General features: G+C 49.0%; 1 protein-coding gene across 1 annotated transcript; it reads right to left on the reverse strand.

The window, feature by feature from the left end:
- Positions 1-26,388: 26,388 nt before the first annotated feature.
- Positions 26,389-50,796, reverse strand: LOC146340965 (vomeronasal type-2 receptor 26-like). Its single transcript, XM_084807292.1, has 9 exons — positions 50,630-50,796; positions 48,504-48,608; positions 43,472-43,485; positions 43,316-43,361; positions 42,756-42,844; positions 36,425-37,281; positions 33,925-34,014; positions 32,675-32,726; positions 26,389-26,483 (listed from the first exon to the last, which is right to left on the reverse strand). The coding sequence occupies exons 1-9, from the start codon at positions 50,794-50,796 to the stop codon at positions 26,389-26,391; spliced, it is 1,515 nt and encodes a 504-aa protein (XP_084663418.1).
- Between the last annotated feature and the right edge of the window lie 21,293 nt (positions 50,797-72,089).

Consider the following 72,089-nt stretch of genomic DNA (forward strand, 5'->3'; position numbering starts at 1 on the left):
GCTTTCCAAAGGGAAGAATCCTGTCAGACATCTATATCTATATCTATATCTATATCTATATCTATATCAACCTTAATAGATAATGAATAAATTTATTATAGATGTGGTGAAGCAGATTTCTGGTCCAATAGGGCTCTTCAGATAGTCCAGTCATCTGAAGACAAATGTCAAAGCATCTAGAAAGACTTTGTGACTGTGTGTGTCAACAGAACAATCTGAATGCTTCAATTAGATCTCTTTGGTCTTGAAGGATTGGTCTTCTTCAGAGAAAGTGGAACCAGATGGACATTTTCATCCTCCACTTCTGCTCAGTTTCATTATAATTCTCAGGCTCCTCCCAATGTCGCTCTCATAATTTCAGGACAACATACTGGAACTATGAGCACTTCCTGGCCTTGGTGTTTGCCATCACAGAGATCAACAAGGATCCGGCACTCCTTCCCAACACAACGCTCGGCTTCCGCATGTATGAACACAAGGACCTTGCCAGATGGATGCACGTGAACAACCTCGCTCTGCTTTCCACTCAGGGGAAGATGATTCCCAATTATAAATGTGGCAGGCAAGATAAACTGCTCTGCATTATGGGGGGTCTCAACTCCCAGTCCTCAAGAGAGATTGCAACCTTAATGGGCATCTTCAAGATCCCACAGGTAAGGGGGCTCAAGTGGGGAGATATGTGGGGGACCTGCAGAGATCAGGAATGCTAAGACCAACAGCCAATCTCTGAAAACAGATTTGCCCATGATGTGGGTGTGGTGCCTCGATTCTGGTTGGCAGGAGTCACAGGCCTTCCGAATTTGGATAACCTGCCATGTGATAATCTTGGTGGTAGCTGTAAATTCAGTCCCGTTTAACCTCAGAAACTGCATCAAATGGGTCTGAAGTACCCCAGTGGGTAACCAGGCTAATCCCAACAGTAAACATCACCACAGAACATCACTACAGACAAGATTGTAACTTGAAACCATATTTATGGCTTTAATGCTGAAAATTCAGGAAAAATACAAAACAAAGAAAATATCATGGTGGTTATATGAGTGTTAGAAATTCTTAGGGATGGGCAGATTACTTACCCCATTCCAGGTGGGGGCATCCGCTGGGGGGGGAGGTGATCCATCCCTCCCCCAGAATCCTCCCCGGCCAGCTCCACTCCACGGCGAGTCCATGGAGCCGCTGGCCAGGCTCGCCCGCAGCCGGACTTCTGCCTGCTGCTGGGCTGCAGCTGCAAATGTCATCCGGCGTAGGAAGCACGATTTGCATCCCTGCATTAGCCCTGATAGGCTACATAAGTATTTACGTAGCCTATCATGGCAAAGAACAGGGAAGCAAATGGCACCCACTACGCCATTTGCGTCCCTGCTCTTTTTGTGATAGGCTACGTAAATATATACATAGACTATCACAGCTAACGCAGGGACGGAAATGGCATAGTGGATGTAAATACTTACGTACTACATAAGTACTACATAAGTACTACTAAATACTACATAAATACTTATGTAGCCTATCACAGCTAACGCAGGGAGGCAAATGGTGGCCACAGAACGGGGCAGCCATTCGTGGCGGCAGACCAGGGCAGCGGACGGACCGGACCGACGGACGCCAGGTGGGGTCCATCCTGGGAAACTTTCACAGGGTGGCGGGGGGGACTCATTGGAGTCCGTGGCGGAATTCTCTAACATCCCTAGAAATTCTCTCTCCAATTACAGGGAAAGAGAATGCAACAAAAACAGAAGATAAATCAAAAGAATTGCAATTGCCAAAGCTGGTACTATGAACTTGGCCAATAAGACAATGGCTTGATCTTCTAACATTGTTATGACTCCCCCTTCCAACTTACTCCTGTTTACTACTTGCAGTTCAAAGCTAAACGAAAGCAATTCAACCTATGTGTTAACCCTCCCATTACCTCCTCCTGCTTCTTACTTGAATACAAAAACTTATGCTGAAGCATTACTAAGTTCCTCTATTTATTTATTTATTTATTTATTTATTTATTTATTTATTAATCGCCCATCTGACTGGTCACCCAGCCACTCTGGGCAATGTACAACCCACCATAAACAATTTAAAACAATAAAATTTTACCATAAATTTTTTTTAAAAAAAATACCCTAACCCACCCCAAATGCCTGCCTGAACAACCACGTTTTTAATGCACGATGGAAGCTCATTAAAGAGGGGGCATGACGGAGTTCCCTAGGGAGGGAGTTCCACAGAGTGGGGGCCACCACAGAGAAGGCCCTCTCCCTCGTCCCCACCAGTCTAGCTGTCCTGGCTGATGGGACAGAGAGAAGGCCATCCGAGGCTGATCTTGTTAAGCGGCCTGTCTGGTGTTGCTGGAGGCGCTCCTTAAGATTATTTTCTATGCCTCTAGGCATAGAAAGAGTAGAGGAAGGAGCTGGAGTGAACAGAAAGCTCCAGACCTGGGAATAATTCCGGTTGTCATCTCTGAAGATGGGATTCCAAATCCCCTCCTCAGATATAACCTCCAAGTCCCAAGCTTAGAAAACACTCCAAGTCCCAAACCCAGAAATCACTCTAAGTCCCAAGCTCAGAAATCACTCTAAATGCTGCTCCCAGAAATCACTCTAGGTCCCAAACTCAGAAATCATTTTAAGTGCCAAAGTCTAAGCGTCAAAAGAGGTCCATAGTTACCTAAGTTTGTGGGTCTGGTGGCATGCATGGCAGAAAGAGAAACGTGGAGCAGTAGCAGGAACAAAAAGCATCACCCCGGAGCTCCCATTCCCTGGGCTTTTATACCCCTGTTCTGGTCAAAGGTGGGGCCTAAGGAGCAATGAGACAATCAGCCTCCAATAGGAAATGGGGTGCACGTGGTTAGAGCATTTGCTCACCAATCAGAATCCAGGTGTCCCATCTATTTCCCATAATTTCACGTGTCTGAGGAACGTGTCTGGCACCATTACAAACGGGCTACTTTGAAATGTCCCAACGTATGACCCAAAGTCTACCATCTGGGCATGCTATCTTGATTGATGCATTTCCCTTTGGTATATCTTCTTTGAACTCCCAGTCATCTTTGGCCATTTTTGGTCATATCCGCCCAAACACCTCCTCCTAGTTGTCGCTCATGCTCAGGGCTACACTTTCCCACCCAACTAGCATCGAGTAGGGACATTCTCTTATCAGCAGGTGTACACAACAAGAAGTCAAAAAAGAACTTTTCCTCCTCTCAGTAGGCATCTGAGCATGCTCAGTTCTGCTGTTCATCTCACTTAGACACTCTGCCAGCATATCGTGGCCTTGAGCAAGCTCTGTGAAGTAGGGATGTAAGAATCCCTTACCTTGCTCCACTGAGGGGCATCTGTGGGGGGGAGGCGCTCTGTCCCTCCCCCCGGAATCCTGCATGGCCGGCTCCACTCCACAGCCGAGCCGCGGAGTTGCCAGCCAGCTCCAGCCGCCCGCAGCCAGACATCCGGCCACTGGGCAGCCCTGCAGGGACACAAATGGCGGCTGTCATAGCCGCCGCCATTTGCATCCCTGTATTGAGCCGTGATAGGCTACGTAAATATTTACATAGTCTATCACGGCAGGGGGAAAAACCCCAGCGTACGCAAATGGCGGCAGCTACCCAATACGCGTACACAAAGTCACATTTTATTTACTGTAAACACACAGGCCTACGTAAGTATCTACGTAGCCTATCATGGCAGGAGGAAAAAAAACCCAGGGTAGGCAAATAGCGGTAGCTGCCGCCATTTGCGTATGCTGGGTTCCTCCCCCCCCACCGTGATAGGCTACGTAAATACTTTCGTAGCCTATCACGGCCTCCGCAGGGACGCAAATGGCATCACTGCATTAGCCGTGACAGGCTACGTAAGTATTTACGTAGCCTATCACGGTTTGAAGAAGAGGAAGTGAATGGCAGCCACAGGACGGCCGCCATTCGCAAAGCAGCGCGGACGGGAGCAGGTAAGTGCTCTGTTTTGCATGCCTTTTGTGGAGTGGGGGCAGCGGGGACTTTGTCCCGCGTGCCTTTTGTGGGTTGGGGGGTGGGGGCTTTGTTCTGCCACGGATTTTGGGGGGCCGAATGCACTGGCATTCGGCCTCACCGAGATCTGTCATGGAATTCTCTGACATCCCTACTGTGAAGCCGCTTTTAAAGACAGCTGCATTTCCCCCCCTTCTTCAAAGACAGTCCTGAAAAATCTCATTTAGAGTCTCAGTTAGTGAAATAACATCATTTAGTATGGAATCAAACTTCACGGCCTTCTTGCCCAGGGCTCAAGAGTCTGGAACATAAAGCTGGTTACGGGTCTGGGGTCTTCTAGGGGCTCTTCTTGTAGGCCTCTCCCAGATTAAATTGACCATCTTTACTCTTTGTTAACCCTTTTCAGTACCAGATTAACAGTAGCCAGGAATCTCAAGGGGCTATTGTATGACTAATCCCAGCCAGCAATGGGTCTGTTGTGTAAGAAAATGTTTTTGACTGGGAGAAAAAACAAGGAGTCCCTATGACGCCTTAAAATAGGGATGGCGGAGAATTCCACCATGGATTTCAGTGAGGCTGAATGCACTGGCATTCAGCCCCCAAAACCCATGGCGGAACGGCCTCCCACCCCCTGCCACCCCGCGGAATCCCCCCGGGATGAAGCTTACCTGGGGTGGCAGCAGCTCTGGCAGCTGCTCCGGCGGCAGCGGCTGGTCTCTTGGCCAGCGGCTGCGGCCGCCATTTGCGTCCTTCCAGGCCTCCATGATAGGCTATATAAGTATTTACGTAGCCTATCATGGCAAAGAGGAGGAGTGCAAATGGTGGCCGCTACACCTATCACGGTAAAGGTAGCCACGCAAATGGCCGACTGCAGCTGGCCCCGGCCGGTGGCTCCGTGAACCTGCTGCGGAGCGGAGCCGGCCGGGGAGGATTCTGGGGGGAGGGACGGAGTGCCTCTCCCCCACTGCAGATGCCCCAGCGCGGAACCAGGTAGGTGTTTCGTACATCCCTACCTTAAAGACTCACAAACAAATACGGTGGTATAAGACACCTTGTAGTTCTTCCTGCAATCAATGAAAAAAGCTACCCTCTGTGGTTTGGGGAAGCCACCCACACACACATAAAATGTGTCAGTCTTTTATGTACTGAGCTATCAATGTGTACTTGTCCTTACAATCATATGTTACCTCCAGCAATATCAGACCAGTAAACCTATGTACACCAGTTAGTGGGGAACATGATCGCAAGGGTGCAAACACACTTATAACTTCCTTGGGGGTTTCCCACAGGCAGCTGGTTGACCACTGTGTGAACAGAATGGTTGACAAGAGGGACCTTGGACTGATCTAGCAAGGCTCTTAGGTTATTATTTCCATATAAAATTGCCTATGCTTCAGCCACATGACTTTGGATGTAAAAAGAACATCTTTGGAGTGGGGGCACTTTGGGGGTGTCTTATTAATCCCCAATAATATTGTGTCAGATTTTTTATTTTCTGTGTCCTGATGCATTTCCACACAGAATGCAACTAGTTTGACCAAACTACTGACTTCGGGGAGGGGCCATAAAGCCAGAAAATCCCAATACGTGTACACAAAGTCACATTTTATTTACTGTAAACACACAGGCCTATTCACTGCAATAGTTAGAAATTGTGTCAGGATTGCCTGGATGGTAGCCCTGACTTTTTGTGTGGTATCTTTGACGATGTCACAGAGATTCATTTTATATTTGGAAACCCATTTGAAAAATTGACGTCTCCTTTCTGGATAGCTGTTCATACATCTGAAATCGGCTGTAGTAGTCCAGGGAAGCTTATGCCATTTAAAAAATGCTAGCCTTTAAATTCCCACAAACAGACTAACAGGAACAGACTGACAGGAACTTCCTTCCTTCAGCTCGGCTATGGTTTGTTCAACCATGTTCAGGGAGAAAGAAGGGAATTTCCTTCCTTCTACCGAATCGATCCCAATGATGATGCTCAGTATGTTGGCTTAGTCCGGCTGCTCCTGCATTTCCACTGGAACTGGATTGGGCTGATTGTTCACAATGATGACCAGGGTGAAAATTTCATCCAGACATTGACACCAATGCTCAAGCAGAATGATATCTGTGTGGCCGTCACAGAAATGTTCAACCCAACGAACCAGGTCCATCTGCTTCGAGTACAAGCTGGGTCTATTCCTAGTTCTTGGTTTGAGACCCAAGTGATGGTCATATTTGGGGACTGCATTGTTACAAAACAATTAATGGAGTTGTTGGCTGTTCATGGAGAAAAGTCCAAGACCCCATTTAGGAAGGTTTGGATCCAGACATTCCTTTGTGAATATTATGTGATACCATCACCCTTGGCCAGCAACCTTTTTAAAACCATCCAGGGTGCATTACACTTCCGAGTCCACAGAAGGGATGTGCCAGAATATAAGCATTTTCTCTGGGCTTTAGATCCACTCCAACCACAAGGTGACATCTTTCTCCGTTTATGTTGGGAATTCATGTTTCACTGTAAGTTTTTAAAATCAGGCCAAGCCTCACCAAGAGGAGACAAAACCTGTACTGGGAAGGAGAAGCTAATAGATCTGCCATACTTCAAGATGGAAGTCAGGATGTCCACCTATGGCTACAACATCTACAATGGTGTTTATTTGGTGGCACATGCACTACATTCCGTATCCTCATCTGGATCCAAACATGGAATGATGGGGGAAGGGAAAAGGCTTCCGAACATTCAGCCATGGCAGGTAACATCCTCCTTCAGATTTGGGCATCTTATAAAAGTGCCTTGATCCTTGTTTCAAGGGTCAGTGCTCTGTTCCTGGAAGCAATGGGTGAGCCTAGAAGAAGGGCTATTTATCAAATCTAAAGATCCTAAGGAAGAGATTCCCCATGGGTATCCATCCATGGCTGTCAATTCCCTTGAAGAGCCTTAAAAAGTGGATAAGGAGTGGAGGAGACTAATAGAACTTCTGTCATAATTATGCACTCACAAGTTTGGATATGGATTAGGGAGGAATCAGGCAAGCCCCCACTAAGTTCTAGTATTGCTCCCCCACAACCCTAAGAAGCAACCAGCAAAGAAATGCTGGTCTCTTTGCTGCAATGAGTAAACTCCCTCCAGTTCCCAATCCAAGATATGAGGGTGTATTATTGTACCAAGTAGGTACCCCCCCCCCTAACAATAACAACACTGGGCAAACATATTTGAGCTGATAGTGCCCAAAGAAGAGGAATCTGAAGCATTAAACGGAACAACAGAGTACATAAAAAACTAGCGTTGTGCACAGACCCCCCCCCCCCGCACTTCACTTTGGATGCCGCTTCAGACCTTCCAAATCAGGTTCCAGATGCGAAGCAAGATTCGGATATCCGGATCACTTGGCTTGGGCGTTTTCCCATTGACTTGCATGGGAAAACACAAATGGCCGTAACTTGTTCAGCTTTCATGATATATTCATGAAACGTGGGGCCCTCTCTGCTGACTTGGAGGGGATGCCACCTGCCAATCTTCAGACAGTTTGGCCCAGCCCTTTTTGTGCTAGATGCAGCTGAACTTTGATTGTTTCCACAAAACTCTCAAAACAAAGAGCGACACCTCTCAGAGCCACATTGCTGCTTCTGCCTCCTGCCTGCTTGGTCTCCATGGCAACAGAAGGAGACGCTAATGGAGGAGCACTGGATTTTTTAAAAAAGGGATCAGCTTTGCTGCAATGTGCTCCATGTAAGGCTCCACAAGCGGGTTCTACGGAGCAGTAAAAATTGCTGCACACAACATACTTCCTGGTGGGGGTGGGGGTTGGAGTGAACACCATCTGACTGGCAGGGGCTGCTAAACCAGTCAGAGAGGCTTCCCCCTCTCCCCCTTTCTCGTTTCCCCTGAAAGTCCAGATGCACCTGTGTTTCAGGAGCAAGCCTCATTGAGCACAATGGGAGTTACTTCCGAGTAGACACACATATGCTTGTGCTGGGAAAGAGAGCAGTAAACACAAAAGGGACTGGGTAAAACAAGGATCCATAAAATCAGAAAGGGATCCTCATGATTTCATATGATTTTTAAAGGGGAGACCCACAAAACCAGCATCCAATCACAAAGCGCATCTGCCTCCGTGGACTGAACCAGAAAAATCACAGATCCACCACTCTCCAGATATTCTACCTTCCCCGCTCCTCCACCACTGTCTCTGATTGGAGTTTGCTGGGTTATGTTCAGCCCTGATTTGGCAACTAGAGTTTCCATTTGCCAAAGCTCTCTCCCTTGCCCCCTCGCTCCTCCTCAACCCTGGCTGAACTTTCTCAAGTTGATACTTTTGGCACCAGGCTGTCTGGGTTGCTCAGAACAAATCTCCATTGTGCCTCGTCACTATTCTGCTCCGCTTTGTATGACACAGAGGCATCTCCAAAGCAGCCTGCTTCAACTTGTTATTCGGGCTCCGGACCAAAGCAGTGCACAGCCCTAAAAAAAACAGTCAAATACTTGATGGCAGTCACAGTATGCTAGAAGACAGCAGGACTCACTTGCATTTACCCTGTTTTCTGAATCTCTTCCATTTCAGATTCTCGCCTCTTTGAAGAGTGTCGGGTTTAACAACAGCGCTGGAGATGAAGTCTCTTTGGCTGAAAATGGCAAGAGATATGATATCCTCAACTTGATCTACTTCCCAAATCGATCTTTTTATCCAGTGAAAATTGGACAAGTGGATTCAGGGGCTCTCCCAGGCCAAGACTTTACTATTCACTCTAATGCGATCATGTGGGCTACAGAGGTGGGGTTGTAGTGAGCCTTCTGGGTCATGGAAGAACTAAAGCATATTGCAATTCTGTCCTTTGCAAACAGAAGCTGTCTTCCTAAATGAGGTGAAATGCCTACTGAGTCCAGGAGGGGGTCGGTATTGTCCAGGTTTACTGTACAGTCTTTGCTCGCAAAAAATCCGAGTTTCAATCCTTGGCATCTCCAGGTAGGGTGGGAAAAGCACCCTCTCTGAATCCCTGGAGAGCCACCGCCATTCGTCAGTGCAACCAATACTGGACTTGGTGGACGGAGGATTTGACTCATTAGAAGGCAGATTCCAGTGTTCCTGTTTCTGTCTCAGAATATATTTTATATAAGCCTCTTTAATGATGGTTCTAAGTAACCCACAGGCATCCATTAGATATTTGACCCTCCAAAACTGGTGGTCCATCATGTAATGGAAAACTCTGCAGAGTAGCTCCATGTAGTTCAATTGTTGTCACTGGATATCCTCAACTGTTTTCCCTCTATGTTTTAGAAGATACCCTTTGCAAGGTGTGTGGAGAGGTGTTCTCCAGGGTACTGGAAAAAAGTTCTAGAAGGGAAGCAGGTTTGCTGCTACAGATGTGATCTTTGTCCAGACGGGACGATTTCTAACTGGACAGGTACCTCAAAGACTGAGAGCTATATAAAAGTGCAAAACATACTGGGGTAAGAGTGGAGCAATGCCTGCCAAGGGGAAGATCGTAGACAAGGAGAAGAGTCTGCTATTTCCTCTAAGGATATTTTTTTCCTGTAAACTCCATTTTGGGTTGTGTACATCTGTGGTTTCCTGGTTTGCAAAGTATTCACCATTTCCTAATGAAATCTTCTGTTTTAATAATAGCACAAGAACGCTCATGCATAATTTTCTAAAGTGGTTGTTTCAGCATCAGACCTGAATAGGGATGTACGAAAGTCACTTACCTTTTTGCAGATGTGATTCGCGGTGGGGGGGGAGGTGCTCCATCCCTCCCCCCAGAATCCTCCCTGGCCGGCTCCGCTCTGTGGCAGCTCCGTGGAGCCGCCGGCCAGGGCCGTCTGCAGCCGGAGTTCCAGCCGCAGACGGGCTGCTGCGGACGCAAATGGCGGCCACTGTAGCAGCCGCCATTTGCATCCTGTGAGGCTGCCGTGATAGGCTACGTAAGTATTTACGTAGCCTATCATGGCAACCCCCCCAAAAAACACCAGCATACGCAAATGGCGGCAGCTATGGCGGTCACCGTTTGCATTCCCTATTTTTCGTCATCTTATCCTACGTAAATATTTACATAGGCTATTACAGTGAAAAAAAGGGGAATGCAAATAGTGTCCACTATGCTATTTGCATTCCCCTTTTTTTCCCGCCGTAATAGCCTATGTAAATATTTAGGTAGGATAAAATGGTGAAAAATAGGGAACGCAAATGACGGCCACCATAGCCGCCGCCATTTGCGTATGCTTTTTATTTATTTTTTTTAGCTTGCTGTGATAGGCTACATAAATACTTACGTAGCCTATCATGGCCTCCGCAGGGACACAAAGGGCATCCCTGCGTTAGCCGTGAAAGGCTACATAAGTATTTACATACCTATCATGGGCTATGATGAGGAAGCAAACGGTGGCTGCAGTGTGGCCGCCATTCGCAAGTCAGTGCGGAAGGCAGCAGGTAAGTGCTCCATTTCACGTGCCTTTCATGGGTTGGGGGGGCGGGGGTTTCATTCCATCACGGATTTAGGGGGAATGCCAGTGCATTCGGCCTCACCGAGATCTGCGGCGGAATTCTCTGGCATCCCTAGACCTGAAGCAGTTGGGGCAGAACACTGATCAGGGCAGATGGATGGTGATCCATGGAACAACTGGGGCACATTACCCCAAAGTCAAACAGGTTGCGCTTTTTAGTAATTTCATTAATCTGTTCCCCAGCCTCTGCATCAACACACCTCCTTGAAATACAGACCATAATCTGAAGAAAGTGACAAATAGAAATCTATTTATTTATTTGTTTGTTTGTTTATGCTAATTCAGAAGGATCTGCAGGTTACACATTGTAATTCAGTTCTAACCTGCTTTCCATTTCTATTTTGGCATTTTCCTCATCATGCAGTATTGAACATCAATCTGGTAAAGGAGGGGTTTTTTTTAAATGGTTTGGACCTATTCAGTCTGTGATCTTATTAAATAAGTTGCTGAAGTTTAGACAGAGAGCAATCAAACAGGTGCCTTACCATTAGGTGTAGACTGAACTAAAGATGTGATATTTCCATCTCCATCTTTGTGGGCTGAATTGGTCCCCACATGAAGAACAGCTCTGTCATATTAGAGATACTTCAATAGTTGTTGCTCATTCATTCCAGATGCAATTCACTGTGACTCATGTCCAGAAGATCAACACCCAAACAGGAACCACAACCAGTGTATCCCCAAGAAGATCCACTTCCTTTCCTATCCAGAGCCTCTGGGGTTCGTTTTAACTTCTCTAGCATGTTTTCTCTCTCTGATCACATCTCTGGTGCTGGCCACTTTCATTCAACACCGCAACACGCCAGTTGTGAAAGCCAACAATCGAGACCTCACCTACATCCTCTTCATCTCCCTCCTGTTCTGCTTCCTCTGCTCCTTCCTGTTCATCGGACAGCCCATGAAGGTCACCTGTCTTCTCCGACAAAGTGCTGTCAGCAGCATGTTCTCTCTTGCTGTTTCTTCCATTTTGGCAAAAACTGTTACAGTTGTTCTGGCCTTCATGGCCACCAAACCAGGAAGCATAGAAAGAAAACTCTTGGGAAAACAACTAACACATTCGATTGTCATCGTCTGCCCTCTGGTTCAAGCTGTTATCTGTGCTATCTGGCTGGTGATCTTTCCCCCATTCCCAAACTTGGACTTCCATTCCCTGGCCAGGGAGATCATAGTGGAATGTAATGAAGGATCGGTCACCATGTTTCACACTGCCTTGGGTTACATGGGCTTCTTAGCTCTCATCAGCTTCACAGTGGCTTTCATAGCAAGGAAATTACCGGACAGCTTTAATGAAGCCAAGTTGATCACCTTCAGCATGCTGATGTTTTGCAGTGTTTGGCTCTCTTTTGTGCCCACCTACCTGAGCACCAAGGGGAAGTCCATGGTGGCCGTGGAGATCTTCTCCATCTTGGCTTCTGGGGCTGGTCTCCTTGGTTGCATCTTTCTCCCCAAACGCTACATTATTCTTCTGCAGCCCAATCTCAATTGCAGAGATAATCTCAGAAGGAAAAAATAACCAGTGAATCTTATGCCTTGGAGAATTCACTGATTATTCATTTGCCATCAAAGCAATCATAATTTTCATCATATATTTCAGAACAAGAGTTAATGTGATCCAGTCTGTTTTATCTTAAATTAAAACTAGCTGCTCAAGTCCATTTTCCTGGTAGGCCAAGCCACACAGGTGCAATGGGCCAGGCCAATGGAGTTTGACCATCATTGCTTTTAGCTGATTTTCTGAACTGAAAAGAGTTTCAGGAGTTCCAGCCTGAACTTCGGGGGGAGAAGTGAAGTGCCTCCCCCCCACCGCGAAGCAAGCTGCGGGACAAGGTAAGTCCCTTTCGTTCATCCCTAGTCCTCAGCTAGGGATGTCAGAGAATTTCACCATGAATCTCAGGGAGGCCGAATGCCAGCGCATTCGGCCCCCTGAAATTGGTGGTGAAACAGTCTGCCACCCCCCCCACCCCCGGGATGGGACTTACCTTGGGCAAATCCTCCTGGCGGCGGCGGCTCTGGCAGCGGTTCAGCGGCGGTTCGGCAGCGGCGGTGGCGGCGGCGGCGGTGGCAGTGGCGGCAGTGGCGGCGGCGGCAGCCGGTCTTCTGACCGGCTGCCGCCGCCGCCATTTCCAGCAAAAAAACCACAAGAACAAAATGTGATAGGCTACGTAAAGATTTACGTAGTCTATCACAGCTAGATTTTTAAAAAATACCATGATAGGCTACATAAATGTTTATGTAGCCTATCACAGCTGAGTTAAAACAAAAACGCGCTTACGCAAATGGCGGTGCCCATGGGCGCCGCCATTTGCATTCCTTATTTTGGCACGTCTAGTCTATGTAAACATTTACGTAGTCTATGGCGAAAATAAGGGGAACGCAAATAGCGTAGCGTCTTTTGCGGGCCCGGCAGGCCAGGATTCAGGGGTGGAGGGACGGAGTGCCTCCCCCCCCACCAGAATTTGGGGGGGAGGGACGGAGCGCCTCCCCTCCACCGCGAATAAAATTTTGTTAAAGTTAAGTGACTTTCTTACATCCCTATATCTCAACCGGAATGTCTGGGTGGGGTTGGCAGGGGAAATTCCCTATTGCCTTGACCTCTGAGATGTGAACCTTGGATATCAGTGCTCAGCTTCACACAGCTTCAAGGGCAGACACTGACAACTCAAGTCAAATCGATCTACTTGAGGGTGCAATGGTGGCCAAGAGGTAAGCCTCCTTCACTGCCACCACCCAACGCATAATAGGTGCAATACTGTGCTTTCAATGGTGCTGAATTGCATTTGCCCTGATCCTCACACCTCTTGATCTCTAACTCTTATCCTTCCTGCTTCACAGCCCAAAGTTCTCCTAAAATCAAGGGATCCAGATCTTACGAAAATGGGAAGTGTTCAAAGTCACTTTATGTGTCTGATTTGGGGGGTTTCTAAATCTACGCCAGCATATTTAATTAGAGCGGAATTGGGTATTGAAAAAATCTCTCGACTGAGATATGTAAAAATGGTAAATGATTGGTGCAGAATAAGTAATTTAACAGCAGAAATACTTCCTAAGATCTGACTGGAGGAACAGAAATGATTTGTGGATGGAACGTTTTGGTTGCAAAACCTCTTTAATTTTTTCCCCAAATTTTGGATTCTCTGAACAGGCACTAAATCCAAGGCTGAAAGCTAGCAGAAATATTTTTAAGCAAAGAGTTTAAGTTTTTGGACACGATTGGTGTGAATAGTTATACAGATTCAGAGATATGAATGTAAGATGATTGACATGATATTAAAGGTTCCTCTATGCTATATTATTGCTGCATATCCACCCTGTTTTAACTGCAGTAAAGGCTTATTGCGAGCGGAGATGGGTTAAAGAAGACGCAGACAACAAGCTTGGGTTGAAAATTGGGCCACATTTATTGAAATACCTGCAAAGGGGTAACTAGGACGGGCATCTAACTGTGACAGTGGCTAGCTGGCACTTCTTGGGCGAAAACACACCCAGCCTGAGGTGTGGCGGTGATCTCGCCATCCCTCCGGACTGCCGCTTCTGGGGGAGGTAGACCTTCCGGTGTCACCCCCAACCCGGTGCTGCACAACACCTGGGTGAGTGAGTAGGGTTGGTCTCCCAGGCAACCCTTATCCCCCCACCGAGCCACACAACCCATTCAGGGGGCCTCAGGTGTCACCTATCACCATAAGGTGCCTCTGCATGCACACCATCCCTACCTTCCTGTTTTGCCCGTCCTAACCGCCACAGGAGTCACAAGCCTAGAGCTTGTGAAACTCCCCCCACCTGCGCAGAAGAACTTCCCACAGGCCCCTTTGCAGAACAGACAGAAATATGTTATTCACTACATGAGACAGGCGGACACTATCCTACCTGTAATGCTCCCTCCATGTCCAGAATTTCCTGGCAGATAGTGCATCCATCACCTCATTCGCATAGGCCATAAGCCATTTCTCTGTGCGCTTTCCGACGTGCCCTGCCACTGGCAACGTCATTCCATGCCTTTCCATTGATCCATGGGAGAGGTGAGGACTGCAATAGGCTACTTCTGGCCAGGTATGCCGGACCACCTGCATCTCAACCAAGGCCTGTTCGATCAGGTCCTTGCCTGGCTTACAGCTGAAGTCATTCCTCTCAATATGCAGCACATGGACCTGCGGAGGAAGACTGACAAACTTTGGTGGAACAGAGTGAGGAGGGGACTCCCACCATATGCCTCGTCTGTGAAGCCCCTGGATCTTAATGTGATGGGGTGACAGCAGCTGAAGTATGAAGACAACATACAAGCCCTTCAAGCAGCTCAAGACATCATAACGTGCCCATCTAAGAGCCCCCGTTCTGGCGTACGACGAGTCTGCTGGTCTAAGGAGTAAGCACATTAGGGCAAGCAAAGCGAGAATTTTGTCAGGAAGAAGCAGACATCTCGCAAACACAGGCTGGAACACTGTGAAGCCCCATTTTCAAACTGCCATAAGGTGCCTGTGGGAGAAACCTCCAGTGGCTACCATGGAGACCGCTTCAATGTAACAACAGTGGGTTCAGAGCTGCAAATTACCTAGGCCTAGCAGGGTAGAGCTAATGTAGAAACTGCCCAAATTGCCCTTATGTCAACAGTAAGCCATTGAAGTGATAAAACTGAGGCCCCTCCTGAGACAAACAGCATTCCATAAAACCCATAAGGTCCCGACGGGGCATAACCTATTGACTTGCATTTGGCCGTGGGCCCCTGCCCACTTACCAAATATGTAAGTGGGTTACATTGGGCCAGACCTGTACCTTGAAGTATATCAAGGCCCTCCAGAACAAGTCGGACTTGGGAGCCCAGACCACCCCTGAATTCCTAAGAGGGGGCTTGCAGAAGGCCGTTAAGTTTGCTGCATGGAACAGGGAAACATCTTACTAAAAAGCGCAAATGAAGGGCCATTACCCTCGGAACCCAAAGAGGGTATCCGGGGAGAGAGGGTGGCTAAATTTACTAAAAACAGGTGACATCTGTGCCCAACCCTATATTGCACGCCAAACCCTAAGATCTGACATGGAGTCAGTGAATCCCAGCATTGTGGGCCGGAAGGCTAAATGGCCAGCTTGTGACTTATGGTCCCAGATGGTCTGTTGTTCCTTAAGGAGGTGTGAAATTGTGGCCAATGATCTATAGGCAAGGGCTGTGATTCCTATCGCAGAAGCTTTGCTTATTGCGCAGCACACCCTACCTGCTCTGTCGCAGGCGGCTCCTGTACTGAGAGCTATGGAATGCAGGATGGTATGCCTGGCTTCAGTCTCCCATAGTACTATAAGGATGGGATCTGGGAATGGACCACCAGCGGGGCTAAGGCCCGGAAGTCATTGACCTAATTTCGTGACAAGGCATCGACAATTGGGTTTGCCTAACCCAGCACATGACGGACCCAGAACCAGATGTTGTAACACCGACTCTGGAGCGCGAACACACTGACACATGACATGACCCTCCAATTTCAGGAGGACGGAGAAGGAATAATGTGGTCACGTTGTCATACCGAAGGGGGGGGGGTTACTGACTTGGCTAAGAGATCATCCAAAATGTGCTTGGCGGCGGCAGCCTCCACTCTATAGGCCAATACCCACAGCACGATCGGACCTGCCCTATGAGTCTGAACCCCCCCCCCGGGGTAGCGGCGGAACCCCGTGAATTCGCAGTCCAGCTTTGAGGAGCGGCTCACGCCTCCGGAAGGAGGTGCAATTAAAGCCCTACTAAGTTGAAGCCATGCCCATGGATACGTGCGCACAGCAGGAGGGACCCTGGGTCGATGGTGTGGCAGCCTCAGTGAAAAGAAGATGCCCAACAATATCTTTCATGGCCCCCCAAGGGAATCCTAGGAAGATGTATAACTGCTTGGAGCTGTGCCCAAAGGACCTGAAAGTTGTCCTGAGGGAGGCGAGAATAATGCCTAAGGGTATCAGATTGGCATCACCGAATGTTGATGTGGGAAACGGGCCCTCAGCCTTTTGTGAGCTAAGGGACACCAAGGTAAAAGGAAAGAGAAGCAATACTTGCGTTAGGTCAGAACATTGACCACCATCCTTGGACTCCATGTAGCATATGCCCAACAGGGACCCGTGGCCGGGATCCCAAACCAAGACAACTGCCACATCGACGAGGTGTATCTGTCAAGGGCTCCTTGGAGGCCTCTCTCAGTCTAATCCAGTAGCCAAGTCCAGACACAGACAAAGGGATTCCTTTCAAAGCTTTATTCTTCTTTTACAGTATCACACTGAGCACAGATGATCAGGGATCTCGTGATTAACAGACTGGCCCTCAGGGAAGAGAGGTTAGGAATCAGATAAACCCTTAGAGGATTTCCTGGGCACCGTTTCGAGATGGGAAATCCCTAGCGTAGATATCGGGGTGTGGAAAAAAAAGGGGGGGCTATAACCCTTCTGCCAGTACTGCCTTGTTAAACCTCTCATGAACATGTCGACGCCTGGGGAGGAGAAATGATGCTTACGAGGTAAGGATGGCCTATGTTGACCTAGAAAAAGGGGGAGTGGCCCTAGAACCTAGCATGAAATCGTGTTCCAAGTTAAAATGTGTTCCCCCTGTTGGGGTAGCATCTTAAAGCCAGAGTAGTGGTGCCAACCTTACCGGGCCTGGGCCCACCGGAGGGAGCTGTAGCCTGCCCCCGGGCTTCCTACTGCCTCGGCCTTTCCAAGGGTGACCCTACCATCCCCAGGCATTGGACAAGAGGTGCACGATTGCTGACTGCTACAAGGCAGCACTCACGACCAAAAGGCACAGGTTCTGGGAGTATGTGCACATGGGGCTGTATTCCTAGTACAGACAGTGGTGCTGAAGCAGTGGACCCGCCATAGGCCGAGGGCCAGTGCGGGAGACAGCCTGGGGAATGTGGCCACTGCCAGATCTGTCACCGAAACACGGCCAGGAAGGAGTCAAAATTGGAGCGAAAGGTCCTGGTCCACCAGGTCCCTGCACAGAGAAGGGTCAATGGCGGCCCTCCTGCAGAAGGCCTCGACATAAGCCAGCCACACTCCTCCTCAGGTGAAAGCCATTAGGAGAAGGAGTAGCCCCGGTGGCCTTGCAACTCGCCAGATTAGCGTAGGGATCTGATATGCCCCTTACGTGGATGCCCGAGCAGGCGGGGGCAGGGCGAGGGATCCTGAATTAATCCAGCAGAAGCCTGTAAGATGCTGAGTTCGGCGGCTGGGGCTACTGTGGGGAGTGTCTGACGGAGTTGCAGGCGGCCAGGGCATTGTATAGGGACATGACATTGGGAGGGACAGCTGCTCCAGGGAGGTAAGCTAAGGCGGCAACCCCAAGGCCCTGAAGGTCGCCCGTCTGGACAAATGAGGTGAGGTGCAGTCATCTCACCCAAATCTGGGGCGGCCAGGTCCGGGTCCCCAGGAGCAAGGGAGACGATGCTGCTTGCAGTGCTCCTGACGGAGATGCCCCAGGAGGGCGGACCGCTTCCAGCTGTGGTGTGCCGCCTGGGCAAAACCACAAGGAGGAGGATGTTGCTTGGATAACTGCTGACGGAGATGCCACAAGAGGGTGGACTGCCTGCAGTGGTGGTGTGCTGCCATGGTGAGCCTGCGAAGGCGAGGTGGAGGCCTCAATGGCGTCCAGGTGCACTGAACACAGTGTGGCCGTGCTCTGATCCCCGACTGGAAAACTGATGTTGCTTGTGCACTCGGGGAAGAGGAGGCCGAAGAAGGGAGGAGCTCCACCGTAGGCGGTGAGCTATCCGGAAGAGCCAAGGGAGAGGAGATGGAGGCTTCAACAGAGTCTAGACAAGCTGAAATAGAAAGAAGTAGCAAGCGTTGGGTTGGCTGTCACGTTCGCTTAAGCTGGACCTCTGAGGGTTTCTTAGGCCTGGCTGAGGGAGGGGGAAGGAATCCCTGAAGTACACTCAGCAGCTTCCTCAGATGAGAAGAATTGATGCCAGTACCAGGTCTGCTTCATCATCAGACTCGGACTCAGGCCTAGGCAGTGATCTGTTGGGGAGGGGAGGCGGGGCCCTACCCTTCCTGTTCTTTCAACCTTGGCCATTCTTGGGGGGCATGTTGTAGAAAGTGAGATAAGCTTGGCACGATATTGGCAAGAAGAAGGAAGGGCCCGGGTCCCTGGACTCAGTCCAACACTCCAACCACCACCCCTAGAAGTAAAAGTGGCAGGGGTCGGAGCACACCGCAGGAGGTTCCAGTGGGCTAATCGCTGGACACCCAGGGCAACAGGCAGCAGTGCCGCCATTACTGCTAGACAGGAGGGGCACCCTCCGCATCCGGCAGCGGTTAGAGAGGTGAGCGCAAAACATTGATCCTCTTTCTGTATGGCTCTGTGTGTTCACATTTAAGACACCATGTGTCTAGCTATTAACTAGGGATGTACGAAAGTCCCTTACCTGGTCCCGCAGCTTGCTTCGCGGTGGGGGGGAGGCACTTCGGTTCTCCCCCCGAAGTTCAGGCTGTGGGGGGAGGTGCCCCACCTCGCCCGGCTGAAATTCAGGCCGGGGAGAAGCGCCCCGTCTCCCCGGCGGCGAAACAAAAAAGTGAATGTTAAAACACACACACACACACACACGTACGTGATAGGCTACGTAACAATTTATGTAGCCTATCATGGCTAGATTTCCAAAGTCAGCCGTGATAGGCTACGTAAATCGTTACGTAGCCTATCACGTGTGTGTGTGTGTTTTTTACATTCACTTTGTAATGGCGGCGGCGGCAGCCGGTCGGAAAACCGGCTGCCGCCTCCGCCGAACCGCCGCTGAACTGCCGCCGGGACCCGCCGCCAAGAGGGACATTGGAGGGAGGTAAGTCTCATCCCGGGGGGGGCAGGGGTGGCAGAGAATTTCACCGCCAATTTCGGGGGGCCGAATGCTAACGCATTCCCTGAGATTCGTGGAGAAATTCTCCGCCATCCCTACTATTAACCTTATTCGTTTATAGAGCAGGGGTGGAGAATCTGTGGCCCCCCAATGGCTCTGCCAGGGGTTCAGGTAGGGGTTTTTTCTAGCCCTACCTGGAGATGCCAGGGACTAGATCCTGGCACCTTCCGCATGCCCAGCAGGGGCACTAGGACTAAACTATGCCCCCGGAAAGGAGACTAGAACCTGGATCTCTCAAGTCCCAGTTCAACACTGCAGCCACTAGACCAGTGGCCCTGAAGGGTTACTGCCCGCTCCAAGCCCAGCATCCAAGAGGCGCAGCCAGGGACCACAGCCACGGAAGCCGCGCCTGAGTGCGGGCGCCCCCCGCCAAAAGCGCCCACGACCCAGGAGCTGCGGTGGGCGCACAACAGGTAGCAGCGGCTGGTTTTTGTGTTTTTTTGGTGGGGGGGTGCAGGTTTTTTTTTTCCTCTCCCCTTTTGGGGAGGGCACATGAGTGCCGGCGAGAAAAGAAATGGGGCAGGCACGCCACCACCAAAGCCGCCGGCACACCCTGAGGCTGGTAAGCCCCGGCAGCCACCAGTGCCGCGCCTGAGTGCACGCCACCACACAGACGCCAGCACTCGCACCGGCCCCGCCAGCTAAGGCCAGGAGGGGCGGCGTACGAAGATGCACGCCCCGCCGCGAGTGCCGGGGACCCCGGGGCCGCGGCAAGGGGGGGGCGGGTGCCCGGCCGCCACGAGTGCTGGCGCCCCCTCAGGGCAGCGGGGCAACAAGTGCCACACCCGGGCGTACGCCGGCACAGTTGCCAGTGCTCCCACCAGGACGGCAAGTGCCGGCTGAGGGGAGAAGGAGGGAGGGGCGGGCACTCGGTCTCCGCGAGCGCCAGCACCCCCAGCAGGGAGTGAACAACAGACGCCCCAGACAGGCGCGCGCCGGCACAGCCGCCAGCGCTCCCGCCGGGGCGGTCAGATCCGGCTGAGGGGGAGCGCCCGCGCACACACGCTCCCGCCGGCAACCCCGGGGTCGCGGCGGTGTAGGTGCGCTGCAACCGCCAGAGGAGGAGAGAAGGAGGGAGGGGTGGGCGCTCGGCCTCCATGAGTGTCAGCGCCCCCCGGCAGGGCGGGAACAACGGGCGCCGCACCCAAGTGCGCGCTGGCACAGCCGCCAGCGCTCCCACCGGGGCAGCAAGTGCCGGCCAAGGAGGCAGCGCCCACGCCCTTGCGCCCCCACCATGAGCGCCGGCAAACCCGGAGCCACAGCAAGCGCAAGAAGTGAGGAGAAGGGGGGGCAGGCGCGCCGCTTCCTCAAGCACTGAGGCCCGCAGGCGCAGTGCCCTAGCGCGCCCTGCCACCAACGCCGGCGCCTCCTCCGGCAGGGCAGGCACCGGCCACGATGGAGCCGCGCCAGAGTGCGCGTGCCCCGCCACGAGCATCAGTGAAGCTTTGGGCATGCAGATTGCATGCAGAGTCCAGGTGGCTGGGAAGATGACGAAGCTGGTCTCCCACAGGCAGGTGTTTTTTGTGGTTTCCAGGTGGAGCTGAAGCCCTCTCTAGCTGCGTCGAGCTAGAGAGCTGAGATTGGGAGGGGGCCTGAGTTTTAGGCAACTCAGCCTGCCCCGCCTTGCATGGTGGTGCCACTGGGGTGCACCAATCAGAGGCCGCTACGTCTTGTCACCCCACCCGCCCGCAATGTTCCCCCCTTTCAGCCAGACAAGCTGGCGTCATGGTTTGGGCATATACGTATCTTATAGTTTTGCTGTTTTAACTTTATGTGCAATTTCAGATATTGTACAATAGCATTTTAAAATTTAAGTTAATATCTCTTGCAATGATCTTGGGACTGAGCAATAAATATATTACTTGTTTACTTATGTGCCTTATATTTTATCTTCATTTTAATTGCCATAAGCATCTTTCATGACTTGGCTTTTTAAAATTCCCTTCCTCCTGCCAGGGTTTTTCAACGTTGACCTTGCTATACCATTTGGCCACTAGATGGCAGTGAAGAAATAGACGCTAAAGCATGACAGTACAGTAGTCCTACCTCCTGTCTTGTCAGAGAGACTTTAAACAAAACCTGGTCAATAAGAGGGAATTGGTTCCATTGTCGTATTGCTCTAACAGGCAGAACATTTTTCCTGATGTTCAGCCAGAATCTGGCTTCCCATAGCTTGAGCACATTACTCCGTGTCCTGCACTCTGGGATGATCGAGACAAGATCCTGGCCTTCCCCTCTGTAACAACCTTTCAAGTACTCGAAGAGCGCTGTCCTAGCTCCCCTCAGTCTTCTCTTCTCAAGGCTAAACATGCCCAGTTCTTTCAGTCTCTCTTCATAGGGCTTTGTTTCCAGTCCCCTGATCATCTTTGCTACCCTCCTCTGAACCCTCTCCAGTTTGTCTGCATCCTTCTTAAAGTGCGGTGCCCAGAACTGGACACAGTACTCCAGATGAGGCCTAACCAGTGCTGAGTAGAGGGGAACTAGTACTTCCCGGGATTTGGAAGCTATGCTTCTATTAATGCAGCCCAAAATGGCATTTGCCTTTTTTGCAGCCACATCACATTGTTAGCTCATATTCAGCTTGTAATCTACAACAGTTCCAACATCCTTCTCGCTTGTAGTGTTGTTGAGCCACGTATCCTCCGTCTTGTAACTGTGCATTTGGTTTCTTTTTCCTAGGAGCAAAACTTGGCATTTATCCCTATTAAATGTCATTCTGTTGTTTTCTGCCCAACTCTCCAGTCTATCAAGATCACTTTGAATTTTGTTTCTGTCTTCCAAAGTATTAGCTATCCAGCCCAATTTTGTGTCATCTGCAGATTTGATCAGCATTCCCTGCACCTCCTCCTCCAAGTCATTCATAAAATTGTGGAAGAGCACTGGGCCCAGGACAGAGCCCTGCGGTACCCCGCTTGTTACCTCTCGCCACTTTGAGAAGGTCCCATTGAGAAGCACTCTTTGAGTCCGATTCTGTAGCCAACTGTGGATCCTCCTGATGGTTGTTTCATCAAGCCCACTTTGAGCTAGTTTGCTCATCAGGAGATCATGGGGCACTCTATCGAAAGCTTTGCTGAGGTCGAGGTATATGATGTCTACAGCATTCCTACAGTACACAAGGAAGGCTACTTGGTCAAAAACTGAGATCAGATTCATCGGGCAGGATTTGTTCTTGACAAATCCATTTTGGCTTTGAGTAATCACTGCACTGTTTTCAAGGTGCTTACAGATGGATTGCTTTATCATTTGCTCCAGAATTTTCCCAGGGATGGATGTCAGACTGACTGGTCTGTAGTTCCCAGGTTCCTCCTTTTTGCCCTTTTTGAAGATAGGGACAACATTAGCCCTCCTCCAGTCATCTGACACTTCCCCCGTCCTCCATGCTTTCTCAAAGAGAATAGACAGTGGCTCTGAGAGTTCTTCTGCCAGTTCCTTTATTACTCTAGGATGCAGTTCATCTGGCCCTGGAGATTTGAACTCATTCAAAGTAATTAGGTGTTCCTTAACCATATGCCTATCAAACTCAGGCTGCAATCCTGCCCCTTCAGCCTGTACTTCACCTTTGCCAGGGGGGTCATAGACCCTCTTTTGGGAGAAGACTGAGCCAAAGTAGGAACTGAGCACTTCTGCCATTTCTTTGTCATCTGCTATCATTTTGCCATCCTTATTTAATAGCTGAACCACCATTTCTTTTCTCTGTCTTTTACTATGCACATAGCTGAAGAAAGCCTTTTTGTTGCTTTTAGCTTCCCTCGCTAACCTCAGCTTTAGACTTCCTGACGCCATCCCTGCAATTCTGTGCTACCTGGCTGTATTCTTCCTTTGTTGCTTGGTCTTCTTTCCACTTCCTATATGTGTCCTGTTTTGTTTTCAGGTCATCTCTAAGCTTTTTGTGAAGCCACATTGGCTTCTTCTATTGTCTTCCACCTTTTCTTCTTGTTGGAATTGTTTGTAATTGTGCCTTGAGAATTTCCTTTTTTAAAAACTCCCAGCCATCTTGGACTCCTTTTCTCGCTGGAGTCGCTTGCCATGGGACCTTACTGATCATTGTTCTGAGTTTATTAAAATCAGCTTTCCTAAAATCCAGGGTACGCCTTTGGCTACACTCAGCTTTTGCTTCCTTTAGAGCCAAGAACTCAAGTATAGCATGGTCGCCTTCCCCCAGAGTTCCTGTAACTGCTACCTTACCCACTAAGTCATCTCTGTTGGTTAGGATCAAGCCAAGGATAGCCAGTCCTCTAGTTCCTTCCTCTACTTTCTGTAGGAGGAAGTTATCTGCCACACAAGTCAGGAATTTCCTGGAGGGGCCATGTTTTGCAGAATTTGTCTCCCAACAAATATCGAGGAAATTGAAGTCCCTCGTTACTACTACATCATGCTTCCTTGAAACACTGGCTATTTGTTTTTTAAAAGTTTCATCCTCATCTTCTCCTAGATTGGGTGGCCAGTAGTAGACTCCGACCACCAGGTTCCTTTTATTCTTTGCTCCATTTATTTTGATCCAGATGCTCTCGATGGCGCTACCAAGCTCATCCTCCTGTATTTCTGTGCAGAGAGAGATATTTTTCACATACAGTGCACCTCCCTTTCTGTTCCTCCTGTTATTTTGAACAAGTTATATCCTTCAATTGCTGTATTCCAGTCATGAGAGTCATCCCACCAAGTCTCAGTTACACCTATCAAGTCATAATTTCCCCTCTTGCATTAAAAGTTCAAGTTCGTTCTGTTTGTTTCCCATACTCTGGGCATTAGTATATAGACATCCAAGACCATGTGCTTCATAGTCTGGATTTCTTCCTACATGTGTCTGAAGACTATTGTTGGGTGCTATTAGAGCTGTTCTCTCTGTTTTGGTGCATGAGCCTTCGTCCACTGTTACCCCCAACATTACATCTCCCTTCCCCGTAGGATTCAGTTTAAGGCCCTCCTGATGAAGTTCTTCATGCTGTGGCCAAACACATTCTTCCCAGCCTTTGTGAGGTGCAACCCGTCCCTTGCCAACAGTCCATCTTCCAGGTGGCATAGCCCGTGGTCCCAGAATCCAAATCTCTCCCACCGGCACCACCTTCGTAGCCAGTCATTCACCCAGATTATTTTTCTTTCCCTTTCTATCCCTCTTCTAACTCCTGGAAGGATGGGTGTGAAAACTATCTGGGCCCCAAAGTTCTTGAATTTCCTTCCCAAAGCTTCAACGTCTGACGTGATTTCTTCGTGGCTTCGCTTGTTGTGATAAATATTTACGTAGCCAATCACGGCAAAGGGCAAGGACGCAAATGGTGTCTGCTATGCTAGATGCCATTTGCAGCTGCAGCCCAGCAGCGGCTGGCTGCAGAATGAAGAGGACGGACCTGGACTGGCCGGCACCAGGTATGGTCCGTCCAGACCGGGTTTTGCGGGACAACTGGGCGTAGCAGTCCATTCTGCCATGGACTCTGGGGGTGAAGAATCCACCCCCTTTAGCAGATCTAAAGAATCCAGCCTCTTTGGAGTCCATGGCGGATTTCTCCGCCATGCCTGCCTGACACGTTACTCTGAGTCTATCATTTTAGGCCTGAGTGACTTCTCAGGCATGCTTGGAGAAAGAGAGAGACCCTTTCCCCTTCTTGGTAAAGTATATGTGTGTGTATATCTTATTTTTGCTTTGTTGCTGAGTGGAAGGTTTGTGCGCTTGTTCAAATTTATTTTTTTTATCTTTCTTTAATAAATACATTCAGCTTATGTTGTTATTCTAAGTCCATATTTGTAGAATTTACGTAAATCTGAGTGAATGTGAACACTCTTATCTCAGTCCCCAAAAGAACCTCGCCTATAACATCAGGGTGAAGCTGAGGCTGTTTAAAGGAGGAGCCTAGGTATCCAATATCAGGGACCCTGGAATTTTAGCCTCCAGTTTTTCCCTTACACAAGGATAAAAACCATGGTGAATTGTGACTGCCTGATGGGAAGATGAATTGGAAAGGATCCCTCCCCCCCCCCGCAAGAAATGTAGTATAATCACAGATCCTTTCTTCTTTTTAGATGATTCTTACAACTGAGCTTGGGTCTCAGGAGAAAAATGAAGCATTTCGGGAGAAAGATGCAAGCCAGAAGACCAGTACCACTGGCCAAGATAGAGAAGATTTCCACAGCCACCATGGACTTTCCCTTGGTGCTCAGGTAGGTGGGCACAAAGGAGACACAAACACTGCAAAACACCAGCATGCTGAAGGTGATAAACTTGGCTTTGTTGAAGCTGTCAGGCAGTTTTCTGGCTAGGAAAGCCACCATGAAGCTGATGACAGGCAGAAAACCCATGTAACCCAGGACAGTGTAAAACATAGTGACTGAGCCTTCATTACATTCTATGATGATTTCTCCAGCTAGGGAATGGAAGTCCAGGACTGAGAATGAGGGAGAGGTCACCAGCCAGAAAGCACAGATAACTGCTTGGATGAGGGGACAGGCCAAAACAATGGAGTTTGGTAGTTGTCTCCCCAAGAGGTTTCTGGCCATGTTTTCTGGCTTGGTGGCCATGAAGGCCAGAACTGCTGTGACAGTTTTTGCAAGCACAGAAGAAATAACAACGGAGAAGATGATTCCAAAAGCAGTTTGATGTAGAAGACATGTGACCTTCATGGGGCGACCGATGAACAGAAAGCAGGAGAAGAAACAGAGCAGGAGAGAAAGGAGGAGGACATAGGTGAGGTCTCGGTTGTTGGCTTTGACAATTGGCATGTCACGGTGTAGAATGAAGATTGCCAAGACTACAGATGTAATGAGAGTGAGGAAAAGAGCCAGAGAAGCTAAAATGAACCCCAGTGTCTCTTGATAGGAAAGGAAGTGGGTCTTCTTGGGGAAACAGTGGTCTTGGTTGCTGTTTGGATGTTGATCTTCTGGGCATGGGTCACAGTGATCTGCATCTGGAATGAGCAAAAGTATCTCAAACATGACATAGATGTTGTTTACATGGGGACAGTGCAGCCCACAAAGAAGGAGACGGAGATATCAGTTCCCTAGCTTACTGTACATATAAGTGTGCAACGTCCCTTTTAGTATTTTCTCTTTCCGTTTCAACAACATATTGCATAAGAGCAGAGTCAGGAAAGGTACAAGATGCTCCTTTTCAACTGTGTAGGATAGCCCACACTAGCAGACCCATGTTCCATATTCTGCAAGAAGAAAAACCTCAGCTCTGTAACCAGAACTTAAACACTGTTAAGTGTAAGAACATAACCACAGCCTGTCACCTGCAGTGCCTTCTGAATGGGCAAATTCAGCAATTGTGGCGTTTCAGCTCATAGGCTAGCAATTTAGAGCTTCTATCCCCAAATACACAGTATTTTTGTTGAAGGCAAATGAGTGATGTCAAAATCTTACCTACTTCAAGGGCTTTACGTTCCATTCTTGTTTGTGAAAGAAGATGGTAAATTTTTACCCCACCTGATTTGTTGTGTTTGATTTCCAGACGTTTTATTTCAGACAAAAGTGTTTCTTTTTTTCATATTGAAATCTTCTGAATTGCTGTCAATTCACTTATACAAATGCCTCTTATAACAGAGTTCATTGCATCCCATATTCTGCATGTGACAATCCTACTTTCTCATTTGGATGGAAATAATGTTCTATTTCAGTTTAAATTTTCACAACTAGGGATGTACGAAAGTCACTTACCTTTTCGAAGGGTGACATTCGCGGTGGGGGGAAGGCGCTCCGTCCCTCCCCCCCAAATTCCGGCTGGGAGGGAGGCACTCCGTCCCTCCCCCCTGAAATTCTGGCCGGGGGGGGAGGCGCTCCGTCTCTCCCCCCCCCAAATCCTGGCCAGCCGGCTCTGCAAATGGCGGCGGCCATAGCCGCCGCCGCCGTTTGCATCCCTGCAGTCAGCCGTGATAGGCTACGTAAATGTTTATGTAGCCTATCACGGTTGATTTAAATGGAAAAGAAACACGCGTACGCAAATGGTGGCGCCCATAGATGCCGCCATTTGCGTTCCTTATTTTGATATGTCTTAGTCTACGTAAATGTTTACGTAGACTAAGACAGTGAAAATAGACGCTACGCTATTTGCATTCCCCTTATTTTCACCGTCATAGTCTATGTAAATGTAGACGTGCCAAAATAAGGAATAAATAAATAACTACATAAATACTTACGTAGCCTATCATGGCCTCCGCAGAGATGCAAATGGTGTCCCTGCGTTAGCTGTGATAGGCTACGTAAGTATTTACCTAGCCTATCATGGCTGAAAAGGAGGAAGCGAATGGGTGCCGCAGGGTGGCCGCCGTTCACAAAGCAGCGTGGACAGGAGCAGGTAAGTGCTCCGTTTTGCGCACCATTCGTGGGGTGGGAGTGGCGGGGGCATCATTCCGCGATGGATTTGGGGGGGCTGAATGCACTGGCATTCGGCCTCACCGAGATCTGTCGCGGAATTCTCTGACATCCCTAACAATAGGGAAGGCTGAGCGCCGAAGAATCGATGCTTTTGAACTGTGGTGCTGGATAAGATTCTTACAATTCCTCTGGAGTGCAAGGAGGTCCAATCAGTCAATCCTAAAGGAAATCAACCCTGACTGCTCATTGGAAGGACAGATATTGAAGCTAAAGCTCAAATATTTTGGCCACCTAATGCAAAGAGAAAACTCTCTGGAAAAGACCCTGATGCTGGGAATGATTGAAGGCAAAAGGAGAAGGGGACGGCAGAGGATGAGATGGCTAGACAGCATCACCGATGCAATGAATATGAACTTGAGCACACTCCAGGAGAGAGCAGAGGACAGGAAGGCCTGGTGTGCTATGGCCCATGGGTCACAAAGAGTCAGACATGACTTAACGACTGAACAGAAAAACACCGGATAGGCTGGGGGGAATGGCAGGAGATGCCCTAGAGGTTCCTTTCATCACGTAAAGAGCTCGCAAACCCGTGAGAGATCCATCTCATTAGCAGGATAAAAGCTCTGTGTGAAGCAGCCTGTCTGCTGTCCCCGCCACCCTGGAACATGTTGCCACCTCCTATGATTTGATATGGGCACAGAAGAACATTCGCTCTCCACACAGACCCACACATAGGGATGTCAGAGAATTCCACGATGGATCTTGGTGAGGCCAAATGCCAGTGCATTCGGCCCCCCGAAAACCATCATGGAACCAAGTCCCCACCACCCCCACCCAACGAAAGCCACATGAAACGGAGCACTCACCTGCTCCCATCCACGCTTCTTCCTCTTCAGCCGCGATAGGCACGTAAATACTTACGTAGCCTATCATGGCTAATGCAGGGATGCCATTTGTGTCCCTGCGGAGGCTGTGATAGACTACATATGTATTTACGTAGCCTATCACGGCGGGGGGGGGGAAACCCAGTGTACGCAACTGGTGGCAGCTACCACTATTTGCGTATGCTGGGGTTTCTCCCCTGCCGTGATAGGCTACGTAAATATTTACATAGCCTATCACGGCTCATTACAGGGACGCAAATGGCGGCGGCCTGCAGGGCTGCCCAGTGGCCAGATGTCCGGCTGCAGGCAGCCAGAGCCAGCCAGCGACTCTGCGGCTTGGCCGCGGAGTGGAGCCGGTTGGGCAGGATTCCAGGGGGAGGGACGGAGCACCTCCCCCCCACTGTGGATGCCCCTGCACGGAGCCAGATAGGTGTTTCATACATCCCTACCCCAAGCATTCTCCCTCCCTCTGGGCAGAGGGGCTCTCGTCTCAGTTGTGCACTGGGAAAGAGGAGGGGAGGAATCCAGATGCTATTAAGGGCAGGATAGCAGCTCATTGAACGCCTTCCCAACTTTGGTTGAAGGCTCAGAAGCCTGGCAGGGGTTGGAGGTTCTAGTCTCAGCTGGCTAATGGCCTGTTTCCATGAGCAATTTCCTCCGAACTGGCTGTGTGTGGAGGTCATTAGGGATACATGATGTCGTGGCCATCCAGCAGCCACTAGTGATGTACGAAAGGGACTTACCTGGTCCCGCAGCTTGCTTTGTGGTGGGGGGGAGGAGCTTCGGTTCTCCCCCCGAAATTCAGGCCGGGGAGAAGCACCCCGTCTCCCCGGCCGTGAAAGAAAAAGTGAAAAAAAAACAAACCCGTGATAGTCTACGTAACGATTAACGTAGCCTATCATGGCTAGATTTCCAAAGTCAGCTGTGATAGGCTACGTTAATCGTTACGTAGCCTATCGTGGGTGACTTTGAAAAAGAAAAAAAAAGTGCGTACGCAAATGGCGGCGCCCATGGGCACCGCCATTTGCGTTCCTTATTTGGGCCTGGCTAGTCTATGTAAAGATAGACTACGTAAAGATTGGGCCCAAATAAGGAATGCAAATGGCGGCACCCATGGGCACCGCCATTTGCGTACGCGCTTTTTTTTTTCCCCAAAGTCACCCGTGTTAGGCTACGTAACGATTAACGTAGCCTATCATGGCTGAATTTGGAAATCTAGCCATGATAGGCTACGTTAGTCATTACGTAGCCTATCACGTTTTTTTTTTTTTTTTAACTTTACTTTGTAATAGCGGTGGTGGCAGCCGGTCGGAAGACCGGCCTCCGCCCCCGCCCCCGCCGAAACGTCGCCGGGACCCGCTGCTGGGAGGGACATTCGCAGGAGATAAGTCCCATCCCGGGGGGGGCGGGGTGGTGGTGGAGAATTTCACCGCCAATTTTGGGGGGCCGAATGCATTGGCATTCGGCCTCCCTGAGATTTGGGGAGAAATTCACGGCCATCCCTAGCAGCCACCCCGGAGCTTATCAGGGAAAAAATGGATTTCCGAAGACTGCTTAGGGGTTCATCACACAAAGCTTTTATCTCGCTATTGAGATGGCTCTGTCAAGGAAGTTTTCAGGCCCTTTAGATGATGCCATTACCCTCCAGGGTGTATCCCACCATTTCCACCAGCCTATCCCGTGTTTTCCCAAAAAGCAAAAAATGCAGTATGTTTTCCAGCCCATGGAAAAGGAGCATCATGACCTCCACGTGAAATTATTATTATTATTATTATTATTATTATTATTAAATTTATTAATCGCTCATCTGGCTGGTCACCCAGCCACTCTGGGCAATGTACAGCATACAATAGAATAGTTTAAAACAATAAAATTCTAGAATATAAACATTTTCTAAAGTACCCTAACCCACCCCAAATGCCTGCCTGAACAGCCACGTTTTTATTGCACGGCGGAAGCTCATTAAAGAGGGGGCATGGCTGAGTTTCCTAGGGAGAGAGTTCCACAGATTGGGGGCCGCCACAGAAAAGGCCCTCTCCCTCGTCCCCACCAGTCTAGCTGTCCTGGCTGATGGGACAGAGAGAAGGCCATCCGAGGCTGATCCTTTAAGCAGCCTGTTGGTGTTGTTGGGGGCGCTCCTTAAGGTAGGCTGGGCTGGAACCATATAGGGTTTTAAAGGTCAAAAGCAACACCTTGAATCTGGCCCGGAAAACAACTAGTAACCAGTGCAACTCCTTCAGCACTGGAGTAATGTGATCTCGCTGGTGGCTGCCTTTAATCAGGCGAGCTGCCTTGTTCTGTACCAGCTGCAGCTTCCGAACCATCTTCAAGGGTAACCCCACGTAGAGCGCATTACAGTAGTTTAAACGAGAGGAGACCAGGGCATGTACTACTGATGGGAGCAGATGGTTGGGAAGGAAGGGGCGCAGCCGCCATATCAGATGGAGTTGATACAGCGCTGTCCGGCTCACAGCTGACACCTGAGCCTCCATGGACAGCTGGGAGTCCAAAATGACCCTCAGGCTGCAGACCTGGTCTTTCAAGGGTAGCCGTACCCCATTCAACACCAGGTCAAAATCCCCCAGCCTCCTCTTGTCTCCCACCAAAAGTACCTCGGTCTTGTGAGGGTTCAGCTTCAGCTTATTCCTCCCCATCCAGCCACTCACCCTCTCCAGACATTTGGACAGGGATTCTACGGCCAACCTTGGTGAAGATTTGAACGAGAGGTAGAGCTGCGTGTCATCCGCATATTGATGACACCGCACCCCAAACCTCCTGATGATAGCCCCCAGCAGCTTCACATAGATGTTAAATAGCATCGGGGAGAGGATAGAACCCTGTGGCACCCCACAAGTAAGTGGCCATGGGGCTGAAACCTCCTCTCCCAGTGCTGCCCTCTGGTACCTGCCGGAGTGGAAGGACCGGAACCACCGCAATACAGTGTCTCCAATGCCCAACCCCTCCAGGTGGTCCAGGAGGATACCGTGGTCAACGGTATCGAAAGCCGCTGAGAGGTCGAGGAGAACAAGGAAGGAGCATTCACCCCTATCCAGAGCCCTCCTCATATCATCCACCAAGGCAACCAAGGCCATTTCTGTTCCATGCCCAAGCCTGAAGCCCGACTGAAATGGGTCTAGATAATCGGTTTCTTCCAAGTGTGCCTTCAACTGCATCGCCACCACCTGGCCACCGCCATTTGCATACGCTTTTTTTTTTTTTAACCCACCCAGCCATGATAGGCTACGTAAAGATTTACGGAGCCTATCACGTCGTTTTTTTAAAAAAAAAACCTAGTCATGATAGGCTACGTAAATCTATACACAGCCTGTCATGCCTTTCTTTTTCTTTTTCTTTTTCCCAGATTGGAAATGGTGGCAGTGGCTGAAGCCGCCGCTGAAGCCACCGCTGGAGCCACTGCCACCCGGAAGATCCGCCCCAGGTGAGTCTTGTCCCAGGGGGATCAGCGGGGGGGTGGGGGTTGGCAGGCCATTCCGCTATGGAGATCGGCGGGCCGAATGCACTGGGATTTGGCATCACCGATATCCGTGGCGGAATTCTCTGACATCCCTAAGACTGGGCAAAAGTTGTTCAGAGCTTGGGGATCCAAGGAGGGCTTCTTTAAGAGCAGTCTTATCACTGCCTCCTTGAGGGCTGATGGCATCACTCCCTCCTCAAGGGAAGCATTCACCACCACCCTGATCCCCTCACCCAGTCTCTCTCTGCAGCCCATAATGAGCCAAGATGGGTAAGGATCAAGTAAGCAGGTGGTCGGCCTTACAGATGAATGCTCCTTGTCCACTTCATCAGGAGGAAGAAGCTGGAACCGATCCCACAAAACCAGTTTGCCACAGGCCGCCTCTTGCTCACTAACTGTATCCACAGCATGCAGAGTAACACTCCTAATCTGATCAATTTTATCTGCAAAGTGCCTTGTCAAGGCCTCACAGGAGGCCTTAGAATGCTCCAGTGGTTCAGGAGCCACGGGACCGACCAAGCTCCGGACCACTTGGAACAGCCTCCTGGGACAGCACTCTGCAGACGCAATAGAGGCAGCATAATATTCCTTTTTTGCTGCCTTCACCGCCATGTGATAGGCTGAAGATACAGCTCTAGCCCGTGTCTGATCGCCTTTGGAGCGAGACGTTCGCCACCGGCGCTCTAGCCATCTCACCTCCTGTTTCAGAGCTCGTAACCTTGGATTGAACTATGGTGCAGTCCGAGCCCTGTTCAGGGGGAGAGGGCGTTTCGGAGCCACCCGATCTAATGCCCCAGTGATTACGGCATTCCAGCCACCCACCAGGGTCTCGACCAAGTGGCCGTTGGCGTGCCCCAGAGAATCCCCAAGTGCGTTCAGGAATCTATTTGGATCCATAAGACGTCTGGGGCGGACCATTTTAATGGGTCCTCCACCCCTGCGGAGGGGTTGTGGAACCGAGAAGTCCAACGTCACCAGGTCTCCATAAAACATGCCAGGTCTGCACCCTCATCCAGGATCATGTCATGGATGAGGGAGGTTTTCTGGGTAACAGACCAGGCATTGCAGAGCAGCAAACAAAGGCCAGAAGATGGAGTCACGCCTCCCCCAGCCATCCTTTGGCTCTGGACAGGCCCAGAGCAGGGGACAGATCCTACACATCTCTCCCTTGTTCCCCTTATCTGGCATGGCCTGCCCCTCATGCTCCGCCAGCCCCTGCCACCCAGCCTCGGTATGTTCTGGCCCCCAACATTCCCCCCGCTGCCTCCATGAGGTGGACACATGCCCCCTCGCTCCCGCCTATCAGGCAAGCTACCCACCCCTAAATACACAACAGAATCCCCCAGAAATTAAAACAACAACAACAACAACAACTAAAAACAACAATTAAAAAGGCAATTAAAAATCCCCTTTAAAATAATGCCAGGCAGGAGTCCACAGGGAAGACCTGGTGGCGGTGGCAGCGGGCGCACCTCTTCCCAATATTGACAGCTTCTCCTGCAGGTCCAGGCTCTCCCAGGCCACCTCAGCCAGCCAGCTTATGTAGCCCCTCCAGGGAGGGGAAGGTGGAAGCAGCACAGCTGGCTCGGTACCTGGGGGCCTGGTCCTGCAGGGACTGGCAGTCTGCCAGGCAGAAGTCCACAGGGAAGGCCTGGTGTTGGTGGTGGCGGCAGTAGCAGCAGCAGCGGCAGCAGGCCCAGCAGAAGCAGGCACGCCTCTTCCCATAGTGGAAGAAACCGCTCTGTCTGCTTTCTGTGGGCATTTGTTTTCGATTGTTGGGGGCACCATCAGGTTGACAGAGGCATTGAGGATGGCAGTGGAGTTGCAGGGAAGGAGACCCGAACGGATATGACAGGTTGGAGGGCAAGAATTGCATCTCCTGCCGCTGCATTTCTCAGTTGGAGGGAGAAGAGGGTAAAATGCCTCCCTGCAATGAAGGGAGACACATCTGAATTTTGATGGTCAGCTGGCTGCTGGACACTATCATGAGAGTGGGAGGGGGGATAGCTTTTCCTCCTGGTAGCACTCTTCTTTTTGTGGGTTCCCCAGGAAAAGAGTATCTGACAGGCTGCCACCAGTCAAGAAAAACTTCCTCACACTCCCTAGTCTGTCCATCTGCTTCTGAGTCCTATTGCCAAGGGCTCTTTCTTCAGTCCAGACCTGGGAATGAAGAAAGAAAGGAAGAAAGGAAGGAAGGAAGGAAGGAAGGAAGGAAGGAAGGAAGGAAGGAAGGAACTTTGGTCTTTCCTTTCCAAAGCACAGAAACAGTGAACGTTCCAAAACCCATCTAAAACTTTTAAAAGACAAATGGTAGCTTCGTAGCCATGTGTGGAAGAGCTCCGTGAGAAATCCCTTTTAAAACAACACAGCCAAATATCCAAATATAAAAAGGAGTTATTTATGGGGGGAAAGAGAAATAAGAGAGAAACGACAGGGAAGGCAACAATCACACACATACTCAGAATTCCCAATGAAATAAGAAGTCTACCTTATGCAGTAATATTCTCTTTTTGAGTACAGCCTTGACTCTTAGAGCATGTGCTGCGTTAATTGCAGAGAGGATGCTCTGACACAGCGAGAGAGCATCTGGCTTCCCGTGAGATGGTATATAGGAAAGCTCTAGAAGCACTGAGGGGGTCTTTTTTATGGGGGATCTCCATTCAATAAAAAGCCAGCCCCAGACAAGAGACTGATGGTTCGTGTGTCCGATAATGTGAGAGTCTCCATTTCTGATGTCAGTGGTCTCGCCAGCAAATAATGAAATTACCTAGTGCCTGGTAATTCCCTGGACTCAAGTTTTAAACGACTGTAACTTCCATCTCAAAAGCCCAAAGTGTTTGAAACCAGTCAGTCTATTCAAGAAAAGGGATTAAAGTGTTGTTCACATTTTGGAGGACAAAGAAGAGAGATAAGATCATAAGAACATAAGAAGAGCCATGTTGGATCAGACCAAGGGTTCATCTAGTCCAGCATTCTGTTCACATAGCGGCCACCCAGCTGTCAACCAGGAACCCACAAACAGGACAAGAGTGCAACAGCACACTCCAGCCCATGTTCACAGCCACTGGTATACATAGGCTCTCTGCCTCTGGTTCTGGAGGTAGCACATAGCCATCCAGACTGGTAGCCATTGCTTGCCTTCCCTCCAGGAATTTCCCTAACCCCCTTTTAAAGCCATCCAATTTGGCGGCCATCACTACCTCCTGTGCTAGCAAATTCCATAGCTGAACTATGTGCTGTGTGAAGAAGGCTATGTATCCTGAATCTCCCACCAATCTTCTATGTATCCTGAATCTCCCACCAATCAGCTTCTTGGGATGACCCGTAATGATTCTAGTATTTTGAGAGAGGGAGAGAAATAGTTCACTATCCACATTCTCCACACCATGCGTCATTGTGTACACCTCTACCATTTCTCCACTAACTCGCCTTTTTTTCGAAGTTACACAATCCCAGATGTCGTAACTTTCCTCACAAGATCCATTCTTCATGGAAAGGCATTGAGATATGCAAGATGCTCCGGGGGGCACTGTGCATCCAGATCAGCAGAAGGCTTGTCACAGCCACACCGTTCTCCACCTGCCCCTCATTGCTCCACCATCCACATATTAGACGAAGTGGTTTCACCCGCTGGCAGGAGAGGGTGTGCTCTCCAGATGGACGGCTCCTGGCACCATCAGTCCAAAGGCCTCATGAAGCTACTTGGTTCTTCCCTCCAGAATGGGATTTTGTGGAGGGAAAAACAAGACAGACACAGAGCTGGGAAACACAAGAGGGTTACAAGTGGAAGATGGCGATGTCTGAAAACCTTATCACACCCTGTGAATGAGGCCTGGCAATTGCGTACTAAAAGCCTTCTTGGGTGGCAGTTTGGAGACCCTGATTGGATAGAATTAGGTTCTCTTCATGGTCCTATCACTTTATAGAGATAAGTCCTGTTGTTGATCTGTTCATTTGATAACATAAGATTGAGCTGTATTTTCAAAGCTCCTCAAACCATTTTGATAAAGTGCGGTCTGGCTGGGTCATATGTCAGAAAGTGATCTGCGGACAATGTGGCTTTTATCTGACTAGTATTTATCTTGGTACTGTCTATGTGGGGTAAGGGGCGGCATGCAATAGCAGGTGATCTGATGCCCAGGGAAACCAATAACAGTAAAAGAGGACAATCCCCTCTTCTCATTGGTTCTTTGTTCATTACAATATCTGGTGCTGAATATACATCTTTAACAAATTGGGATGCAGTTCCCATAACATGAAATAAACATCAAAGAAACAAAGAAACAAGAAACATTCCACTCAGTCAAATGCTTTAAATGGTCTTTTAACAATTTGTGTATTAAAAAAAAAAATATCTAGCAAGTGGTTAATCCACATCCCACATAGATGAATTAGCAGGGAGTTCTTTTAAAACAATGTATTGAAATCACAGGCTCCTCTCCTTATTAGGTGATCTTTACAATTGAGACTGGGCCTCAGGAGAATAATGTAACATTTGGGAAGGAAGATGCAACTGAGGAGACCAGCCCCGGAGGCCAAGATGGAGAAGATTTCCACAGCCACCATGGACTTCCCCTTGGTGCTTAGGTAGGTGGGCACAAAGGAGATCCAAACACTGCAACACCCCAGCATGCTGAAGGTGATAAACTTGGCTTCATTGAAGCTGTCGGGCAGTTTCCTTGCTAAGAAAGCCACCATGAAGCTAACAAGAGACAGGAAACCCATGTAACCCAAGACAGTGTAAAACATGGTGACTGAGCCTTCGTTGCATTCCACGATGATCTCTCCAGGCAGGGAATGGAAGTTGACATTTAGGAATGGTGGACAGGTCATCAGCCAGAAAGTGCAGATCACGGCTTGGATGAAGGGGCAGGCCAGGACAATGCCGTTTGTCAGTTGTCTTCCCAAGAGTTTTCTGGCCATGTTTCCTGGCTTGCTGGCCATGAAGGCCAGAACTACCATGACAGTTTTTGCCAAAATGGAAGAAATTGCAACAGAGAAGGTGATGCTGAAAACACTTTGTCGCAGAAGACAGGTGAGCTTTGTGGGTTGGCCAATGAACAGGAAGGAGCAGAGGAAGCAGAGCAGGAGGGAGATGAGGAGGACATAAGTGAGCTCTCGGTTGTTGGCTTTGACGATTGGTGTGTTACGATGTTGAATGAAGGTTGCCAGTACTAGAGACATGATCAAGGAGAGGAAAAGAGGTAAAGAAGCTAAAATTTGCCCCAGTGTCTCTTGATAGGAAAGGAAATGGATCTTCTTGGAGATACACTGGTCTTGGCTCTTGTTTGGGTGTTGATCTTCTGGGCATGGGGCACAGCGAGCTGCATCTGGAATGAGCAACAACGATTGAAATATTGCAATCATGACACGTTGTTCATTATGTGGAGCCTTGTTCAGCCCTCAAAGATAGGGATGGAAATAGCCATTCTCTACCTTACTGTACACCTTTGATCATTTTCTGTTTAAGTTTTGGCCATCAGAATACCAGAAACAGAAAAGTTACAAAATGCTACTTTTTCTCCCCATATGATCCCTCCCCCAACCCTAGGGATGTACAAATCCCCTACTTACCAGTCCGAGGGGGCATCTGCAGGGGGAGAGATTCAATCCTTTCCTCCCCCCGGAATCCTCGCCAGCGGGTTCCACTCCACGGAGACTCCATGGAGTGCTCAGTGCCGTGCCGTATCACTGACCACTCACAACAGGAAGGGATCCAGCAGCAAATGGCATCTGCTTCGCAATTTGTATCCCCGTATTTTCATGCGATAAGCTACGCATTCGTATTTACCTAGGTATTTGCATCACCTATCGCATGAAAAAACAGGGACCCAATTGTCGTCCACCATGTAAATGGCGTCCAGGACCCTTCCTGCAGTGAGTGCTCAGTGATACGGCACGGCAATGGCGCCTGTATTGCTTGCTGTATGGAGCTGGCCGGTGAGGAGGAGCCAGCTCCATGCGGATCTGGTGGGAGGCGGAGGTAGGTGGACCCATTCTGCCATGGACTCCAGAGGCCGGATTCAAAATATCCCGCGTCTATGAAGTCCGTGGCGGAATATTCTGCCATCCCTACCCACCCCCCACCTATGTTCCTGTGGCATATGCCCTGGTTCAGGGATTCTCTCAAGAGATGTTACCAGTATGAAGGCAATGCTGTGTTACCTGATGAACCATACATTTAGAGAACCCTCTCAAAACCATCTTAGAGCAAGCTTAATCCTGCACTCTCAAGATGGGTGATACCAGATTCTATTTCTTAAGAAACACTCTCAGACAAGATTTGTATTTTTTTGTGTTTTAACTACAAAGGTATCAGCATAAAAGCACTAAATGCAAGAGTTTCTGCATGCATGAATTCAAATATTTCAAATATCCAACATCCAACGAGGCTGGGCGGCAGGCACTGGCAGAGCGCTAGGGGCAGGCCATGCCAGGTAAGGGGAACAAGGGAGAGATGTGTAGTATCTGTCCCCTGCTCCGGGCCTGTCCAGAGCCAAAGGATGGCTAGGGGAGGCGTGACCCCATCTTCTGGCCATCGTTTGCTGCTCTGCAATGCCAGGTCTGTTACCCAGAAAACCTCCCTCATCCATGACATGATCCTGGATGAGGGTGCAGACCTGGCATGTATTACGGAGACCTGGCTGGCCGAGGCTGCTGCTCCAACCCTTGCAGCCATGGGTCCAGCCAGATTTTCGTATGCACAGCAGCCAAGGGCTGGGGATCGGGAGGGGGAGTGGCTGTTATCTACCGAGAGTCCTTGGTCTTCACCAGACCCCCTCTCCGGGAGACCAAGGTTGCTGAGTGCATGTACTGGAGGTTGGGCCCGAAGGGCAGTCTGGGGATTCTGCTCGTGTACCGTCCACCCCGCTGCATGACTGACTCCCTGGCCGAGGTGCTTGAGGTGGTCTCTGATGTGCGTGTACAGTCCCCTAACTTACTGGTGTTGGGGGACTTCAACGTACATTCGGAGGCCATCCTCACAGGAGCACCTCAGGACTTCATGGAGACCATGGCCTCCTGGGAGCTGCACCATATTCTAACTCGGCCTACCCATGTAGCCGGTCATGCACTAGACCTTGTGTTTGTTTCTGGAGAAGCGGGGAGAGATCTGGAAGTCGGGGGTATATCCACCCCCCCCTTGTCATGGTCAGATCACTATCTGGTGACGTTGGACTTCTTGGTTCCACAACCCCTCCGCAGGGGTGGAGGACCCATTAAAATGGTCCGCCCCAGGCGTCTTATGGATCCAAATGGATTCCTGAACGTGCTTGGGGATTCTCTGGGGCACGCCAACGGCCACTCGGTCGAGACCCTGGTGGGTGGCTGGAATGCTGCAATCACTGGGGCATTAGATCGGGTGGCTCCGAAACGCCCTTTCCCCCTGAACAGGGCTCGGATGGCACCATGGTTCAATCCGTGGTTACGAGCTCTGAAACAGGAGGTGAGACAGCTAGAGCGCCGGTGGCGGACGTCTCGCTCCAAAGATGATCAGACACGGGCTAGAGCTGTATCTTCAGCCTATCACGTGGCGGTGAAGGCAGCAAAAAAGGAATATTATGCTGCCTCCATCGCATCTGCAGAGTGCTGCCCCAGGAGGCTGTTCCAAGTGGTCCGGAGCCTGGTCGGTCCTGTGGCTCCGGAACCACTGGAGCATTCTAAGGCCTCCTGTGTCGCTTTGGCAAGGCACTTTGCAGATAAAATTGATCAGATTAGGTGTGTTACTCTGCACGCTGTGGACACAGTTAGTGAGCAAGAGGCGGCCTGTGGCAAACTGGTTTTGTGGGATCGGTTCCAGCTTCTTCCTCCTGATGAAGTGGACAAGGTGCTTTCATCTGTAAGGCCGACCACCTGCTTGCTTGATCCTTGCCCATCTTGGCTCATTATGAGCTGCAGAGAGAGACTGGGTGAGGGGATCAAGGCGGTGGTGAACGCCTCCCTTGAGGAGGGAGTGATGCCATCAGCCCTTAAGGAGGCAGTGATAAGACCTCTCTTAAAGAAGCCCTCCTTGGATTCTCAAGTTCTGAACAACTTTCACCCACTCTCAAATCTGCCATTTTTGGGCAAGGTGATTGAGTGGGTGGTGGCAGTGCAGTTGAAGGTACACTTGGAAGAAACTGATTATCAAGACCCATTTCAATCGGGCTTCAGGCCTGGGCATGGAACAGAAACGGCCTTGGTCGCCTTGGTGGATGATATGAGGAGGGTTCTGCATAGGGGTGAATGCTCCTTCCTTGTTCTCCTCGACCTCTCAGCAGCTTTTGATACCGTTGACCACGGTATCCTCCTGGACCGCCTGGAGGGGTTGGGCATTGGAGGCACTGTATTGCAGTGGTTCTGGTCCTTCCTCTCCGGCAGGTACCAGAGGGTAGCCCTGGGAGAGGAGGTTTCGGACCCGTGGCCACTTACTTGTGGGGTGCCACAGGGTTCCATCCTCTCCCCGATGCTATTTAACATCTATGTGAAGCCGCTGGGGGCTATCATCAGGAGGTTTGGGGTGCAGTGTCATCAATATGCGGATGACACGCAGCTCTACCTCTCATTCAAATCTTCACCAAGGTTGGCCATAGAATCCCTGTCCAAATGTCTGGAGACGGTGAGTGGCTGGATGGGGAGGAATAAGCTGAAGCTGAACCCTGACAAGACCGAGGTACTTTTGGTGGGAGACAAGAGGAGGCTGGAAGATGTTGACCTGGTGTTGAATGGGGTACGGCTACCATTGAAAGACCAGGTCCGCAGCCTGGGGGTCATTTTGGACTCCCAGCTGTCCATGGAGGCTCAGGTGTCAGCTGTGAGCTGGACAGTGCTGTATCAACTCCATCTGATACGGCGGCTGCGCCCCTTCCTTCCCGACCATCTGCTCCCATCGGTAGTACATGCCCTGGTCTCCTCTCGTTTAAACTACTGTAATGTGCTCTACGTGGGGTTACCCTTGAGGACGGTTCAGAAGCTGCAGCTGGTACAGAACGCGGCGACTCGCCTGATTAAAGGCAGCCGCCGGCGAGATCACATCACTCCAGTGCTGAAGGAGTTGCACTTGTTACCAGTTGTTTTCCGGGCCAAATTCAAGGTGTTGGTTTTGACCTTTAAAACTGTATATGGTTCCGGCCCAGCCTATCTTAAGGAGCACCTCCAGCAACACCAGACAGGCCGCTTAACAAGATCAGCCTCGGATGGCCTTCTTTCCGTCCCATCAGCCAGGACAGCTAGACTGGTGGGGACGAGGGAGAGGGCCTTTTCTGTGGTGGCCCCCAATCTGTGGAACTCCCTCCCTAGGGAACTCCATCATGCCCCCTCTTTAATGAGCTTCCGTCATGCATTAAAAACGTGGTTGTTCAGGCAGGCATTTGGGGTGGGTTAGGGTATTTTAAAAAAAATTATGGTAGAATTTTATTGTTTTAATTTGTTTTATGGTATGTTGTACATCGCCCAGAGTGGCTGGGTGACCAGCCAGATGGGCGATTAATAAATTTAATAATAAATAATAAATACAGACCAGTCAGTCTGAAATCAATCCCTGGGAAAATTCTGTAGCACGTGATAAAGCAACCCATCTGTAAGCACCTTGAAAACAATGCAGTGATTACTTGAAGCCAACATGGATTTGTCAAGAACAAATCCTGCCAGACGAATCTGATCTCATGTTTTGATCCGGTAACCTCCCTTGTGGACTGTGGGAATGCTGTGGACATCATATACGGTACCTCGACTTCAGCAAAGCTTTCGACAAAGTGCCCCATATTATCCTGATGAGCAAACTAGCTCAAAGTGGGCTAGATGAAGCAACCATCAGATGGATACACAGTTGGCTACATGATCGGACTCAAAGAGTGCTTCTCAATGGGATCTTCTCCAACTGGGGAGAGGTGATGAACGGGGTACCACAGGGCCCAGTCCTGGGCCCAGTCCTCTTCAACATTTTTATTAATGACTTGGAGGACGAGGTGCAGGGACTGCTGATCACATTTGCGGATGACACAAAATTGGGCAGGATAGCTAATGCCCTGGAAGAGAGGAACAGAATTCAAAGTGATCTGGGAAGATTTCTTGGATATCATCCTGTCCTGTGAGCTTGTCTTCTTCTTACGTATCATGCTGTATTTACGATCTGGGATGAGGCATCTTGTCACTTATCTCATGGCCCACCTGGCCCATTTATGCCACTAATTGTTTTATGGCACTCGCTTGAATGATGCTAATGAAACACACGCCTATACTTTTAACATGGGCGCCTCCTTATCTGGATTCCTTCTTAATCAGTAAAAGGGTGCTAATGATCCCTCTCTAATTGCCCGGCACTGCTGTCTCTCATTGGCAAACCCCGGAGATGGGAAACCTTCACTACTCATGAGTCAGAACGCTCAGCTGTGTTGCGTTAGCCATTGGGATCTCATTTGTAATTCCAGGATTCCCTTGGAGGCATCGGATTACAGAACTTTCTAACTGGGCAGCAGGCCTGAGATGATGCAGACAGGAAAGTTTTGCCTGATCTGCCACAGTACCAGACTTGTGCTCAATATTCGGCAAGGAAGAAAATCACAAATTCTCCAACTTGACATGAAAACCTGGCAAATTTAAGAACTCAGTCATGCTCAGTCACCTGCAGTATCTTCTGAATGGGCAAAGATATAGGGAAAATGCTATCCCTCATCATCTTAATATGACAACATGTCCTCTGAGGAGCTGTGTTGGTGCAGAGGCTGGGGAACAGATTGCAAAGTCACTACAGATAAAGGGAGAAAACATATGACATTGCAGTAGGGGCGGATGGACTCACCCGAGTCTGAGGTTGCTGGCGGGATATACGAAACACTAGATCCCACATCTTGCATTAAAATGGCAATTCGCTTGGAGGACAGGAAGCCCCTGGGCACAAGCAGATGAGTCCGGGACATCCCAGGGGCTCACCAAGCCAGGTTTGGGGGCAAGTGGGGAGGGGGACTACAACAGACTCTCGGACCAAGTTGGGCACCCGCAGTATCCCTGCATTTGAGTGACGTCCTCCAGATGACATAAGGATGACCAACCACCTGCCCTGGTCAATGTTCCCCAAACACTTCAGGTCTGATGCCAAAACAACCGAAGTTGGGAACATGGTTCTAAAATACATGAAAAGAGGAGCCAGGACAGATTCTGTAGTTTTGAGTATTAGTAGTTTCCTGGGAGTCCTTATTTTATTATTTGAATAGATTTCTTGAGGAAGTCATGAATACTTTGCGCAGAAGTAAACAACAGAGGTACGCCATCCAAAATGGTATTTATACAAAAAATATTGCTAGGGCAAATGGCCCATGTCCCCTTGGCTATGACCTCCCCCTGTCCCCACTTCACTCTTACCCCAGTGTGGTCTGCACTTTTATGTGGCTCTCAAAGTCAGAGGTACCTGTGGAGTTAGAAATTGTCCCTTCTGGACAACGGTCACATGTGTAGCAGCAAACCGGCTTCTCCTCTGGAACTCTTCTCCGGTGCCCTGGAGAGCACCGCTCCACACACCTCGCGACGGGTACCTTCGGAAAGGGGAAAGGCAAACAGTGGAGGATTTCCACATGGAAACAACTGCACTAAATGTAGCTACTCAACAGAGTCTCCCATTGCATGATGGAGGGGATTATGAGTTCAGGAGGGGATGGGAAATACTTGGTATCACTGCCTCTTATTAGAAAGGCAGTTTAGCAGAGAGAGACAAAGCAGACTGCGGGTTTGCCAGTCCCACATTCACATGAAGGCTAATAATCATAAAGCAGCCATACTCTTCTTTTAGTTAAGAAACAGAAGAGCTTTGCTCACACGTCATCCTGCATATAATACATGCACAGCTTGAAGTTTCAAAACAAGAGTTTGTTCAGTCAATTTCTCTGTGTTCAGTCAGGAGAGACAGCAAGCCAGGTGCACTCCCAGCAATGGAGAAAGGCGGGAGGGGGGGAAGAAACAGGAGGCCACAGTGAGCTATAGAGTCCTAAGGCCAGCTATGTCCATGCTTTAACTAGCTAAATGCTGAACTGCCCCCTTCCTTTAACTTGCAGAAGAGGTTGCAATATCCCCAATAGGAGGGCTGAATCTCTCAGCACCATCGTAAAAGAGGCTCCTCTGGGAGACACCAATTCTAATGCCAGAACCAGCTGTATCCTGATGAGGCTAAGGGGACAGGGAGCCTCCATCCCACAAATCCCTTCCCTTTCCCCTTATATCAGCAAGTTCATCCCATCCACTTTCCCCCCTCAATGCAGAGAGAGAGAGACGGAGCTCTATACCTCTCTCTGCACAGAGAAGGCGACCTCTGTCCTGCCACGTTCATGCTCCAACTGGGGAGTAAGGCGGACCCCGGAACATTCCCTTCAACCCCACCTCTGTCGCCCACGTAATCGCCTCAGGGTGAATGGTGAAGTCTTGGCCTGGGGGAGCCCCTGAGTCCACTCCCCCAACTTTCACAGAATAAAAAGATCCATTTCAGAAGAAGATCCAGTTCAGGATATCCCATCTCTTGCCATTTTCCGTGAAAGAGACTTCATCTCCAGCGCTGTTGTTAAAGTGGATGCTCCTCAAAGAGGCAAGAATCTGAAAAGCAAGAGACACTTAGAAAATGGGGGAAATTGTGAATGAGTTCTGGCATCTTCTAACACTCTGTAACTGCCATTAGGTTAGGAGACTGGTTTTTTCCTGGACTCCATTATTAAATTTAATGCTTAAGATGCATCTTATTTTGGCATCTCTGCTCGGCTATGCTTGTGGAATGTTTCAAGCTTTTTTGGCTGGTGCCTACTTGCTACAACACTCCCTCCTATCTTCGAGTGGGAGCTGGAGGGGCTTTACTCATAGCAGCAAAGACAGCAACCTCTGGGGTTCTTCAGCTGGCTGTCAAGATGGAACATAGATGGGGGGGAGCTGCCTGCTGTTTGCTTCTCAGGGGTGTGCTGGGGAGCGATGCCACTTTACGGATAAGAACTATATGTCTGGCTGGGGCCTTGCAGCCTTCCTCCCTCCTCACTATTCACAGTTGCAACTGTAAAATTATTCTGGAAGTGTCATGAATCTCCTCTATCCCGGACTCACTTTCCAGTGCTCTTTAATGGAAAGGATGGCCACGGAAGCATTTCCATGGGGACATGTCCTTCTTCAGTGCTTAAGAAAGGCTGACTCCCCTTCTCCCAGGCCCCCCATTTGCTTCCAGGATCAGACCACTGAGAAACAACTGAGGTGCTTTCATACGCTTGCCCAGGGTGAAGGAGGATGTTACCTGCCACGGCTGGATGTCCAGGAGCCTCCTGCCTCCCCCCGTCAGTCCACGTTTGGATCCAGACACAGCATGCAACGCGTGTGCCACAGAATAAACACCATTGTAGATCCTGTAGCTGTGACTTGTCATGCTCATTTCGAACATGTTATGTGGCAGGTCCTCTGCCTTCTCCTTCCCAGTGCAGTTTCTCTCTCCTCGTGGAGAGGTTTGGCCTGATTTCAGAAACAGACAGTTAAATGCCCTTTCCCACCAGAAACGGAGAAGGACAACTCCTTGCGGCCGGAGTGGATCTAATGCCCGAAGAAAATGCTTGAATTCTGGCACATCCCTTGTGTGGACTTTGAAGTGCAAAGCACCATACAAGATTTTTAGATACCACCCACCTGAGGGGGCTCCTGCCGCAGCCATTTCCCAATAGGATGTCATGATCCAAACCTTCCTAAATGGGGTCCTGGTCTTTTTTTCATGATACCTCAACAAGACTGTTAATTGTGCTATAACACTGGAGTCCCCAAAGAAAATCATCACTTGGGGCTCAAACCAAGAACTAGGAATAGATCCACTTTGTATCCGAAGCCGATAAAGTTTGTCTGTTGGATTGAACATTTCAGAGATGGCCACACAGATGTCATTCTGCTTGAGCACTGGGGTCAGTGTCTGGATGAAATGTTCAGAACTGTCACCCTCGGGAGCAAGGAGCCCAATCCAGTTCCAGTGGAAATATAGGAGCAGCCGGACTAAGCCCACATACTGAGGAATTTCACTGGGATCAATCCGATAGAAGGCAGGGAATGGCCCTTCCCCTCCCTGAGCAGGGTCCAAAAAGCCATAACCGAGCTGAAGGAAGGAATTTGCTATGAGTCTGTTGTAGCAGAATTTTTTGGCATCTAACACAGGATTAATGGCATGAGCTTCCATGGACTTTCCAAAGCTGACTTTGGATGCATAAACTGCTCCCCAGAAGGAAGATGGACATTTTAAAAATACATATCTAAACATAAAGTGAAGCACCGTGATGTTGTTACGTCTCCCCCAGGTGTGGATATCACCCCCAAAACTCAGGGTGACCATGCATGTAACCTGAAAGAATTTCATAGCATTCCAGTGACTGGGCTCTTGTGTACTACTATACTAGAAATGTATTGGGGGCTTTCTGGCCCTCCTCATATATAATAGTTTGGTCATAGCAACATAAGAAGAGTCCTGTTGAATCAGACCAAGGGTCCATCTCATCCAGCATTCTGTTCCCAGAGCTGCAAACCAGATGCTCGTGGGAAACTCACAGGCAGGACATGAGTGCAAGAGCACCTCCTGCCCGGGTTCCCCACAATGGGCATACAGATGCATCATGTCTATGATAATGAAGGCAGCATACAGGCATCAGGACTAGCAGCCAGTAATAGCCTTCTCCTCCAGGAATGTGTCCAATCCCCTCTTAAAGCCATCCCAATTGGTGGCCATCACTGCATGTTGTGGAAGTGAGTTCCACAGTTCAACTATGCACCGTGTGAGGAAGTCCTTCCTTTTATCTGTCCTGAATCTCCCACTATCCATCCTCATGGGATGACCCTAGGTTCGAGTATTATGAGAGATGGAGAAAATGCCACCCTAGCCACTTTCTCCACACCATGCGTCATTGTGTACACCTCTATCATTTTCCCCCTAAACTCAGCCTTTTTTCAAAGATAAACAATCCCAGATGTTGTAACTCTCCTCATAGGGGAATTGTTCCAGCCCCTTGATCATTTTATTTGCCCTTTTCTGCACTGTTGCCACCTCTGCAATGTCCTTCCTTGGTGTGGTGACCAGAACTGTACACAGGATTCGAAGTGTGGTTGCACCCTAGATTTGTGTCAGTGGAGTTTGACCATGGAAGTTTTATTTTCAGCTCCTTTGCTAATTATGCCAAACATGGAATTTTCCTTTTTCACAGCAGCAAAAAAACCAAGATGACATTTTCATTGAGCTGTTCACCGCAACCCTGAGATCTCTTTCATGGTCAGTCACTGCTACCTCAGATCACATCAGCTTGTAGGTGAAGTCAGTATTTTTTACCCCAACTTGCATCACATTACACTTGCTTACACTGAACCTCATTTGATCAAACTGCATCCATTCTTCATGGAAAGGCATCGAGACACGCAAGACAGAAAATGAGAGGCAATGTTAGTGGGGCTCAAAAAGACATCCCTGAAGTGCCCCCACTCCAAACTCTTTCTGTTTTATTTATTATTTTATTTATTACATTTATATCCCGTCTTTTTTCCTCCAAGGAACTCAAGGTGGCATACATAATCCTCCTCCTCCTCCATTTTATCCTCACAACAACAACCCTGTGAGGTGGGTTGGGCTGAGAGTATGTGACTGGCCCAAAGTCACCAAGTGAGCTTCCATGGCTGAGTGGGGACTAGAACCCGGATCTCCCGACTTTTCGCTGAAACATGGGCCATTTTAAATGGAAATCAGAATATAGGAAGAGCCCTGCCAGATCAGACCAAAGGTCCATCTAGTCCAGCATTCTGTTCACACACTTGCCAACCAACTGCCTATGGGAAGCCCACAATCACAGCATGATTTCCTTTTGCTCCCCCATGGTCATGTTCCCCTCCAACTGGTGTACATTGGCATGCTGCCTCTGATACTGCTGGAGGTCGCATGTCTCCCTCAGGATTAGGAGGCATTGATAGCCCTATACATAAAAGTCAGACACATGTCACATTGTCATGGGAGTGGGGCCTCCCCCAAGCCCCGGAGGGGTAGCTGCCTTAGCTGATCACAGCTAGAACAAGAAGGAGTCTTGAGGTGCTTTGTTCTTTTATGACTCTTGAAGGTGTCAAGAGAATCCGTCTGATTTCTCACAGTCCACACACTTTTTCTAACAGAACAAGCCCTATGCTGGGTGGGATTAGTCGTGCAGTAGCCGTCTGGGATTCCTGGCTACCACCAAGGAATGCCAGCTTAGCAAGGGCCCCTGAAACCCCAGTCCAGAATATAGGCAACTCAGACACTGCAGTGGCAAATCTCTTTCGGAGATCACCCTGTGTGTCTTAGTGATCCTGAGCTCTGCAGGACCCTCATATCCATCCCCAGATGGATCCCCTTACCTGTGGGATCTTGTACATGCCTGTTAGGGATGCTATTTCTCTGGAAGATTTGGAGTCAAGACCCCCAAGAATGGAGAGCAGTTTATCCTGCCGGTCACATTTATAATTGGGCATCATTCGCCCCCGAGTGGAAAGCAGAGAGAGGCTGTTCTGATGCATCCATCTGGCAAGGTCCTTGTGTTCATACATGCGGAAGCCCAGCGTTGTGTTGGGAAGGAGAGCCGGATCCTTGTTGACCTCTGTGATGGCAAATGCCAAGGCCAGGAAGTGCTGGTAGTTCTTGACTATCGACCTGCAGTGGAGGGAGGGACATTGGGAGGTGGGTGAGGATCCGAACGGAACTGGTGAGAAGTGCAGTGTTAAAACAGCTTCTGCGTTAAACATGCCTATTATTTGGAACCATGAGGACTCAAACATTGTTTTATTTTTAGAGGAAGGAGCATAGTCCAGGGATAGAATGCCTCCTCTGAAGGTTTCTGGTCCCAGGATCCATCCTTGGCATATACAGGCTATCCTGGGAGAGGGAGAGACAGACCCTGTCTAACACCCTACAGAGCTGCTGCTACTGATGAAAATGGGAAAAATTACAGCTATCACATCTGGGAAGAATTGCAACGATTAAAATGAATGTATTACCTAGAATGTTATTTTTGTTTCAAATGATACCCATTATTACATCAGATTTACCTTTTAAGCAGTGGCAGAGAGATACAATGGAGTTGATATGGCAAGCAAAAAAACAAGAGTTCAAATACAAATTTTCCAAGATGCAAAGGAAGGAGGTGGCTTGGGATTATCAGATTTTATAACCTATTTTTCTTCCTGCTGCTTGATGCGGATGAAAGAATGGGTGACGTTGAAAAATAGAAGACTTTTAGAACTAGAAGGACATGAATTGAGATATGGGTGGCATGGTTATTTGTGGTACAATAAAACAAAAGTGAATGCAGATTGTAATAATCACTATATAAGAAGGGCTGTATTAAGAATTTGGAATAAATATAAATTAAGGTTTTCTCAAAAAACACCACATTGGATATCTTCACAAGAAGCAATGCAGAGAAGAGAATTTGATAGCACACATAAATGGATAAGATATAATGATTTACTGGAATTGTCACAAGGGGAATATAAGTTAAAATCAAGGGAAAACATTGGGAGAAGGCCATGTCTGCCAGTGGTTTTCATATTTGCAAATTAAAGAAAGGTTTAAAATTCATGAGAAAAATGGTGGATTTGAACAAACAGAATCTGAGTTTGAAACAGCACTGTGTACAAATGATGAACACATTATTGCAAAACTGTAAAAAATACTGTTAAGGTATGAGACAGAGGATGAACAAGTAAAAGATTGTATGATAAAATGGGCGCAAAATGTTGGTCATAATATATCAATGGAAGAGTGGGAAAGTATGTGGGGAAAAGATCTAAAATGTACTTTATGTCCAAGCCTTAAAGAGAATTTTTGTAAGATGATGTGTAGATGGTATATGTCACTGTTTAAACTGTCTAAAATGTATAAGGGTGTTTCTGGAAAGTGTTGGAAATGTGAAGATCAAGATGGACTGTTTTATCCTTTATGGTGGACTTGTAAAAAAGCTAAAATATTTTGGAAACGAATACGGTCGTTAGCTCAAAGAATATTACAGACTACTATAGAATTAAAGCCAGAAACTTTTTCATTGGGACTAACAGATAAACACGTGAAAGAGAAGGGGGGAACCCTCTTTCTCTACATGACAACAGCTGCAAGGTTATTGTATGCACAGAAGTGGAAGAATGAAACAAGACCAACTGTGAGCGAGTGGATCATTAAAATTTTATTAAAGAGAAAAATTTATGTTAGATTGGAAACCTTTTTAGAATTTGTACAAGGAATCGAGAAAAATGATATCTATATATACAGATTTTGAACTTTGAGATGGTTGGTTCCCTTTTTTGTTGTTGTTGTTGTTAAAATTAGGAGAGAAATGAGATAATGTCTGTGAACTCAATGTATAATATACAACTAAGATAAGAAGTAGAGAATAATAATAAGCATTTGTTGTGTAAGGGGAGCCAAAGGTAGATATCTTACACTCTTAAGAGGTACTTTAGTGATGTGTATTGTGTATTGTGTGTTTATGTTGTTGTTGTTGCTGTTTTCTTTTAAAAAAATAAAATTATTATATCAAAAAAGAAAAGAAAAGAACCCTCAAGTCTATGATGCTCCTTACAGGTCGAAGCCAATCCTGACAAGCCTCTGAGAGTGTCATATCAAGCCAAGAGATTTCAAGCAAGCGCCTCTCCCAGATCCCTCTGGTGGAAACTTACCGGAGAATACTGAATATGTATAATGGGGGGAATCTCCGGAAGCCTTCTGACTTATTGAAATAATAAGTGCCTAGCTGTAAATTCCCACCGACAATGAGGTCTCCCGGCCTGTAATAATCTTCTTCCAGGGTATACGGCCAGGTCAGGGGGCACGTGGTCCTCAGCATCCCCTGGGTGGCCTGAGGCAGGAGCCCAAACAGCAGCAGCAGCAGCAGCCAAATCATCAGCAGCACAGGGAGACCTTCCCTGCTAGGTCAGAGACAAAGAGAACCAGAGGAAGATGCCCTGGCAGGGGAATTAGATCACAGAAAGAAGAGAGCAGATGCCAAGTTACCAGACACCACCCCACCCTCACATGGACAAGCTCCTGGCATACTTATATTAAGCATGTTTTCTCCAGGATTTCTTTGTTATTGACTTGCTGGATGGAAATCCCTGGAGGACTCATCAAGAATTATTGTCATTTTGATCATTCTAGGCAAGAGAACCACATCCCAATAACACTGGGCCCCCTTTGCACTTTGGAGGGAGAAAAACAGATTTGCATCACTCTTTGCTTCTTTGTGGGCCAACTGGACTTGACTTGAGTTGTCAGGTTCTCCCCTTTCACCTGTGTCAATGTGAGCACTTGCATCCAAGATGGAGTCTAGGTGTGTGCCAGCATTCAGTAGCCCAGATTGATGTCTGGAAAAGGGAGGAGTTGGTGCCTGATCACAGCTGTCCTGGGGTGACCAACAAGGCATTGCGGGATGGAATGATTAGTTTGTCTGTAGTTAACAACCTGCATAGGCATTAGTTCGGTCCCTGAAGATCTACGGAATCTGCAGGATTCTTGGATGCTTAGAGGGAGTTTTTGCTTGGCATGGCAGTTGCTCCTATTGAGGCCCTGTTCTCACCGTTGCACCTCTGGTGCTGTGGAGCTCAGATGGCTTCCCGGAGAGCTCTGGGCTATGAAGTGGGCTGGATAAGGGCTGGAGCTCAAGTGGCATGAAGATTGGAACAAATGTGGCAGAGTACATTTAAGAAGACATTATCACACCTGCCATGTGGTGGTTGCGGCAGCAGAGAAGGCCTATTTCTTCCCCATCATTGCACCATCAAGTGGATCAATTTGACTTTCGTTGTCAGGGTCTGTGTAAAACTTGGGCCTGTGCAAAACTGAGCATCTCAATCCAAGATATTCGTCTCAGGAGTCAAGGCTGCATGGACCTTTCCCTGCAATCCCTGGACATGTGTTCTGGCTGAGTGCTAGAACTGCCTTTATATAGCCTATCACGTCTATGTAAAAAAACCAAAACCACACAGACTGCAAATGGCGGCGGCAGCCAGTCAGAAGACCAGCCACCGCCACCGCCGAAGCCGCCACTGGAGCCGCCGCCATCTGGAACATCCGCCCCAGGTAAGTCTCATCCCAGGGGGGATCCGCAGGGGGTGGGGGGATGGCAGGCCATTCCGCCATGGATTTCAGGGGGCCAAATGCACTGGCATTCGGCCTCACCGAGATCCGTCGCGGAATTCTCTGACATCCCTAGTCGTGCCCTGAACAGAGGGGGGAAGCGTGGAACTTTCCCGGGGAATCTCTCATGGGGAGAATTGTAGGGGGTGCTTGTGCAGCTGCGCAGGCGTGATCCAAGCACCCACAACACACCTTGGTGTGGATGTTCATGGGGAGAGAACTTCTGTGTCCCACCGCAAGGAGCTTCCCGTAGTCACCACCCCTGGGCTCATTGGGCTGCGGTCAGGTTCTTGGGACTCGGGGTGTCCCTGGGCATGCAAGCATTGTTCTGGTCCCGGATCTTCTTGGGTATGCCCACACTGCACTCCCTCCTCCCCCATGGTCAAAGTTTCCCGCCCTGAGCATTGATCGGGCATCTTATCTAGCATGGCCTGGAGAATGACCGCATGGGCATCTATGGAGGCGATGAGTGCCCTCCTATCCCTGCTTGCTGCCACCTCGTCCTCTTCCATGACTGCCAGGACAAGTTCATTCTCCTCAGTAGCATGACGCATGATGCTTTCAGTAATCTCGCCATTGCTCGCGAGACCACCGCTCGCCACAGTGGGAGGTCTCCCTGTTGACTCCGTGGAAACAGCTTGAGGCGCTACAGCCGCAGAGCGTGGCCACCTCAACCACCCCCCATAGTGACTGTCTAGTGCACAGAAATGCTTGGGTGCACCCCCCAACTCACCCCCCTGGGGGGGAGGTGTCCTTTTCCCGGGAGGGCCGATCTCCGTCCTGCTCCATGCTGACCAGCCCTGTAAAAAGTGTGTTTCGTGTTGGCTGTGGTGTCCTTGGACACATAGCCATTGAAGGAAACAGAGACCCCCCCTTTTGGTTCCTGGCCTGCTCCCAACATGCCCCCTGACATCTCCCCAACCCTCAACCAGGCGGTGATGTCAAGTATGCGGGTGGGTTCAGTCCAGGGTGACCGATGGTGCAACCTAAGGTTGTAGGTTGCGGGGCTGCATGCGTGTGGCTACCCCAGGACCGTGCGGAGCGGTTTATGTGGGCATGCCCCTGGAGGACTGCCAATGCTCTGCGCACACCACCCCAGCACCTACCCACATCACACACCTCCAAGGGAAGGTGATTCCCCTCTTCCTGCAATCCCTTGGACATCTCTGACGGTGGTCCTCCCTGAGGGCCTGTCTCCAGGGAATCCACGCACACAGTGCCACGTCTGATTAGCAAACTTCTGGCCACAGGCTTAGGACAAATGGTGGCATCCCCCCGGAGAATGCTGTGGAGCTCCGCATAATATGGGCAGGTTGTAGCATTGTTCCCTAACCTGGAGTTATGCTTAACCACCCTCCTGTACTCCTGGCGCATGGAATTGGTCTTTCCTCTGCACTCAATGGTGCTATGGTGGTGGCCCTGCTCAGTCACCTGCCTGGAGATCTCCTCAAAGAAGTCCAGGTGCCTGTGGCTGCTACAAAGCTGCTCCTGGATCTTCTGCTCCCCCCAAATGTCCAGCAAGTCCACTATCTCTGTGCACCTCCACGATGCCCCCGTCCCTTGCTACTTGACGCCATCCTCTGTTGGTGCGGATGGTTGAAAGAAGGGGGGCCTGATGCAGCAGATCTTTCCAAGAATGACACACATCAGGATTTAGAGCGGTAGCGGTGGGATCTCCCTGTGGTCGAGGGTCACCCAGTGCTCTGCATTGTAGGAGCTTAAGAAAAGAACAGAGGGAAGTAAATATCAAAGCACGGACTGGCCAACATAGTCGTCACAGTCCAGGGGGGCATCACAGGGCAGCAGCATGTCATGGGCCGGATTTGGAGCCCCTTCCACGCAGCTGCAGCCCCCCCCCATTAGTGGCTGGGGCCTCTCATGGCGGACCGCGAAAGTGAGACCGAGCCCACTGCCTAGGCGGGGTCACACGACAGAGGAGCAGGTGGGCTTTGCAGCCTTTTCCAGGGGAGGAGAAGTGGGGGAAGCTGCCCTGACTCAGGCGCCAGGGAAAATGCCATCCCCCAGTGCCATGTGCCCAGATACGTGATGTGTCATCCGCAGCCTGATCAGCCATTCAGCACACAATCCCCGTAATGCAAGACCAGCCGGCTCAGCCTGCATTGTTTTCAAAACCACGGGCATGCCTCGACAGTTGCGGGGAGGGCAGGGAAACACACCCCTCATGTGCAGGGGAATAACACCCAGAAAACTCTGGGGAAGGCAGTGAGGAGGAGACACAGCTACCTCGTACAGTACACAGGGGCACTCTTGGAGAAGGGACAGAATTCGCGGCGATGAGAGCAGCACAGAAGTCTCCCCAGGAAAACCTTATCTGCGCTCCTCACTGGAGTCCATGGTGGATTTCTCCAACATCCCCACAGATGACAAAGAAAAGGCAGAGGTGATCAATTCCTACTTTGGCTCAGTCTTCTCCCAGAAGAGGGTCTATGGCCGCCCTGACAAAGGCAAAGTACAGGCTGAAGGGGCAGGATTGCAGCGTGAGATCGATAGGCATATGGTCAAGGAACACCTAATGACTTGGAATGACTTCGAATCTCCAGGGTCAGATGAACTGCATCCTAGAGTCATAAAAGAACTGGCAGAAGAACTCTCAGAACCGCTGTCTATTCTCTTTGAGCAATCATGGAGGACGGGTGAATGGCCAGATGACTGGAGGAGGGCTAATGTTGCCCTATCTTAAAAAAGGGTGAAAAGGAGGAACCTGGGAACTACAGACCAGTCAGTCTGACATCAATCCCTGGGAAAATTCTGGAGCAGATGATAAGGCAATCCATCTGCAAGCACCTAGTGATGTCAGAGAATTTCGCCACGAATCTCGGGGAGGCCGAATGCCAGCGCATTCAACCCCACAAAATTGGTGGCAAAACGGTCTGCCCCCCGCCCCCCCCCCAGGACGGGACTTACCTTGTGCGAATGTCCCTGGCGGCGGCGGCTCCGGCGGCGGTTCGGCAGCAGTTCGGCGGCAGTGTCTGCAATGGCCAGTCTTCCGACCGGCTGCCGCCACCGCCATTTCCAGTAAAAAACAACAACAACAACAACAACAACAACAAAACATGATAGGCTACGTAAACATTCAATTCTATGCCCCAACCATTTGTAACTCAATTCTATGCCCCAACCACTGAGGCTGAAGAAGCTGAGGTTGATCGGTTCTATGAAGACCTACAACACCTTCTAGAACTAACACCAAAAAGAGATGTCCTCTTCATCAGAGGGGATTGGAATGCTAACGTAGGAAGTCAAGAAATCACCAGGATAACAGGCAAGCATGGCCTTGGTGTACAAAATGAAGCAGGACAAAGGCTAATAGAGTTTTGCCAAGAGAACACACTGATCATAGCAAACACTCTTATCCAATAGCACAAGAGGCAACTCTACACATGGACATCACCAGATGGTCAATATCGAAATCAGATTGATTATGTCCTTTTCAGCCAAAGAGGGAGAAGCTCTATACAGTCAGTAAAAACAAGACCTGGAGCTGGCTGTGGCTCAGATCATGAGCTTCTTATCGCAAAATTTCGGCTTAAATTGAAGAACATCGGGAAAACCACTAAACCGTTCAGGTATGACCTAAATCATATCCCTGATGAATATACAGTGGAGGTGATGAATAGATTTAGGGGATTAGACCTGATAGGCAGAGTGCCTGAGGAACTATGGACGGAGGTCCGTAACGTTGTTCAGGAAGCAGCAACTCAATCCATCCCCCCAAAAAAGGAAAGCAAGAAAGCCAAGTGGCTGTCTGATGAGGCTTTACAAGTAGCTGAGGAAAGAAGGGAAGTAAAAAGCAAGGGAGAAAGGGGAAGATATATCCAACTGAATGCAGAATTCCAGAGAACAGCAAGGAGAGACAAGAAGGCCTTCTTAAATGAACAATGCAAAGAAATCGAAGAAAACAATAGAATGGGAAAGACTAGAGATCTCTTCAAGAAAATCAGAGATCTCAAGGGAACGTTTTGTGCAAAGACGGGCATGATAAAGGACAAAGAAGGCAGGGACCTAACAGAGGCAGATGAGATTAAGAAGAGGTGGAAAGAATACACAGAGGAACTATACAGGATTATAGGGATGGCGGAGAATTTCTCCCCGAATCTCCGGGAGGCCGAATGCCAACGCATTCAGCCCCATGAAATTGTTGATGAAATTCTCCGCCCCCCCTGCCCCCCTGCCCCCCACCCCCCCCGGGATGGGACTTACCTCCTGCGAATGTCCCTCCCATAATGCAAATAGCGTTGCCGTTATTTTCGCCGTAGTCTACGTAAATCTTTACGTAGACTACAGGGACCAAATAAGGAACGCAAATGGCAGCTCCCTATGGGGGCCGCCATTTGCGTACGTGCTTTTTTTTTTTCAAAGTCACCCGTGATAGGCTACGTGATGATTAATGTAGCCTATCACGGCTGACTTTGCAGATCTAGCCGTGATAGGCTACGTAAATCGTTACGTAGCCTATCACAGGGCTTTTTTTTTCTTCTTTTCTTTTCAAGTTCACGGCCGGGGAGACGGGGCGCTTCTCCCCAGCGTGAATATCGGCTGGGCGAGGCAGGAAGCCTCCCCCCGGCCTGAATTTCGGCCGGGCAAGGCAGGAAGCCTCCCCCCTGGCCTGAACTTCGGGGGGAGAAGTGAAGCGCCTCCCCCCCACCGCGAAGCAAGCTGCAAGACCAGGTAAGTGACTTTCGTACATCCCTAGAGATGGAGTACGAGACCACCTTACCTGTCTCCTGAGAAACCTGTATGGGGGTCAAGAAGCAACAGTAAGAACCAGACATGGAACAACGGATTGGTTCAAAATGGGGGAAGGAGTACGACAAGGCTGCACATTGTTGCCCTGCTTATTTAACTTATATGCAGAGTACATCATGAGAAACACCGGGTTGGATGAATCACAGGTTGGAATTAAGATTGGCGGGAGAATTATCAACAACCTCAGATACGCAGACGATACCACCCTAATGGCAGAAAGTGAAGAGGATCTCAAGAGCCTCTTGTTGAGGGTGAAAGTGGAGAGTGCAAAAGCTGGTCTGAAACTCAACATTACAAAAACTAAGATCGTGACGTCTGACCCCATCACTTCCTGGCATATAGAAGGGGAAGAAATGGAAGCAGTGACAGATTTTATTTTCTTGGGCTCCAAGATCACCGCAGATGGTGACTGTAGCCATGAAATTAAAAGATGCTTGCTCCTTGGGAGGAAAGCTATGGCAAACCTAGACAGCATAGTAAGAAGCAGAGACATCACCTTGCCGACAAAGATCCGTATAATCAAAGCTATGATTTCCCCAGGACCAACGTATGGCTGTGAGAGCTGGACTATAAGGAAGGCTGAGCGCTGAAGAATTGATGCTTTCGAACTGTGGTGCTGGAGAAGACTCTTACGAGTCCCCTGGACTGCAAGGAGGTCCAATAAGACAATCCTTAAGGAACTCAACCCTGACTGCTCATTGGAAGGACAGATACTGAAGCTGAAGCTCAAATATTTTGGCCACCTAATGCGAAGGGAAAACTCCCTGGAAAAGACCCTGATTCTGGGAAAGACTGAAGGCAAAAGGAGAAGGGGATGGCAGAGGATGAGATGGCTAGATAGCATCACCAATGCAATGAATACGAACTTGAGCACACTCTGGGAGAGAGTGGAGGACAGCAAGGCCTGGCGTGCTATGGTCCGTGGGGTCACGAAGAGTCGGAAACGATTTAACGACTGGACAACAACAACAACTTCCATCTCAAAACCCCAAGGTGTTTGAAACCAGTCAATCTATTCAAGAAAAGGGATTAAACTCTTGTTCACATTTTGGAGGACAAAGAAGTGAGATAAGACCATAAGAACAAAAGAAGAGCCATGTTGAATCAGACCAAGGGTTCATCTAGTCCAGAATTCTGTTCACATAGTGGCCATCCAGCTGTCGACCAGGAACTCACAAACAGGACAGGAGTGCAACAGAACCCTCCCGCCAATATTCCCAGCCACTGGTGTAAATAGGTTCACTGCCTCTGGTTCTGAAGGTAGCACATAGCCCTCCAGACTGGTAGCCATTGCTAGCTAGCGGTGGCGGAGAATTTCTCCCCGAATCTCTGGGAGACCGAATGCCAACGCATTCGGCCCCCTGAAATTGGTGAGGAAATTCTCCGCCAGCCCCCCCCCCCCCGGGATGGGACTTACCATGGCCGAATGTCCCTCTCGGCAGCAGGTCCCGGCGGTATTTATAAATGGTATTTATACAAAAAAAATTCCTAAGGCAAATGGCACACGTCCCCTCATCCATGACCTTCCCCCTGTCTTAGCCCAGTATGGTCTGTGCTTTCATATGGCTCTCAAAGTCAGGGGTACCTGTGGAGTTAGAAATTGTCCCTTCTGGACAACGGTCACATCTGTAGCAGCAAACCAGCTTCCTCTCTGGAAGTCTTCTCCGGTGCCCTGGAGAGCACCGCTCCACACACCTCACGACGAGCACCTCCTGAAATGAAAAAGGCAAACAGTGGAGGATTTCCACCTGGCAACAAGTGCACTGAATGCAGCTACTCAACAGAGACTCCCATTGCATGATGGAGGGGATTGCAAGGTGATCGGAAATACGTGGTATCGCTGCCTCTTATTAGAAAGGCAGTTTAGCAGAGAGAGGCAAAGCAGAACGCGGATTTGCCAGTCCTACATTCACATGTATAGCGGCCATACTCTTCCTTTAGTTAAGAAATAGAACAGCTTTGCTCACACGTCATCTTGCATATAACGAATGCACAGCTTCCAGTTTCAAAACAAGAGATTGTTCAGTCAATTGCTCTGGTTTCAGGCAGGAGAGAGCGCAAGCCAGGTGCACTCCCAGCAACGGAGAAAGGTGGGGGGCGTAGGGGAGGAAGAAACAGGAGGCCACTGGGGGCTATAGAGTCCTAAGGCCAGCTATGTCGATGCTTTAACTAGCTAAATGCTGAACTGCCCCCTTCCTTTAACTTGCAGAAGAGGTTGCAATATCCCCAACATGAAGGCCAAATCTCTCAGCACCATCATAAAAGAGGCTCCTCTGGGAGACACCAATTCTAATGCCAGTTCCAGCTGTATCCTGATGAGGCTAAGGGGACAGGGAGCCTCCACTCAGCAAATCCCTTCCCTTTCCTATTATATCAGAGAGTTCGTCCCATCCACTTTCCCCCTCAGTGCAGACAGAGAGAGAGACGGAGCTCTATAACTATCTCTGCACAGGGAAAGCGACCTCGTCCTGCAGCTCTGTCTGCGCTCGGTGCCGCTGTCATGCCACGTTCATGTTCCAACTGAGGTGTAAGGGGGACCCCGGAAAATTCCCTTCAACCCCACCTCTGTCGCCCACGTAATCGCCTCAGGGTGAATGGTGAAGTCTTGGCCTGGGGGAGCCCCTGAGTCCACTCCCCCAACTTTCACAGAATAAAAAGATCCATTTGGGAAGAAGATCCAGTTCAAGATATCCCATCTCTTGCCATTTTCAATGAAAGACATTTCATCTCCAGCACTGTTGTTAAAGTGGATGCTCCTCAAAGAGGCAAGAATCTGAAAAGCAAGAGACACTTAGAAAATGGGGGAAATTGTGAATGAGTTCTGGCATCTTCTAACACTCTGTAACTGCCATTAAGTTAGGAGACTGGGTTTTTTCCTGCACTCCATTAGTAAATTAATGCCTATGATGCATCTTATTTTGGCATATCTGCTTGGCTATGCTTGTGAAATGGTTTGGGCTTTTTTGGCTGGTGCCTACTTGCTACAACACTCCCTCCAATATTCGAGTGGGAGCTGGAGGGGTTTACTCATGGCAGCAAAGAGAGCAACATCTGGGGTTCTTCAGCTGGCTGTCAAGATGGAACATAGATGGGGGGGAGCTGCCTGCTGTTTGCTTCTCAGGGGTGTGCTGGGGAACGATGCCACTTTACGGATAAGAACTATATGTCTGGCTGGGGCCTTGCAGCCTTCCTCCCTCCTCACTGTTCATAGTTGCAACTGTAAAATTATTCTGGAAGCACCATGAATCTCCTCTATCCCGGACTCACTTTCCAGTGCTCTTTAATGGAAAGGATGGCCATGGAAGCATTTTCATGGGGACATGTCCTTCTTCAGACCATAAGAAAGGCTAGCAGCCCTTCTCCCAGGCCCGCCATTTGCTTCCAGGATCACACCACTGAGATATCACTGAGGTGCTTTCATATGCTTGCCCAGGGTGAAGGAGGATGTTACCTGCCACGGCTGGATGTCCAGGAGCCTCCTGCCGCCCCCCGTCAGTCCACGTTTGGATCCAGACACAGCATGCAACGCATGTGCCACAGAATAAACACCATTGTAGATCCTGTAGCTGTGACTTGTCATGCTCATTTTGAACATGTTATGTGGCAGGTCCTCTGCCTTCTCCTTCCCAGTGCAGTTTCTCTCTCCTCGTGGAGAGGTTTGGCCTGATTTCAGAAACTGACAGTTAAATGGCTTTTCCCACCAGAAACGGAGAAGGACAACTCCTTGTGGCTGGAGTGGATCTAACGCCCCTAGAAAATGCTTGAATTCTGGCACATCCGTTGTGTGGACTTTGAAGTGCAAAGCACCATAGAAGATTTTTAGATACCCCCCACGTGAGGGGGCTCCTGCCACAGCCATTTCCCAGTTGGATGTCATGATCCAGACCTTCCTAAATGGGGTCCTGGTCTTTTTTTCATGATTCCTCAACAAGACTGTTAATTGTGCTATAACACTGGAGTCCCCAAAGAAAATCATCACTTGGGGCTCAAACCAAGAACTAGGAATAGATCCACTTTGTATCCGAAGCCAATAAAGTGGGTCCACCGGATTGGACGTTTCAGAGATGGCCACACAGATGTCATTCTGCTTGAGCACTGGGGTCAGTGTCTGGATGGAATGTTCAACGCTGTCACCCTCGGGAGCAAGGAGCCCAATCCAGTTCCAGTGGAAATACAGGAGCAGCCGGACTAAGCCCACATACTGAGGAATTTCACTGGAATCAGGCCAATAGAAGGCAGGGAATGGCCCTTCCCCTCCCTGAGCAGGGTCCAAAAAGCCATAATTGAGCTGAAGGAAGGAATTTCCTATGAGTCTGTTGTAGCAGAATGTTTTGGCATCTAGCACAGTTTTAATGGCATGAGCTTCCATGGACTACTAAAGCTGACCATGGATGCATAAATTGCTACCCAGAAGAAAGATGGACATTTTAAAAATACATATCTAAATATAAAATGAAGCACTGTGATGTTGTTAAGTCTCCCCCCAGGTGTGGATATCACCCCAAAACTCAGGGTGACCATGCATGTAACCTGAAAGTATTTCATAGCATTCCAGTGACTGGGCTCTTGTGTCTAAATACTAGAAATGTATTGGGGGCTTTCTGGCCCTCCCCATAAAAAAATAGTTTGGTCATAGCAACCTAAGAAGAGTCCTGCTGAATCAGACTAAGGGTCCATCTCATCCAGCATTCTGTTCCCAGAGCTGCAAACCAGATGCTCGTGGGAAACTCACAGGCAGGACATGAGTGCAAGAGCACCTCCTGCCCAGGTTTCCCACAACGGGCATACAGACACATCATCTCTATGATACTGAAGGCAGCATACAGGCATCAGGACTGCTAGCTAGTAATAGCCTTCTCCTCCAGGAATGTGTCCAATCCCCTCTTAAAGCCATGCCAATTGGTGGACATCACTGCATGATGCGGAAGTGAGTTCCACAGTTTAACTATGCACCGGGTGAGGAAGTCCTTCCTTTTATCTCTCCTGAGGCTCCCACTGTTCATCTTCATGGGATGACCCCAGGTTCTAGTATTATGAGAGATGGAGAAAATGCCACCCTATCCACTTTCTCCACCCCAGGCATCATTGTGTACACCTCTATCCTTTCTCCCCTCACTTGCCTTCTTTTCAAAGATAAACAATCCCAGATGTTTTAACTCCGCACTGCCTTGGAGTGTGGGCTCAGAGGTCAGTTCCCGGGAGCCAACATATCCCTGGCCACCGAGCCGCTGTCTAGTGGCCATAGGATTGCACCCTTAGTGACATCAGGATCTGGGTTAGAATACAGTTCTGAATAAAATTGCACAAATTCATTACTGATCTGTATAGTTCCACAAACCAATGAATTTTGATTGTCTTTAATTGAGCAAATAACATTTCTTAGGTTGTGGCATTTCAGCTCATAGGCTAGCAATTTAGAGCTTCTATCCCCAAATACAAAGTATTTTTGTTGAAGGCAAAGGAGTGATGTCGAAATCTTACCTACTTCAAGAGCTTTACGTTCCATTCCTTTTTCTGAAAGAAGACAGTAATTTTATGCCCCACTTGTTCTTTTGTGTTTCATTTCCAGAAGTTTTATTTCTGACATAAGTGTTTCTTTTGAAACTATCTAAGAAAGTCCAAAATGGCTACAAGCGATGACCAAACACGTAGAATTGAAATAAATGACACTTTCGACAAATACGTGCAACTCTATAAATTATACCAGCAATGATCCCTGTCAAGAATGAGTTAATAGAGTAGGAGCCATGAGGGTTGCTGGGGTGGTCCCATATGCAGCAGCCCCCTGGAGGTTGGTTGTTTTCAGCTGTGTCTCAGCCTGCAGCTCAAGGCCACGATTTGCCCGGCTAGATGAGAAAATGATAACAGCCGTGCCTGGTGGGAAGATGCAACATCTTTGTAGGGTGGAGTGGGGTGTCCCGGGCCTGGGTTTGGACCAGGTGCCTCGAACTTGCCTTGGATTGCTAGGGCTGGGCGATAAAGGGGGGCTAGAGAAGGGGCGGGTGTCTCTCCTTGTCCCTGACGGTACTCGGGTGTGCTGCTGGTAGGGATGTATGAAACTCACCATTTCGCGGATCTGCTTCACGGTGTGGGGGGGAGGCACTCTGTCCCTCCCCCCAGAATTCTCAATGGGGAAGGGAGGCGCTTCGTCCCTCCACCCGGAATCCTGTCCAGCTTGATCCGCTCCGCAGCAGCTCCACAGAGCAGCCGGCCAGGGCTGTCCGCAGCCAGAGTTCCAGCCACGGACAGGCTGCTTCGGACACAAATGGCAGCCACCGTAGCAGCCGCAATTTGCATCCAGCCAGGCTGCCCTGATAGGCTACGTAAGAATTTATGTAGCCTATCATGGCAAGCAAAAAACAAACAAACCGCGTACGCAAATGGCAGCGGCTGCGGAAGCCGCCATTTGCGTTCCCTATTTTTCACTGTTTTAGCGTACGTAAATATTTACGTAAGCTGTTACGGTGAAAAAAAGGGAATGCAAATAGCGCCCACTATGCTATTTGCAGTCCCCTTATTTCCACCATAATAGCATACGTAAATATTTACATAGGCTAAGATGGAAAAAAAAAGGGAATGCAAATGGCGGCCGCCGTAGCGGCCGCCATTTGAGTACGTGGTTGTTGTTGTTGTTGTTTTGCTTGCCGTGATAGGCTACGTAAATTCTTACGTAGCCTATCACAGCTAGGGATGGCGGAGAATTCTGCCATGGATTTCAGTGAGGCCAAATGCACTAGCATTCAGCCCCCTGAAATCCATGGCGGAACGGCTTGCCACCCCCCGCGCCCCCGCAGATTCCCCCCAGGACGAAGCTTACCTGGGGCGGATGTTCTGGACAGTGGCAGCTCCGGCAGCTGTGGCTGGTCTTTCAACCGGCTGCCGCGGCTGCCATTTGCATCCTGGTGTTTGCCGTGATAGGCTACGTAAGTATTTATGGAGCCTATCACAGCAAGCCAAGTAAACCCCCCCACAACACCATGTATGCAAATGGCAACAGCTATGGCGGCCGCCATTTGCGTTCCCTATTTTTTTGCTGTACTATCCTACGTAAATATTTACGTAAGCCATTACTATGCCCACTACATAGTAAGCCCACTACGCTATTGGCGTTCCCTTTTTATTTTTCGTAATATGTAAATATTACGTATTTATTTATGTAAGCTAGAATGGTGAAAAATAGGGAACGCAAATGGTGGCCGCCATAGCCGCCGCCCTTTGCATACACGGTGTTTTTTTTACTTTGCCGTGATAGGCTACGTAAATATTTACGTAGCCTATCAAGGTGAAATACAGGGGATGCAAATCGTGGCAGCTACGGTCGCCGCCATTTGCGTCCCTGCTGCCCAGTGGCCGGATGTCCGGCTGTGGGCGGAGCCAGCCGGCGGCTCCACGGAATCCCCGCAGAGTGGAGCCAGCCGGGCAGGATTCCGGGGGGAGGGACGGAGCACCTCTCCCCCACCACGAAAAATTCTGCGAAATGGTAAGTGACTTTCATACATCCCTAAACACGGCCTCTGCAGGGACGCAAAAGCCGTCCCTGCATTAGCCGTGATAGGCTACATAAGTATTTACGTAGCCTATCGCAGCTTTGATGAAGAAACGAATGGCGGCTGCAGGGTGGTCACCATTCGCAAGTCAGCGCAGACGGCAGCAGGTAAGTGCTCCATTTTGCGCGCCTTTCTTGGGGTGGGAGCAACGTCCCGCATGCCTTTTGTGGATTGGGGGCTGCGGGGGCTTCATTCTGCCATGGATTTCAGGGGGCCGAATGTACTGGCATTCGGCCTCACCGAGATCCATGGCGGAATTCTCTAACATCCCTAGCTGCTGATCAGTGGCGATCCTTGGAGGCCCATACTTTCATATGTGTTGGATAGGGGTGCACGAAAGTCACTTACCTGGTCTCGCAGCTTGCTTCGCGGTGGGGGGGAGGTGCTTCGCTGCTCCCCCCGAAGTTCAGGCTGGGGGGGGGAGGCTTTCCTCCTCGCCTGGCCGAAATTCAGGCCGGGGAGAAGTGCCCCGTCTCCCCGGCCGCGAACTTCAAAAGAAAAAAAAAACGCCCCTGTGATAGGCTACGTAACGATTAACGTAGCCTATCACGGCTAGATCTCCAAAGTCAGCCATGATAGGCTACATTAATCGTCATGTAGCCTATCACGGGTGACTTTGAAAAAAAAAAAGCGCGTACACAAATGGTGGCCCCCATAGGGAGCCGCCATTCGCATTCCTTATTTGGTCCCTGTAGTCTACGTAAAGATTTACGTAGACTACGGCGAAAATAAGGGCAACGCAATTTGCAAATCTAGCCGTGATTGGCTACGTTAATCATTATGTAGCCTATCACAGGGGCATTTTTGTTTTGTTTTTTTTTACTTTGCTTGTAATGGCAAAGTTGTAATTTACTTTGCTTGTAATGCTTGTAATGGCGGCGGCGGCGGCAGCCGGTCGAAAGATCGGCTGCCGCCCCCGCCCCTGACGAAGATCTGCCGAACCGCCGCTGGGACCCGTCGCCGGGAGGGACATTCATGAAAGGTAAGTCCCATCCGGGGGGAGCGGTGGGCGGGGGGGCGGAGAAGTTCTCCCCGAACAACCTTCGGAGGACCGAATGCATTGGCGCTCGGCCCCCCAAAGTTTCAGGGAGAAATTTTCTCCCATCCGTAGTGTTGGATAGCTCATCTAGCTTTACTGTTTTGCTCTTGAAATGTGTGCCTTGGTATTTGGCGTTTCTGGTTTCACTTAGAGTTTTGTACCTTGCTTGTAATTTCTTGTACAACTGACCACCTCTCCCTCTCCCTACCTCTTTGTTCCTTCCCCCAAAAACATTTTTACCCAACTTCCAGTTGGTGTGGTGTGTCCTGAATAACTTCAGTGCTGACTACAGTGCCTATTGGCCGGGAAGGGAGAACCTGGGTTAATTTAGGGGAATCTGGTGGCCGTGTTGGACCTGGTCTACCATGCTGGGTTGTTGGGGTGAAACCAGCAATCCTTCACAATCCCTGAGAGAAAGCTCCTCAAAAAGAGATTAATTTGCCAATTCACAATGCATTGTCATCCAATAAAAAAACACAGATTGTAAATCATTTACAGCACAGCCTTATGTTGGAGATATCAACTCTAATCTATCACTAGAGGAGGCAAGTGCCCCATTTGATCCCATACAATGGATCTTCCTTTTAAAATATATATTCTCTTGGGGGGGCAGTATGTTAATTGCTGCTTGTATCTGCCTACTGTTAGGACCTACTGACAAGGAGTTATCTCCCTGATCCTGAGTGACTAAATCCACTTCAGCCTTCATTAATGCTGTGCTACATAGATGGATAGCAGTTGTTTCAGGAGAACAAAATTCATTTAAATTTAAATATCTAAAGGCCTGCCAGTCTTCAGGGCTTGGTTGCTTTGGTAGCAACAAAGCAGAGGGCTGAGGGGGGGTTTGGAGCAAAACCAGTTGACATCTTCAAATTAACTAGCTCCTTGGAGGACTGAAAGGTCTCCTGGTCTTGAATGTCAACTGAAGGGCTTGGAGAGTGCCTAGTAGAAGGCAGATCTTGATGAACAACTAACATTCGAAGTAGGGATGGCAGAGAATTCCGCCACGGATCTCGGGGAGGCCGAATGCCAGTGCATTTGGCCCCCCGAAATCAGTGGTGGAATGGCCTGCCACCCCTCCACCCCCCGTGGATCCCCCCGGGATGAGACTTACCTGGTGCGGATCTTCCGGGCAGTGGCGGCTACGGAGGCGGCTTCAGCGGCAGCAGCTGTGGCAGCGGGTCTTCTGACCCGCTGCCGCTGCCGCCATTTGCAGGATTTTGGGGGCTTTTTACACACACATGATAGGCTATGTAAGTTTTTATGTAGCCTAAAACATCTGGGTAAAAAAAAAAAGCGTATGCAAATGGCGGAGGCTACGGCCGCTACGCTATTTGTGTTCCCCTTATTTTTGCCGTCTTAGTCTACGTAAATATTTATGTAGATTAAGACGTCAAAAATAAAGAACGCAAATGGCGGCAGCCGTAGCCACCGCCATTTGCTTCCACAGATTTTTTTTTTCCACAGAGCCCTCTGCGGCCGGAAATCCGGCTGCGGTGGGCTGTGGGCTGGCTGGGCCTGGCTGGCTGCACCTCGGAGCTGCCGCAGAGCACAGCCGACCGTGGAGGATTCCGGGGGGGAGGTACGGAGCGCCTCCCCCCCCATCCAGGATTTCAGGGGGAGGGACAGAACGCCTCCCCCCCACCATAAACATAATCCGCGAACAGGTAAGTGATTTCTGTACATCCCTAGTTCGAAGCTTATTCTCCAGTGGTGAAAAAGAATGTACAATCTTACTCTGATTGGAGGTGGGCAAGACATCATGATCTCCAGGATGACTGATTCGTTTAGATTTTCTCATTTAAAAATAAGACAAGTTATCTGTCAAGCTAGAAAAGTAAAATGATACAACTAGCGTGGAAAACAAAGTTTCTAAAATGTTAAGACAATTATCAATATCAATAATGAGTAAAAACTGAAAACACAAGAAAAACGAATAATCAGTATCTAAAAGCTCAGAATAAAATTATTTTTACCAGCCTGCCTCAAACATATTCATACATTTTACATTCCAGCTCTGCATATATGGGTGTCGCTGACTTTCTTCATGACTGAACATAATGCGTTCTTGCTGCTAGTATAGCTCCGTCTAAAAGTGAGCTCAGGGGGCAAGTGCCAATGACAACCAAGCCACAATGGGGCTCCTGAGGAACAAGGGAGAAGTATGAGCACTATGGAAGGAAACAGGCTTGGAGAAGTACTGAAACATGAGAACAATGTATTTTATTCATTATTATATTTTTATTTATATCCCACCATGTTTCCTCTTTGAAGGAACTCAAGTTTCAAATGCCTCAACAGTGGCCAATAAAATGAAATGATATCCTCCCAAAGACCAATCCAGTGAGGAGAACTGAGAATGGCATGGAGGAGAGAAGAAAGTTCTCCTTGTAGGGGAAGTGAGATCCATACAATTTAAGGTATCTCAGAAGTGAGCCTAACCCTGAACCATACTGCAACTCTCTGTTGTACCTATAATGCATGATATGTAACACTAATTCCTGATAGTGTGATGGCATCATTTTTTAAAAAGTTATATGGTTGAAAGATATCTAGGAGCAATATAATGCCATACAGACAACCTTAAATCCACTTCCAGTAGACTGGGAAAGAGCAAAAGCCAAGTGTCGAAAGGATCCTGTAGCTTAAGGAATAACTCAGCACATTTAACAATTTTATTGGCCTTCTTACATGAGTACTTGACAGGAAACTAGAGTAGCAGGGCATGTTTCAAAGTGATAGACACCCTAAGTCCTTCTTCTGATTACATGATCTTTACAGTTGAGACTGGGCCTCAGCACTATGATGTAGCTTTTGGGGAGGAAGATGCAAGCCAGGAGACCAACCCCAGAGACCAAGATGGAGAAGACCTCCACAGCCACCATGGACTTCCCCTTAGTGCTCAGGTAGGTGGGCACAAAGGAGACCCAAACACTGCAAAACACCAGCATGCTGAAGGTGATAAACTTGGCTTCGTTGAAGGCGTCAGGCAGTTTTCTGGCTAGGAAAGCCACCATGAAGCTGATGACAGCCAGAAAACCCATGTAACCCAGGACAGTGTAAAACATAGTGGCAGACCCTTCATTACATTCGACGATGATTTCTCCAGCCAGGGAATGAAAGTCCAAGATTGGGAATGGGGGAGAGGTCACCAGCCAGAAAGCACAGATAATAGCTTGGGTGAGGGGACAGGCCAGGACAATGGAGTTTGGTAGTTGTCTCCCCAAGAATCTTCTGGCCATGTTTCCTGGCTTGGTGGCCATGAAGGCCAGAACCACTGTGACAATTTTTGCAAGCACAGAAGAAATGGCAACGGAGAAAATGGTGCCAAAAGCAGTTTGACGTAGAAGACACATGACCTTTGTGGGGCGACCAATGAACAGAAAGCAGCAGAAGAAACAGAGCAGGAGAGAAAGAAGGAGGACATAGGTGAGGTCTCGGTTGTTGGCTTTGACAAGGGGCGTGTCACGGTGTAGAATGAAGGTGGCCAACACTACAGATGTAATGAGAGAGAGGAAAAGAGCCAGAGAAGCTAAAATGAACCCCAGTGTCTCCTGATAGGAAAGGAAGTGGGTCTTCTTGGGGAAACAGTGGTCCTGGTTGCTGTTTGGATATTGATCTTCTGGGCATGGGTCACAGTGATCTGCATCTGGAATGAGCAAAAGTATCTCAAACATGACATAGATGTTCTTTTTGTACAGACAGTGCAGGCCATAAAGAAGGAGACGGAAATGTCACTTCCCTAGCTTACTGTCCATATAAGCGTCCAGCTTCCCTTTTCATATTTTCTCTTTCCGTTTCAACAACATATTGCATAAGAGCAGAGTCAGGAAGGGAATAAAACACTCATTTTCACCTGTGTAGGATAGCCCACACTAGCAGACCCATGTTCCATATTCTGCAAGAAGAAAAACCTGAAGTGTGTAACTAGAAATTGAAAACTGTTAAGGGTAAGAACATCACCACAGCCTTTCATGTGCAGTGCCTTCCAAATGGGCAAATATATAAATAAATAAATAAATAAATAAATAAATAAATAAGTAAAAACAAATACGGCATTTGCTTCAGATGACGCACTTTCTTCAGAGGACATGTGTTGGTGCAGAGGCTGGGAAATAACTGACAGGAATCCATATAGATTAAACAGCAGTTTCCTTGACATTGGAGTATCATGCTCCCATTGCTTCAACAACTAATCACCGCTCAGCTTCATGTCTAGTGCCCAAAAAACCAAGATTGGAAACATGCTGTTGAAAACACTATGCATGGAAAGGTGAGCCAAGGCAGGTATTTAAGGATATTATTATTCTTTATTATTTAAATAGAAGGTGACTTCAGGAAATTGTGAATAGTCTGCAAAAGAGTAAACCACCGAGTTATGCAATCCCCAATGGTTTTTATGGAGAAACTGTTCATAGGTTAAATGGCTGTGTCTTCTCATTGCGCATGATCTTCCCATGCTAACCCTGGTATGGTCTGCAATTGAACAAGGCTCTCAATTCTTGAGATACCTGTCTTGTTAGAAATTGTCCCTTCTGGGCAACAATCACATCTGTAGCAGCAAACTGGCTTCCCCTCTGGAACTTTTCTCTGGTGCCCTGGAGAGCACCGTTCCACACACCTCGCAGCCGGAGGCACCTAAAAGGGGAGACAGGAATAGTTGAGGTTTTACATGCAAGGGATGTTGCACCAAAATAAGACAGAGTTACTCAACAGAGATTCCCAATACACAGTGGATAGGATCACCAGTTGAGAAAGTCTGAATCTTTTCTGGATTTCTGCAGGTTACTTAGTATCATCGTAATGGAAGCTGATGGAGATATACATGCTCATACAGATGCAAAAACATGAAGCTGCCTCCCACTGCATCAGACCCTTTCTCTGCCTCTCTAGGGATGCTGGGGAAATCCTCCACAGACCCCAGTGAGGGGTCCACTACACCACTTGCTTCCCTGCTATTTGACGTGATAGGCTATGTACATCTTACGTAGCCTATTGTGTGGAAAATACAGGGACACAAACGGTATGTTTGCGTCCCAGCTCCAAAGTCCCTGCTTTTGTTTTGGAGCTGGCCGGCGGCTCCCTGGAGTCAATGCAGAGTGGGGCAGCTGACAAGAATTCCAGTGGGGGAGGAACGGATTGCTACCCCCCCGGCACCCCCCCCCCCATGGACCACAAGGTAACGGATTTGTACATCCCTATACCTCACCCACTATTGTCTGCACTGAGTGGAAGTCGCTCTCCAAGCTTTAAGACTGGGGCCTTTTTGCAGCCATACCTGGAGATGCCAAGGACTCAAACTGGGAATTTGCATGCAAAGATGGTTCTTTCTCACTGGACAAGGACCCTTTTCTGCACTCAATAGGTCTTTGTTCTCATCTAGAATGGTGCCATCCATTCTCAAGCCATAGAACTGCAGCATTCTTTATGGCCCTCTTGACATTCACTTCAAACCCACCTCTGAAGCCCACATGATTGCATCAGTGTGAATGGTGAAGTCTTGGTCAGGCGGAGCTTCCGGATCCACCTGTCCAACTTTGGTGTGAGCTAAAGATTCATTTGGGAAGAAAATCACATTCACAATATCGTATCTCTCTCCCTTTTTAAAGAAAGAGACTTCATCTCCAGCACTGTTGTTGAACCGGACATTCCTCAAAGAGGCAAGAATCTGAAATGGAAGAGAGAATTATAAACAGGGTAATTGTGAGTGAGTTCTGGTGTCTTCTGACATTCTGTGACTGCCATCAAGTTAGAGACTTCTTCTTGTCTTTACTCCATTGTTCTGATGAACACTGAAGGTGCATTTAGATGGCTTCATTGGGCAATTGCTCAAATATGCCTGCCCAGTGGTTTGACCAGTTTTCTTTGGTGTCTACTTCCTACAAGCCATGTTCCTATCTTTGTGTGTGTACCAGAAGAAGTAGGGTGGTGCCATCAAGGCGAACAATACCTGAGGTGTCCTGATGCTGCCTGGCAACAATGAACATGGGGCGGGGGGGCAGAGAAGTTGCCTGTTTTTTGCTCCTGGAGATGAGGGGTGGGGAGGAGAATACTGTGTATTTGGGGTGACAGCTTGCTTGATTCATCCTCCTCAGTAGCCACAGTTTTAAATACATGATTATCACAGAAGCACCATTGGTCTCCACTGCTTTTTATTCACTTCCTAGTGTTCTTTAAGGGACATGATGGCCATGAAAGAATATCTATGGGGAATGTCTTTATTGGGACCTTTAGATTGGACAAAAAACCCTTCTCCTAGGCTCAACCTTTGCTTCCAGGATCAGACCACCGAGAAACCACCAAGGAACTTATTATAAGATTGCCAACTCTCAACGAGGACGTTACCTGCCATGACTGAAGATTCAGCAGCCTCTTGCGTCCCCCTATCAATGCATGTTTGGATCCAGATGAGGACACAGCATGTAACGTGTGTGCAATGGAATATACAGCATTGTAGATACTGTAGCTGTAACTGGACATGGGCATTGCAAGGATATGGCTCTTCAGGTCCTGTACCTTCTCCTCCCCAGTGCAGTTCCTCCATCCCCACGGAGAAATTTCTCCTGATTTCAGAAACTCACAGTTAAATGTGAGTCTCCACCATTGTTGGAGAAATACATCTCCTTGTGGTTGGTGTGGATTTAAGGCCCG

This window comes from Heloderma suspectum, chromosome 6 (genome assembly GCF_057233095.1).
Source record: "Heloderma suspectum isolate Gila_16-S chromosome 6, 16-S_ref, whole genome shotgun sequence".
Lineage (NCBI taxonomy): Eukaryota > Metazoa > Chordata > Lepidosauria > Squamata > Helodermatidae > Heloderma > Heloderma suspectum.

Excerpts from the sequence above, each read along its gene's own strand:
- LOC146340965 (XM_084807292.1), bottom strand. The coding sequence starts at position 50,796 with ATGCTGAGGACCACGTGCCCCCTGACCTGGCCGTATACCCTGGAAGAA. Across the intron at positions 37,282-42,755 it reads GCCAGCAACCTCAGACTCGG|AAGATCAACACCCAAACAAG; the intron begins GTGAGTCCATCC and ends CCCCATGCCCAG. Across the intron at positions 26,484-32,674 it reads TACGAGCTCTGAAACAGGAG|AGCTGAGGTTTTTCTTCTTG; the intron begins GTGAGATGGCTA and ends TTCTGGTTACAG.